At 40.1% G+C, this 72089-nt stretch overlaps 1 protein-coding gene across 1 annotated transcript; it reads right to left on the minus strand.

Moving 5' to 3' along the window:
* Nucleotides 1-35487: 35487 nt before the first annotated feature.
* LOC148038165 (rubisco accumulation factor 1.1, chloroplastic-like) lies at nucleotides 35488-37634 on the minus strand. Its single transcript, XM_087669690.1, has one exon. It carries the CDS (start codon nucleotides 37573-37575, stop codon nucleotides 36127-36129), a length of 1449 nt encoding a protein of 482 aa, XP_087525816.1. The 5' UTR covers nucleotides 37576-37634; the 3' UTR covers nucleotides 35488-36126.
* Between the last annotated feature and the right edge of the window lie 34455 nt (nucleotides 37635-72089).

Raw genomic sequence — 72089 nt, forward strand, 5'->3', positions numbered from 1 at the left:
TTACTGTTATAGAATCCGAGATACACGCTCAACTTTCTTATATACTTAAAATATATATGGCGAATATTATGTTGGCACAGAGGGAGAATAGATGAGAGAAAAGAAAGATGTAGAGAGAGAGGTAGAGAAATTAGCAACACACTAGGGACTGGAAGATGGGCCAGTCCCCCCCCCCTTGTGGAGTCATATTATTGACAAGGAGCAAGTCCTCCATTACACATAAGAAAGCCAGTTCTTACTTGTAGATCTTGGAAACAAGATCACGGTTCCTTGCACGGTATACAACCGGCCAACACTTGCACAACTTGAAAGTTGCCACCTTGTGATCCTTTTTTAGTCTCCTTATCTCCCACACAATATGTGTAGGGCTCTCCTCTTGGTGCTTGATTTCAGTAGAGCTTCCACAGCATTTGCACCTTCTCTTCTCCTCTTGGAACTTTATCTCGACAAAGCTTCCGCAATACTTGCACCTTCTCCTCCTCTTGGAACTTGATTTTAGCAAAGCTTCCGTAGCACTTGATTTTAGCAGGGCTTCCGCAGCACTTGCACCTTCTCTTCTCCTCTTGGATATATGCAAAGTGATGCTTTTTTCACCTCTCCCTTACACCCAAGGAGAGCCTCCTCTTTTATAGGCTTTCAAGAGTTTCACTTCTTGGAGAGAGAGTTGAGTTGATCTTCATGCAAGATGTGGTTGTTCCACTCTACAGCACTAATTTCGAGATATCTCTTTGTGTGTTGTTTGGATGAAAAAACGTCCAACATGAAAGTTGTAGATCTGCTTTACTCTAAGAAAAGCAAAGAGACTTGCTCTGATACCACTGTTATAAGATCCAAGATACACGCTCGACTTTCTTATATACTTAAAATATATATGGCAAATATTATGCTGGCACAGAGGGAGAATAGATGAGAGAAAAGAAAGATGTAGAGAGAGAGAGAGGTAGAGAAATTGGCAACACACTCGTGACGGGAAGATGGGTCAATCCCCCCCCCTTGTGGAGCTATATTATTGACAAGGAGCAAGCTCCTCCGTTACACATAAGCCAGTTCTTACTTGTAGATCTTGGAAACAAGATCACGGTTTCTTGCACGGTATACAATCGAGTAACACTTGCACAACTTGGAAGTTGGTACCTTTTGATCCTTCTTGAGTCTCCTTCTCTCCTACATAATATGTGTAGGGCTCTTCTCCTGGTGCTTGATTTCAGTAGAGCTTCCACATTACTTGCACCTTCTCTTCTCCTCTTGGAACTTGATTTTTCAACAGGGCTTCCGCAACACTTGCACCTTCTCTTCTCCTCTTGGATGCATGCAAAGTGATGCTTCCTTTACCTCTCTCACACCCAAGAAGAGCTTCCTCTTTTTTAGGCTTTCAAGAGCTTCGCTTCTTGGAGAGAGACTTGAGTTGATCTTCATGCAAGATGTGGTTGTTCCAGGACCTACTCTAGAGCACAAAATTCAAGATATCTCTCTATGCGTTGTTTGGATGAAAAAATATCCAACACAAAAGTTGTAGATCTCGTTGTTTTTTATAACCCACTCAGCCCGTTTTTAGAGATCATCTTTCTATCGCAAGATATTTTAAAAATGGATTCACTATGTCTTTTTTAAAAAGAATAACTTCTCAAACTGTACTCTTAACTTGTGGTCCATGCCACCACCTTAAGGAGAGTTCATTAAATTGCCTTGGGTCTCAATCTTAAGATTGACTTTCACACAAAAGATTGTGTCTTTTTAGACCTTAGAAATAGAAAATCACTTCTCTCCTCACTTAAAGAGGATCACGTCTATTGTCTTTCTTAGTCAGAGAATTACCTCTCTTGTCTTTCTTAATGAAAGAAAAGACCTTAAACCTTGACTTGTGAGGGAGAGAATAACCCCAAATGAATGCAATGCTCATTACACACAAGTAAATGTTCCTAAATATTTATAATTGCCTCCACAAAGGTTAGAACCACAATGTCAATGAGAAGTTGAGGAGCGGTGAGATGCTGAGTGTGTTGACTATATAGAGTGCTATGAGTTGGCTACTTTAACTCCACATATGAAGTAGATCATAACAACAATTCTTGTGCCATCACGAGTGATCTCTACATGGAGTGAGGATTCACACTAGTTGTAAAGTATTGCATCTCTTTGGTTGTGTAGTGTCATGGTATGCTAGTAAGTGTAGTAGCTACATGTAGGGTGCATGGCTGAGTTGCAAAACATGGGCCAGTTATGGTACACATTGTTATAAGACCCGAGATACACGCTCGACTTTCTTATATACTTAAAATATATATGGTGAATACTATGCTGGCACACAGGGAGAATAGATGAGAGAAAAGAAAGATGTAAAGAGAGAGAGAGAGAGAGAGAGAGAGAGAGAGGTAGAGAAATTGGCAACACACTTGGGACTGGAAGATGGGTCAATCCCCCCCCTTGTGGAGCTATATTATTGACAAGGAGCAAGCTCCTCCGTTACACATAAGCCAGTTCTTACTTGTAGATCTTGGAAACAAGATCATGGTTCCTTGCATGGTATACAACTGGCTAACACTTGCACAACTTGGAAGTTGGCACCTTTTGATCCTTCTTGAGTCTCCTTCTCTCCTACACAATATGTGTAGGGCTCTCCTCTTGGCGCTTGATTTCAACAGAGCTTCCATAGCACTTGCACCTTCTCTTCTCCTCTTGGAACTTGATTTCAGCAAAAAAATATGGAGGATTATATCTTGAGTCCTAAATCCTTTTACATGATAGAATTCCAAGAAAATTATGTACTTAAGATATCTACATATCAATATAATGAGGCAAACTATGTGAGACAACTCTACAAACCTCAAATTGTTGTAATAGTATGTCTTAATAGATGAACAATGAGAAGAGAGTGGATTACAACTGCAAAAAAGGGGGGGAGAGAGGAAGACAGGGAGAGATGAAGAGGGAGAGGGAGGAAACAAGGAATAATCCTAGGGTAGAGGTGCCAATGGTGGGATAGGTAACTTGATGCACAATGCTCTCATCAAGCAATGAAAAATTTGTTGCCCTTTTGCTTCAAACATTCTTGCATCATGAAAGGAAAGTAACAAAAAATATATTTACTAATGTGATAAATAATGATGTTGCACTATAGAGGAAACACAAAATCACATTGTAAAAAAATGAGCCCTCTAATTGTCAACATGCAACAACCATATATATTAGAAGGTGGGACCAATATATTTTGACACACAAAAACCATCTATATCATAGGTTGGGACCAATGGAAAAACAAGGATTTGAATCCTCATCCTAGCACTTTGGAATTATATATTAACATAAGCCACTCTCCCCTCACATGCTTTTGTGTTGAGCATGAGTGCAAAATGTTTTATCACTAGGCATTGTTAGCACCTAGAACGTATGTCACTAAATTGATTGCATATTACACATTCTCTATTTAATAAATTCATGTCAATAAATTAATGACTCACTTTTCTTTAAAGTGTTGATGACAATCTAGCATGGCCATCAGACCATTTAGAGACCAATATTCCTAGTGCATCACTTAATGGGGTGATCAAAGCACTATGATGGGGATATCTGGTACATGCATTACAAGTTATGGAGGGGGAAAAGAAGTGTCTACCAAGTGTAAGAGTCTACACAAGAACCAAGTAGTTACACATAAATGAAGATGGATTAAGTTCTAAGAAGAGGAAGTGCATTAGCATTGTGTATATGTATTTATGTGTGTATCCAGGGACACCTGGGAACGTTTACTTGTGTGTAATGAGCATTGCATTCATTTGGGGTCATCCTCTCCCTTACAAGTCAAGGTTTAAGATCTTTTCTTTCATTAAGAAAGACAAGAGAGGTAATTCTCTCACTAAGAAAGACAAGAGACATGATCCTCTTGAAGAAAGGAGAGAAGTGATTTTCCCTTTCTAAGGTCTAAAAAGACACAAGATTTTGTGTGAAAGTCAATCTTAAGGTTGAGGCCCAAGGCAATTTAATGAACTCTCCTTAAGGTGGCGGCATGGACCACAAGTTAAGAGTACAATTTGAGAAGCTGTTCTTTTTAAAAAAGACATAGTGCACCCATTTTTAAAATATATCGCGATAGAAAGATGATCTCTAAAAATGGGCTGTGTGGGTTATCAAAAACAGAGAGATCTACAACTTTTGTGTTGGACGTTTTTTCATCCGAACAACGCACAGAGAGATATCTCGAATTTAGTGCTCTAGAGTAGGCTCTGGAACAACCACATCTTGCATGAAGATCAACTCAAGTCTCTCTCCAAGAAGAGAAGCTCTTGAAAGCCTACAAAAGAGCAGGCTCTCCTTGGGTGTGAGAGAGGTAAAGGAAGCATTACTTTGCATGCATCCAAGAGGAGAAGAGAAGGTGCAAGTATTGCAGAAGCTCTGCTGAAATCAAGTTCCAAGAGGAGAAGAGAAGGTGCAAGTGCTGCGGAAGCTCTGTTGAAATCAAGCGCCAAGAAGAGAGCCCTACACATATTGTGTAGGAGAGAAGGAGACTCAAGAAGGATCAAAAGGTGCCAACTTCCAAGTTGTGAAAGTGTTAGCTGGTTGTATACTATGCAAGGAACCGTGATCTTGTTTCCAAGATTTACAACTAAGAACTGGCTTATGTGTAACGGAGGAGCTTGCTCCTTGTCATTAATATAACTCCACAAGGGGGGGGACTGGCCCATCTTCCAGTCCCTAGTGTGTTGACAATTTCTCTACCTCTCTCTCTCTCTCTCTCTCTCTCTCTACATCTTTCTTTTCTCTCATCTATTCTCCCTGTGTGATAGCATAATATTCACCATATATATTTTAAGTATATAAAAAGTCGAGCGTGTATCTCGGATCTTATAACAGTGGTATCAGAGCAGGTCTCTTTGCCTTTCTCAAAGTAAAGGCGATCCTTGCAAGAAGGTGTGTACTCCCCTTTTTCAGGCTTTTCTTTTATTTTCATTTCTTTTTTTCTTAAAACATAAACAGAAAAAAAAAACAATTTCCCCACCCCCGCCCACCAATCCTCAGCACACACAAAACAACATTCCACACAAAAAACATAATAAAAAACCAAAAAAAAGCACAAAACACAAAACAAAAATAAAACCAAACCACAATAATCAAACAATTTAAAAAAAACAATAACAATAACAACTATAAAACAACTATAAAAAAATAAACCAATTTTTTTAAAACAACACAAAAAATACAAAAAAACACAAACAAAAACAATGAATAAACAAAAAACAAAAACTTTACACAACTATTTTAAAAAACAATAATAATACAACAAGTTTATAAAAACACAAAAACAAAAAAAAAAAAGCCAACACACACCACACCACCACCCCACCTTTACAACATTAACACTAATATTTACACACAAAAAAAAACAGACAGTTGGCCTTCTTCTTCTTCTTCTTTCCCTGCGCCCGCCTCCCTCCTCATTGCCCCTTCCTTCTCCCTCCTCACCTGCAGCCTCCTTCCCTTCCTTCCTCCTCGTCTCCACCCCACCTTCACAACATTAACACTAATATTTACACCCAAAAAAACAGACAGTTGGCCTTCTTCTTCTTCTTCTTTCCCTGCGCCCGCCTCCCTCCTCATTGCCCCTTCCTTCTCCCTCCTCACCTGCAGCCTCCTTCCCTTCCTTTCTCCTCGTCTCCACCTCCTCCACCCTGTCTCCCCCACCCTCTTCACCACCCTCAGCTTCCTCCTCCCCCACCCACCAACTACCCCCTCCCCCCGCCCACGACCGTTCTTCCTACCCCCCCCCCACGGCTCCTCTCTGCCCCCCCCCTCGTGGGGCCGCCCGCACTACCCCCTCGCCTGCAAACTTGACCCCCCCCCCCTCGGCTGATGTTTCATCACCCCCCGCCTCCTTTTCCCCCTCACGAGCTTCAATTGCCCCCTGTCGCCTGCCTTTGTTGCGGCCGCCTGTTTCCCACCTCCACGTGCCCTCCATTTCGCCGCCTGCCCACCATTTTGACCCCCCCTCCCCCATTTTGACCTCAGCCCCCCTAAATTTGGCACCACCCACCATTTTGGCCCCCACCCCCCCAAATTTGGCACCACCTGTAACAAGCCCGCCCCTCAAATTGTGGGACACGTCTTAGCAGTCCATCGAGAGATAAATCTAGAAGACGCCGTCCGGCACTCCCAAGGAATGACATGGGGTTTTCCAACTAGGGTCTCTCGAGTCTGCCTCGCAATGGAACTTATCCAGCCGTTCCCACTAGGATCAACCTGAAGTCTGGGTTCCTAGTAGTCGAGTCTTTCTAACAGCCTTCTAGCATTGGTCTACAACTACTCCACTTTACGTAGATACAACTGGACCAAAGCAGACTCATACCGCAATTGGCTCAAAGAGAATGGGAAATGAGAGGATGCATCGCTCAACCTCTCTGCCCGTAGGGCATAGTCCCATTCCGGTCCCCTAAAACGGCATGAATCAGGGTTCTAACCAACATTGTCTAAGGTCATCATTCGACTTTTCCTGACATTTCTTGTTAACGTTTCCTTTGAGGAAAGCTCTCGGCTAACTAAGACTACCCTTCCGTAGGATAGACCCATCGGGGTCACATCCACCATGCTTTCCTCGGGGATTGTTTTAGTTATCTAATTACCTACACCACATTATGTTTGACATATGAAAGTAGCTTCATTAATTAACCTGTTAATCACAAGTTCCTTTACGTAATTTAGGGCATGGACACAAAGACAAGATAAAACAAGATCAAACAGTTCCTTAACTTATCTTCATGTTAATGTTTGTCTCCCACCCATACAGGAGAATTAAGTGTCCCTTTCTGCCTCCATAGAAATAATCCTTCCATATCCCGAAGATAAAAACCCGAAGGTTTATCCTACCAAGATTCTGCCTTGTAACTAGTATCAAAGCCTCGAGATCCCATCTCAAGTCACGTAGAACACTTGTGTAGGGTCCTGAGGCATTGGGATTCACGGCCAGAGTCCCCCCCTGGCACCCAAGCGTCCTCCTACGCCAAGTAATTTCCACGGAGAGACCTCTTGTGGCAGGTTCGGTCCACATTCCCGGTGCGGATTCATAACCCCCATGGTCAGGGTTTAGCAGCTTGCGGGGGTCGCTAGCACCATAAAAAACAAAAAATAGTTGAAAAACCATTTACCGAATTGGAAATTTTTTTGGTTTATTTTTCTGGTTGAAATGCAAAAAATCAATTGTAGACAAATTACAAATATTAAAGATTCTTCAAAATCCATTGAAAATTAAACAAAATTTATTTAAAAATTAATTAAAAATATAAATAATTTTTTAAAAAATTTAAAAATATCCACCATCTCATCTGAATATTTCTAGAATATTCCATACGTTGGAAATGCTTTGCCAAATGGTCCACATATTATTTTTAAGGTAAAAAATGCTAAATTCAATACCTAAATTCATGAAAAAATCATTTTTAATTCTGAAAATAAGCTGAAAAATATTGGATAAATCCAAAAACATTGTTGAAACTTGATGGTCTAGTTTTCACTCATGGTGGACTCCTGAAACCTCACCATAAAAATTTACAACATATTCATGTGTCTCATTTATCCCATTTTAATCATTTTTTATTTAAAAAAACAAACAAACAAACATCGAATATCACCTTTAAAATAGCTTTTTTTGAAACAACCTAACAACACAATCAACAAAAACAAAAACGAAACAAATCACGCACATCAGACAAATATACCTCCACTAACCTTGCCTTGACGTGTCGCATCATTTTCAATTCGTGGTTTTTTTCATTTTTGGACTGCTAACTTGCATCTTGGGATTGAGACGTGTGCATTCCATTTCATTGTATACACACATCCACTTCCAAGTACTTTTCTTTTTCCCTTCCTATTTTTTATTTTCCACTATCCCAAAATTCACGATTAATTCTTAAAATGAATCCTAAACACCCCCATGGCACGATGCTCGTGCCCAACACACTTTTTTCTAATAAATTAAAATAAATCGACCATTCACTTTGCAGGCGCTATATACGCTTCAGAGGCACCTTAATTTTAAATAAAAATGAACCAGTCGTCCCAAAAATGCACGTGCTGAAAAAGAAGAGCGCTTCAAATACATCAAATTCTTAATCAATGAATATACATTTAGAGACCTGAGTGTGGGTATCAAAGTTCGGGATTTGTTAAAAGTACCGTTTCACATTAATAAATTGTAACTAACAATTTAAAAATGAACCGTCGTTTTTTCATTAAGGTTTACAACCTAATAAAATTTCAACCATTTTTAATAATTTATTTAAAAAACCCTTCACTAAAATCATTTCCCTCACTGCACTTTTTCCCCTTTTTAATAAATATGTTTCGTGGGATGGGCATATGCAGTCCTTTAAGTTGTCATTGCTTATAGAAGTTTTGGTTATGTCCTAAGACGGTTATTGAGGTATTATGGTTTGATTGTATGATATGATTACACGTGCAGTCTGTAGTTTTCTTTTCTACTACCTGATACGAGGTCTCGGGTGCATATTTGTTGCATAGCATGAAGCTTTCGGTCGCATATGTGTAGGGGTCATGCCGAATTTTTTCTAGGATATGGATTGTTTGGGGTGGTCAGTCGGTCAGTCACACTTGTGTGTGCTTATTCTGGTCGATTTCTTTTTTATAGATATTCTATTGTTTTACAGGTATTCATTGTGATTGTCTGTGTGTGTGGTGTGTGCGTATATTCCATCTGAATGGCACCTCAAGCTCCTCCACCTATTCAATATGTCCCATTAATCAGTAGGGATTATTTTTTCCTACTAACTTTTGAGCCTATTGCGAAAGTTAGCCTTGCATCTTTTGTGGCAGCTTCACTTCCTCTGATTCCAGACGATCCAGCTCTTTGTGATGAGTTTCTCACATCATACATTAAGAAATCGGGCTTGGTTCGTGGTACTTCCATGGTCCTGACACCTAGAGGGTTAGGAAAGGCTTTGTCTCTTCCTTACAAAGAAGAACCCTTTGTCATAGCTAGACAGTTATTCTCAAATGAAGAGATCCTCAAGCTATTACAAAAGCAGACTAAAGAGGTCCTTGATGTCAAGAAGGTGATTAATACTTTAGGAGTGTCTTTCTCAATGATCAATGATCCCCTCTAGAAGCTAGTCTGCCAATTTCTCTAGGACAGGTTCATGCCTGCCAAGACACCATCTCACTATTTGTCCAAGGAGCTCTTCATAGCCTCCAGGATGGTTTTAAAGGGGTTGCCATTGATTGGAGTACTTACCTTCTTATGAAGATGAACCAGCAATTTGTCAAGGTGACTAGAGGGAATGTTACTAATGTAACCTATGGTTCATATTTATATGCTTTCCTGACATATGCAGGCCTTAAGAAGGGTGTTTTACCTCCTCCTCTATCTGATCCATTCCCTCCCCCTCCACTTTTAGAAGATTCAAAACCCATTGGCATAGAGGATACTGACTCCCCTCCTCTGTTGGTCATTCACAACGGAAGCGCTTGAAGCGTGCAGCAGAGACAATTCCACCAGTCATTCCTTCAATGTCAATTCCTACTACCTCTAGAAGTGACCTCCCTGCCTACCTCACATGCAACAACTTATTCAGGGCACATCAAGAGGGTTCTTTGGATATATCAGTTCCTTCGTTGAACAGCTTAGTGACAAGGGATGCCATTCCTTTCCTTTGTAATGACATCCAGAGTTCTATTGAACTCTCAGTGATAGCTTGTGTTCAACAGTTATATGCTTCTTTCTATGAAGAATTGATGCAATCCAAAGACCATATGCATAAGGAAACCACAGAGTTAGCCTTTGCTAAAGACACTCTTTCCAATCTGTTTAAGCAGATGGAGCAGCAGACACAAATGATTGAGACCCAGAGAGAAGAAATATATTCTTTGAAAACTCGGTTTAGTAGAAGCTAATTTAGATGTCACAAGTTTCGAAAGAGAAAGAGAAAATGTCCAAAGAAGCTCAAGAGTTTAAGACTCTTCTGGATAGCTCACAATACAGTGGAATCCCAAGCTTCCCAGATTAAACAGTTGAAGGACCAACTGGTGCAGTCACGGTCCATCCCTCCAAGTCCTAGTGTCCCCATGATTCCTTCTATATCTCAGCAGGACTTGGCAGGTCTCCAGAGATAGGCCACATTATGTCCGTTGTTTCAAGCTAAAGTGAAAATGTTCCTCTCGACCATTTGAGTAATTTCAGGAGTATGTTTCTCTCGACCATTCTTTTTTTGTCCACTATCAGCTGTAAAAGTTTGCCTTCTATATTAAGCTCTCAACAATGGATCTCCCTCTTCCAGAGGATGGTTGGAGTAGAGCCTGGTCTTCTGATTTGCTGACAGAATTTTTCTATATGGTCTTTGAAGATTCTGTGACGATGCATACCATGTTGTTGTCTTATATGTATCTATGAGGTGATCTGTTAATTCCAGATGATGTAGATCTGGCTTGGTATGTAGGGGATGTGGTCTTACAAGCTGCCTTATATGTCAACCATTTGGAGTTGAGGATAGATGAAATGTTCCAGTGTTATTCTTTTGAAGTGGCTACTTGCCCTAACACTTTATGGCATTGAATGATTGATTCTATAGTCCTGAACCAACGACAGAATACAGCCTCTAGTCATGTGTAGAACACTAACCAACTGAGGGTGGATCTTTTAGCTTACCTTTCCAAGAACCATCCATTTGATTCATCCTTCTTTGAAGCCTACCATCGAAGATCTGTTTTAGGTCCCTCTATTCCTAGCTTATTGTATTATCAACAAATGGCATATCACTATGATGCTTATTTTTCTCTTTATCAATCCAACTCATCAGCCATCTTACCTCTCCTTTTCCAACCTCAGGGTTTTCCTCAAATTCTAATCTTTACCTATTGTTCTTTCATTGAAGATCGAGTCTTTTCCCCTTCTCTGTCTTGTCCTTCCCCATCTATCCATATACCTTCTACTTTTCCTGCTTATCAATTAACACATTTCCTAATCGATTCGCCTAAATTTTTAGCTACCTTCTTTAGCTTATTCCTCATTTTATGATTTTTCCTATCCATCTCTTCATCCTCTTTTACTCATTTCTCTTTCATCTCCTACCACTTATATTTCTCAACCCCCTCAGTTGGTTAGTGGGTATGAAGGATTTGAACAGCAGATTCCAAGAAGAAGAGGATGGAGCTCAACTAATTCTCTCACAGGACCACATATTAATTGGCCATTAATTCCAAGGGACTGGACAACTGCTAGGCAAGTGTAGCAAAATTATCTCCATTTTTCCTAACAATATTCACAATCTCTCAATCCTTCATTGAGATTGATAGCCCATTTTGCTTAGTACCTAGCATATATGCATAGGCATTCCCATAACGATCAAAAGGCCATTCCAAAGCTTTGTATGAATATCAATGTGAACATTGATTCTCAACAATTAGATGTCCTATATTTTCATGCCCTTTGTTTACCTAGTAGATCCCTTGTTTTGCTAGAACGAATGTGCTGTTTTCAATTCTTTTAGAATCCTCCAAAATCTTTTGTAGATGAGTCTTTATCCATGGATCGCTTTCATAATCATCAAGCTTTCAAGAGGGATCATCTTCACTGATACCCCTGAATGTATCTTCTATGCTTCTTAATGATATATATATATATATATATATATATATATATATATATATATATATATATATATATATATATATATATATATATATATGGAGGTGCCCTTAAGATGGTTGTTTTATCTTTGTGATGTATTAATTTTTATGTGATGAGTTCGTGTTGGTTGAATAATTTGTTCGAGAACTCTCTTTTCGACTATTGTCACTAATGGTGATGGTGAATAACAAGCCTACGATGTAAAGTTGAGGAACCTCTTATATCCTTTACGAATTTTTCATGACTTTCTATTGTTTATAAGATGTGTTAATGCATAACAATCTTTTCCCTTAGTAGTATTCTTTCTTAGATATAGGTGATAAGTTGGGGTCATGCTTGGGTGATTATTGAAGATACTAAAGAAGATCGAATTGAGCTCTTTACTGAACTTACATTATTATTTTCCTTAGATCGCGAGGACGCTTCCTTTCTAAGTGTGGGGATATGTTAAGAGTGGAAAAAGACTGAATTTTTTACTGATTTTTGTTTTTTTTTAGGCCTAAATGGTTGATTTTGATGGATTTTGAGTGATGATTGGTTGTTTTTGAAAGTTTCTGAGAGTTTTTTGGATGATATTGATTATGTTTTGGAAGCTCATGATGATTCTTAGTAGAAATATGAGGCTCTGTGATGTTCTGATAGGTTTTGATTGGTTCTGATACCTTCTGTTTAGCTTCTGTTTTGTTTTGATTTTCTTCTGTATGAAGCATGGATTAATGATTGATGAAGGTTGAGGTCTTTTGAAAGCTTATTGAATAGTTTTTTATAGTTTGGAATGGCTTTAGTATGATTGATGAGGATGTATTGTTCTCTGCTGACCTTCTATAACCCTTTGTAGACCTTCTGTAGAGCCTTTATCTCTGCTCTATTCGTGTTCTGTTCTGTTCTATTCTGTAGATCTTCTGTAAGTGTTGTGTAGAATGTATGTGTGACTTTGGGAAAGTTTTATAACTTTTGGAAAGGATGAATCTAAGTTCAAAATAGCTAAAACAAATGGAAGAAGCAGCTACTGAAGACTAAAGAGAAGATTAAAGTGACAATGATAGTAGTGAGCTATGAAGAGACATTGTAGTGGCTCTGGTGCCCTTTCATACCTCCCATACCTCTTAGGAGGTGCATCCACGACCTAAGAAGGATTATTAAGTGTCACTCTTGAGTATTGTAGTGAGGCTATGATGTATTATTGAGAGAGCAAGAGTATGTAAGAGAGAGAAGTGAGAGAAACTCAGTTCTATGTCTAAAAAAACAATGTATCTACTATGAGAGATAGAGAAAGAACTATGAAGACAATGAAGATGATATGTGATTATTTCCATTCAAAAGTAGTGTATTATTTTGTGTTTCTTATTCTATTGATAGATTCTATGAAGATGTTGAAGATTACGGTTGATTCTATCAAATCCGTGCAAGAAATCTACTATGATGCTGCGTGAAGATTTGTTATTTTCCTTGTTTTGGTTCTCTAAAGGATGAAATAAAAGCTTGTTGATGTTACAAGATAGATTTTCTTGCAGTAGAATCCCCTTTTCCTTGGTGTCTCTCCTGGGGCTCCAACCACATGTATTTTATTCTGTTTCTTTTGGGTTTTTTTAGCTTTTTTAAATTTTATTTAGATGTGTTGGATTTTGGTTTTTTTTCAAAATATATTTCTCAATCAATAAGACAAAGGTTGAAAATTGGTTGTGGAAATTTGTTGGATTTTTTCACATTTTTAGGTAAATTTTTTACTATTTCTTTGAATTTTTATAAATTTTTAAGGGAATTTTTTGGTTTTAGTGAGATTTTCATTTTTTTCCTCTATTTTTTATTTGTATTTTTTAGGTAATATAGATGATCAAACTTTTTAGAGAGTTTTTAGATTTTGTCTGCTATTTTTTGTACTTTTTCTCATTGAATTTGAATTTTTATTATTTTTTCAAAATTTTAATATTTTTAGTGTTTTTCACAATTTAAAATTACGAGAATGCATGTACCGAGGTTGGACTACGTGTTGACACAATTCCACGGCATGGACAAGATCATGCGTATCCTCTCACGTGAATGACCACATAGATGGCATGCACGCATACCAAAAAGATCCGCACGCGAACAACCACTTAATGAGAAACACACATGAAATTCTCTATAGGCCCGCACAAGATCACCAGCGAGGGAGTGGGGGTGGACAAGCGTATGCTGTGTAGGACCACATCGCGATGCGTGATGGAGTTCGCCAGGGTAAGTGGGTGGGGGGTGGATATAGTTTGGGGGTGGAAAGGGTTTTTTTTTGGGGGGGGGGAGGGGGGGGGTAAAGGGTTTTGGGGAGGGGGGATGGGACAATAAAGGGGGTAGGACAAGGGGATTTGGGAGGGGACAAAGGGATGGTGGGGGGACAAGGGTATGGGGAGGGTAGGGTGGAAATGTGTTGGGGAGGCCAAGGGGGTGGGCGGGGAAGGGGGGAAAGGTGGGTTAGGCACAGTAGTTAGGTGAGGGGAAGGAGGGATAGGATAAGGCAAGCGGAAGAACAAGGTAGGGGTTAGGGAGGTAGGGTAGGCAGGTGAAGGGCAAGGTGGGGGGTAGGGAGGTAGGATAGGTGATGGGGAGGGCTAGGCGAGGGCTAATGTTGTGCAAGGACTAAGCTGTGTGTTGGACAGCAAAAACACGAAAGCAAGATTAGCTGGGTGGGTGGCCAAACCAAATGTGTAAGGTATGGCATTGGCTGTGTGATGGTACACTAGATTTTGGATGTAAGAGATTGCTATGACAACCTGATCCCAAAAAGAAGGTGGAAGTCATGACATACATGCACAGCATTGAGTGAGCACCATCCATAAGTGTCCAATTCTTATGCTCAATAAGCCCACTCTATTGCAAGTTATGTGGAACAATAAACATATGATGTATCCCATGAGTTTGGTAGTAGGCTTGAGATTGTTTGTTTTGGTACTCACTGCCATTATCCATTTGAATGGATTGCATGTGAAGAGTGAGTTGATTTTTAGTAAGATGATGAAAATGTTTGAAGGCTTGAAAGACGTAGGAGGAGTCTTTGGACTTCAAGAGCATAACAAAGGTAAAGCAAGTGTACTCATCAATGAAGATAAGAAAGTAATTGTTGCATGAGATGGATGTAATGGGCACTAGGCCACATAGGTCTAAGTGATTTAATTGCACGGCATGGTGAGATATGGAGGTACTATTGCCATATGGGTGATTGGCCAATTTTCCAAACATACAAGCTTCACATAATGAAATTTTTCCATTGTGTGGTAGAGTATACAATGAATAGCCAAGTTATGTTTGAGAATATGGTGCACAGTGGCAATATTTGAATGGCCAAGGTGGTAATGCCACAATATAGAGGAGTGGTCCTCTGTCGAAGATACAAAACTACTATATCCTTCATGAGCAAGGATTGTGTACGTCCAAGGAGGTAAAGTCACCCAATTTTTAGGGCATATAGGAATGTGTAACTTTCCAAATGGTAATAATATATATTTAATTTTGCAACAGTAGTGGACATGAAATTCTATGTTTTCTTGTGGAGAATTTAATGTGCTAATTAAAATTAAGTTGTTTGCTAGATTGGGGACATGATACACATTATCAATTTTGATGATGTGGCCATTCGATAGAGTTGAATGATTGCCTTTCTACGTTCAAGACCAGATTTGGTCATGAAGCATACTTCAAATGGAGTATGAAAAGGGGTATAATCTTGTAACCAAGCAAAGTTATGGGTAAGGTGGCATTTAGCACCAATGTCAAGGATCCACATGTAAGGAGGAGGTTGGTTATGTGGATCGAAAGCCATCCAAGAAAGGAGAACCTCCTCATCATCCAAAGGTATCTAGGACAAAGAGGGACTATCGTTGTCTCTCTCTTCATAAAAAGTCTTCTCCTCCTTCATACTCATCTACACAATAAGTTCACCCTTGTTTATAATGGCTTTTGCCTTTATTCGAATGCTTTAACCAAAAATCCTGAGAATAATATCCAAGTTTGTTACAAACTTTGCATAAGGGTTTAAGAATTGTATATTTGCTAGATGAAGCAAATTTGGAGGTGGGGTGATGAGAAAAATTGTTCGTAGGTCTACATGTAAATTTTCCACACTTATTATTAACACTAACCACGGAAAGATTCATGGGTGGATCTTTTGAGGTAGATGCATGATTGTTGTTTGAAATAGTGGCATGCAGTGTACCCTCTTAGAGGATACTTGGAATGAGGGTCGGAATGGTAAGGTTTGTGTTAATAATGGTAGTGAGAAAAGGTTGCCAAAATGGCAGTAGTGAAGCTAACAATAGCATGGCTTAGATATTATCAAGAAGCACAAAACCTGATTAGGTAGCTTCATCCTTTGCCAATTGCCAAGTGTTAATGAAAATTGGGGCACAACTATCTTCAGGAAGGGTCTATTACATAAGATTTATGAGGCTAGAAACTTGAGTTGATATATTGGTGAATTTGTAGATCGATTTTAATTGATCCCAATCCCACGTCTTTTGCAAAAATGAGTGATTTGATATGTTGTGGCTGCTTATCCCACAAATCTAGTAGGATTTCCAAGTGGACATATAGGTGTTTTGGCCAATCATTTAATGTCGCATCATTCGGTCTAGGCTTGGGCATGAAACCATCAACCATGCCGAGTAATTCAAGCTTATATAAAACAATTGTGATTTTTAACTTCCAAAATTAGAAATTAGTTTCATTAAACTTATCTATTTTGTATGTTCGTATTGATTGTTGTTGCCATCTGGACTAGCACCAAAAAGGGCACCTTTGACAATGAGTCAAGAAGATGGCTTCACCACAACACTCAGCGTGATACCATGTAGAAAACTTGAAGAGAAACATTTTGAACTAGCACTACAAGATACATGCCTCATATCGATGTTCAAAGCGATGCAAATGTTCATTAAAAAAATCACCTCCGTCGTCTCGCTAAAGGTTCAGTATGAGCGTCTCTACAAAATTGTCGCAGAGAGGGCATCGTATTAGTATCACAATTAGCATTGCAAATGCAATGCTAATAGCAATGCAAATAGCAACACTTTGTGATGCTTATTGCAATGTTAATAGCGATGCATGCAATAAATTTGCGACGCAAATAGTGATGGTTAGAGAGGTAAAAAAATTTTGTGGCCACCCATAGCACCATATGCTATGTAACATTATGCAAAGCAAATACATGTTGGATATGCAACCATCGTCAAGACGAACACAAAAACTACTTAAAACCATGAGTAATAACTCATAAAATTTGTACAAGTCTAGTGATAACTGATGAAATTACATGGAACCATGGAGATGAGAGCCAAAACAAACATGAAAATATATATGTAAATATTGCAAAGTATGATTTTATACAAAGGATGATAAGTACATTAAAGGAATGCTACATGGGAGATGGGAGAGGGATGCATAGATTGCAGGACCAAAAAAGAAGATGGTATGTGCTCCATGAATCCAAGTGCATGCTACAGATCCTCGCCATCGTCCCAACACAAAGGAGTGTCAAACAGACTCTACAAAATGAACAACCAAACAATTAGTCCCCTATACATAATGCATCATAGAAAAAACTACTGACTACCAACAAGAAAGAAGATTGACTTATTGGGCCGCCACGTGTGTATAATTTAACGATAAGTGTAGTGAGATCGTGTCTCTCTACATGTTGAGTCTCCAAACCTATGGGATCACAATTTGTGATGGAGTGCTGCAAAAAAAATAGAATAGCATTATTAGAAACTAGATTGTTAGTACAAGTGACATCCCAAATAAGAAAGTGAGAAGAACCAAAAGAAAACTTACAAAGTCCTCCAGATAAGTCCTGTGGCCACCACTCCACTTTAGATGATGCGTGACCCTTGCCTCCAATCATGCCCTCGTTGCCTCCTGTGATGTGCTGCTCTATTACTATCATCCTAGAGAATCTATGGCCTCCTCCTCAAGTCTCTGCCAATTCTCTGCATCTAGCCACTCAGGATTTAAGACACCACTCTTAATTGCCTTGTGTGTGTCCGATCATCTGTGTGACATGTATGCATGCATACACTCGATCATCCACCCAGTGAAGAACCTCTCTGCTGCTCCTCATGCAAGGATGCCACTATATAGTTCTTTCTTCCCTTCTCGGGTATATTCTTCCCCAATGGTCCAGAACGTTGTGCCCAAATACTTATTGGCGCAACTCTCTCATGCGAGACATCACCCTTCTCCCCTCATTATTCATGATTACATCACATGTCCTATCATCTACAAGGTAGCCATACCCTATTGGGATATGTCTAAGTTGTGGCCTCTCCCACTTGTGACCACCCTCCTAGGAAAAACCAGGAGACCCTTATATGTCGAGCATGCCTACAGGGGTAGTATCTCTCAGAGTAGCACCCATAGGAATGCCACATACTATGGACTATTAAGCAAAACTTGAAGTCATGGGAGTAAATGTCCCTACAGGTGTGACAAATCCTAGAGGCAACAAGTACCCACCAAATCAACGAGATGGAGACACTGCATTGATACCTCCACAATACCCACCTGAGTCACTCTCTTTCGAACCGGTATGAGAGCGAGAAGTAGCGACCCTCTCTAAAACCAATCGCATACTCTTAGCATCCACATCCCCACAGTAGTGCCCCAGAAACTACCCAAGAACCTCTCCCTCCATCCGAGGCCAGTCTGGAGCATCAACCTCATCTACTAGAAATCAAACCACTCCCTCCATCTGAGGCCAGTCTGGAGCATCAACCTCATCTAGTAGAAATCGAAGCATTAGAGCATGCCGAAGTAGACCTCACAGAACGGACTGATGATGTCCATGATAACTCCTGGTCTTCCATATCTCTAAATCAGACCATTTGATCTAGAGACATATGTCTAAATATCTCCTACAACTCCTCATCGGTCATCTCTCGACTCATCCTGCTCTCTGGGTATTGTTAGAGGTAACCTGCACGTGTTGAGATGGCAAGCTCAACATGTGCGGACATTGATGATGGACCGCCTGGCTAGATGGGTCCGCACATCTACACTTAGTACGTTGGTGGTCATTATGATACTCACATGGCCACTGACTTATCACTTATTATATTTATTTTGTTACACCTACCTACAATTGGCAAAGACATAGCGCTAGTCGATTAGTGTAGTCGGTTATACACTGTTTGACTTAGTAGGCCACTTTCCATTATGTTGTATCTTATCTATACTTTGTGTACATTGTATAATGTGTGGAAGAAGAAGAAGAAACTAGCAAGAAAATGTTCTAGCCTCCATCTCTCTTCTTGTGTTCTTGAGTGAGCTTCCTCTTGTGTATACAGTGTGTGTTTGGCACACAACTCAAGCTCACCTTCCCATCACGCGATTTTTGACATGGTATCAGAGCTGCGCCACTAAGAAAGGCTGATTTCGAAGGCTGAAGTGAAGGAGAAGAAGCAAGGTTTGAGCAAGCAAGCAACAGGTAAGAAGCTCTCCCATTCTTCCACTCTCTCTCTTGGATAATGCCAGTGGAGGCACCGGAAGCAGGGTCCAGCAAAAATCTCAGATTAATGTGAGATTTGGTGTGCAAGCAGATCACTGTATATTCTGCAGATGAACCCTTCAGGGCTTTTCCACAATTATTTTGGGCATCTGAGGCTATTTCAGACTCCATTTTAAAGCCGCAAGGTTGCGGACACTAGTTTCAGGATACACTGTGATTTCGTCCGTATTGACCGAAAGTGGGTGCACAGGTTATAGATTGCGAATATGTAGTTTTTGAGGTGTTTGCAAGAAGGAAACATAAGGTTTATCTGCAAACATGTTGCAGATTACATATACTATTGAGCAATCAGTGAAAAAGGTTGCTTGGTGTATTGTTGTGCACGTGTTGTGAAAGATTGTAGAAGACTAGCTTGTTTTGTTGTATCCTTGTTTGTGATAATGGCAGAGAACAGTGAAAATCTCATTATTGAGAAGCTCAACAAGAACAACTACCCTTCATGGACGTTACGTGTGACGAACTTCCTCATTGGAAAGGGCCTTTATGAGTTTGTCTCAGGTGGTGAAGAAAAGGAGCTAGAGCTAGGTATCCCTTGACTGCAGATGAGTTAAAAGCATGGAAAGATAAAAATGTGATATATTGGCTATCTGAGTCATTGATAATACTATGCCGGGACATATCAGGAATGCAGAAACTTCACGTGCAGCTTGGACAATTTTTGAGAGCATGTTTTCAGTAAATACAAAGGCACGAAAGATTCAACTCAAGCAAGAGTTGAATGCCTTGAAGAAAGGAAAAATATCTATCAATGAGTATGTATTGAAGGTGAGGAGCATTACACATGTTTTAGCAGCGATTGATGCAATGCCGGATGATGATGATTTGGTTTCATCCACTCTGAGTGGCCTTAACAATGAGAAGGCATGGAAATCATTTGTTACTTCAGTATATGTACGAAAGCCATTTCTAGATTTTGATGAGCTGATCTCTCTCATGATTACTGAAGAGGTCAATATGCAGGGTGATTCGTCTGAAAGAAATGGTGAACAGGTCCAAGCATTTTACTTGAGTTCAGAAAGGGGATGTGGTAGATCCTCTTCGAGAGGCCGTGGTATGGGACATGCTGGCGATAACCAGTCAAACAGGTTCAATCAACAGTTTGGTGAAATGCAGATTTCTAAAGGCAGAGGAAACTTTAGAGGTAGGGGGAGCTCTAGAGGAAGAGGTGGATGGCAAAATAGAGGTTCTGGAAATTCTACTATTGTTTGCCATTATTGTGGCAAAACAGGCCATATTGCAGCCCATTGCTATGCAAAGAAGGATGATATTCGCAGTGATAAATTGCAACAAGAAAACTATGCATCGTCTTCACGATAGAATGAAGACAAAAATGAGTGTCTATTTGTTATGCAGCATATGATGAATGCAGTTACAGGAAAGGGGACACATGATGATGTATGGTATGTCGATTCAGGTGCATCTAATCATATGACCAGTCATGTTGAATGGCTTGGAGAGATGTAGGACTTACAAAACCCAGGTTATGTGCAGGCGGGTGATGATTCATGCCACCCAATTTCACACATTGGAAAGGTTCCCTTGTCCTTGTATGATGGCCAGACAAAGAGTTTGACATATGTATTACATGTGCCATCAATTACAAAGAGTCTAGTGTCTGTTGGCCAAATGGTAGAGTAGGGATTGCAGGTCCAATTCAATGTAAAAGGTTGTTTTGTAGAAGACTTTAATGATAAGTGCAAGTTAGTCGCAAAAGGAAGTAGAGTCGGCCGAATGTTCACTTTAGATGCTGGAATTCCTGCAATGGATGCTACTATGTATGCTAAAGGAAAAGGAGTAGTTGCAAATATTGAAATATAGCATAAACGTATTGGACATGCAAATGTGCAAAGACTGAAATTAATGCAGTCCAGAGGATTGGTTACAGGGTTGCCTTCTTTTAGAGTTGCAAAATTGCATAAAGTCTGTGAAGCATGCCAATTTGGTAAGCAGGCAAGACAACCCTTCTCGCATGATAGAGAAGTGAGTAGAAAAATACTTGATGTAGTGCATACAGATGTTTGGGGGCCTACACAGAAAGTATCTCTTGGTGGCAACAAATACTTCGTCACATTTATTGATGACTGTTCAAGGAAGTTATGGGTATACTTCATGAAGAAAAAAAGTGATGTGTTTGAGCACTTCAAATCTTTTAAGGCAGCTATTGAAACAGAAACAAGGTTAAAAGTAAAGTGCTTGAGATCACATGGAGGGGGAGAGTACCTCTCTAATGAGTTCAGTGGCTTCTTGAGGACTCATAGGATAAAGAGGCAATTTAGTTGCAGATATATCCCACAACAAAATGGTGTTGCAGAAAGAAAAAACAAGCATATTGTAGAAGTTTCACGAGCATTAATGGTGGCTGAAAAGAATATGCCCAAACATTTTTGGTCTGAGGCTATCCATACTATTGTCTACATTATGAACAGAACTCCCACAACTGCAGTTCATGGAATGACTCCTGAAGAGTGCTTTACTGGCAAGAAGCCTGATGTATCGCACTTGAAGGTTTTTGGCTGTGTTGCATATGTTCATGTGCCAAATGAGCTACGGAAGAAGCTTGATTCCAAGGCAAAAAAGTGTGTTTTTATTGGGTACTCTTTAGATCAGAAAGGGTATCGCTGTTATAACCCTGTCACAAGTGAGTTCAGAGTGAGCAGGGATGTTATCTTTGATGAGATGGGAAGTTGGTATACACCTATTGGTGATGTTTTGGATGATGATAATGATCAGGATAGCTATGTGCAGAAAGATAAACAAGAATCACAGAGTCTTAGTGGACCAAAAACATCATCTGGTACTACACCAACAGTGAGCCCTTGGTCTAGGAGACTAAGAAGTAGCCCCACATCTTCAGGTGAATCTATAAGTGTTGCAGGGAAGGACAAAGGAAAGAAGAAAGTGTTGGATGGTAATGATGCATCTACCAGTCATTTGGGATTGGATGGAGATTCTAGTGGTTCGGAGAGCTTGGATGATGAGATTAGTATTCCTTCTATCAGGACACCAGGTGTAAAGTGAGCTCATAGCAATGTAAAGGCTCCATTGAGTGATCCGGTGGTACGCATATCTAGCAAGGTCAGATACCCTGTTAAAAGATTTGGTTTTGAAGGTTATGCAGCTCACCATTATGCTTATATGGTGAAACTAGTTGCGGATGTTGAGCCCACTTGTTTTGAGGATACTATTGGTCATGCTCATTGGGATGCAGCAATGGATGAGGAGATGGCTGCATTAGAAGCCAATAAGACTTGGGATTTGGTACCCTTACCTAAGGGTAAGAAAGCTATTAGCTGTAAGTGGGTTTACAAAGTCAAGCATAATGCAGATGGTTCAGTTAGTAGGTATAAAGCTAGGATGGTTGCAAAAGGCTATGCTCAAACATATGGCATAGATTATGAAGAGACATTCAGTCCAGTTGCTAGGATGGCAACTATTAGATGTGTGATTGCCTTGGCACCAGCCAAAGGTTGGAGTTTGCAGCAAATGGATGTTAAGAATGCCTTCTTGCATGCTGAATGGCAAGAAGAAGTGTATATGGAGCAGGCATTAGGTTATGAGGATTTAGAGCATCCCACATATGTATGCAGGTTAAAGAAGGAGCTCTATGGACTGAAGCAAGCACCTAGAGCATGGTTTGACAAGATTGGAGAGTATCTTGTCAATATTGGATTTTGTATTTCTGATACTGATCACTCACTTTATGTGAGAAAGGGAGATGCAGGTTTGGTCATCATAGTCATCTATGTGGATGACTTGATTATTACAGGTGACAATGAAAATGGGATTGCTAAAGTTAAGGAATTCATGAAGAAGAAGTTTGAGATCAAGGATTTGGGTGAGTTGAGATACTTTCTTGGTATTGAGTTGATCAGATGTGATGAGGGTATATGGCTATCCCAAAGGCAGTATGGCTTGGATATGTTATCCAAGTATGGTATGGCAGCATGTAAGCCTCTTTCAGTACCATTGGAGCAAAATGTGAAGTTGAGTGCTGATGTTGGGGATGCAATAGAAGACCCTACTATGTTCAGGAGGATAGTAGGGAATTTGATTTACGTGACTATCACAAGACCAGACTTGAGCTATGTTGTTGGCCTTGCCAGTCAGTTTATACAGATGCCTAGAAAGCCTCATTTGGATGCAGTTAGACGTATATTGAGGTATGTGAAGTCCACTTTACATTATGGACTTTTTTATGAGGCAAGTAAGGATGTACAGGTCTTTGGATACACAGATGCAAATTGGGCTAGTAGCATGTCAGACAGAAGATCTACAAGTGGATTCATGTTTTCCCTTGGTAGTGCAGCAGTTACATGGAGTAGCAAAAAGTGACTTACAATTGCTTTATTAAGTACAGAGGTTGAGTATAAAGGTGTTGCTATGGCAGCATGTGATGTGGTATGGCTGCAAAAGTTATTACATGATTTGGATGTGCAAGGAGATGGTCCAGTTGTCATTCATTGTGACAACATGAGCAGCATACAGCTAGCTAGGAATCCAGTGTTCCATACTAGGACTAAACACATTGAGGTGCACTACCACTTTGTGAGAGAGAAGATACTTGCAGGAGAGATTGACTTGGTATATGTTAGCACACAGGATCAGATAGCTAACATTTACATAAAGGCATTGGGTGCAGAGAAGCTTCGAAAGTTTCGAAGCTTACTTGGAGTTGCAGAGATAGAGTTGAGCTTGAGGGGGAGTGTTGAGATGGCAAGCTCAACACGTGCGGACATTGATGATGGACCGCCTGGCTAGATGGGTCCGCACGTCTACACTTAGCACGTTGGTGGTCATTATGACACTCACATGGCCACTGACTTATCACTTATTATTTTTAGTTTGTTACACCTACCTACAACTGCTGGCAAAGACATAGCACCAGTCGATTAGTGTAGTCGGTTATGCACTGTTTGACTTAGTAGGCCATTTTCCTTTATGTTGTATCTTATCTATACTTTGTGTACATTGTATAGTGTGTGGAAGAAGAATAAGAAACCATCAAGAAAATGTTTTGGCCTCCATCTCTCTTCTTGTGTTCTTGAGTGAGCTTCCTCTTGTGTATACAGTGTGTGTTTGGCACAACAGCTCAAGCACACCCCCCCATCACGCGATTTTTGACAGCACGTACAAAAAATGATGTTAGCATAATCAATATAAAGATTTAGGTAAAATACGATAATAACTCTAAAAAAATGCTACTAATTAAAATACATATACTAAAGTATCCTTAAAAGCAAATCATCAATGAATTGAGTAAGCGGATGCAAATATGACTCAGTCTATGGTCCCATGTCAATCTCTTGGAATAGCTTGGCATACACTAGAAGGTCTATAGATAGGTCACCATAGAAAGAGGAGTCCACTTCATTCTCAAAAAAATCTTGGCCTCTTATCTCTTCGTCTATGTTACCCGTGTGTGCCCCTCCCTACACACTCCAAGTCCCCCTCTTCACCCTCCACCCTCGCAATATCGACCACTCCACCTGTGTACTCTCCTCATCTCTAGGCTGGGAACGTTGCTTCCATTATACACTTGCACACTCCGAGGAGTTTATTGCACAACATACTACCATCGAGGTTGTCGAGGATTTAGATAGAAGATTACCTATTCATTATGAGATATAAGAGTGAATCAATATTTGTGATTGTTTCGTGTTATGGAAAAGTTAAAAAAATAAGACATGCACCTATTCACAATGACCTGACAAGACAAATGTATCGCGCAGATCCATACATCTTTTCTTGGAATCTATTTTGAGAAATCTAGATGGACCTCGTCGAATGGTTACCCGAGCTCCTTCCAACACCACTTTAAACCATTGTACGTCAAATATGATTATGTAGAAGCTATGGTAATCTACTAAGATAACACTTTGCAAGTTTCCAAAATACTCCATCTCATCTACCATGGTATTCGGATCCATGGTCCGTCGTTGTATTTCTTGCTTGAACTTTGCCATGACACCACAATCCGTTCTAGAGCGCATTTTGTCAATGCGCTCAACACGAAAATGTCACCCGCATGACCATCTCGTAATGTAGATTTTGTATTGTACACCGAAATGGTTAGATTAGTTATTGCACATGAAATATAGATACAATAGTAAATAAAGCATGCAGTCACCTTTGGACTACATCCCCTCGAGATTTCCCACTCCTCGGTAGAGACCTCTACCCCTTCATGAGAAATTGCGATCAAAGCTCCATGTAACCACTGCATAGACATAAACTGCGGCATCTCCTCCATGCCCTCAAGATATCAAATCGGTCAATAGCATGTAATGCGTCGAAATTTTAATTCGTGCTTCTTCTCAGTCTATCATCATCCTTCAACAACCATAGCATACTATTTTCTGAATCCATCGTCGATAGCCACTCTGAAATATGCACTAATGCCTCCAACACTAGCCAACCTTTAGCCATGCTACCTTCTGGCTGAGCTCATTGTCGCACAAAGCCCTTCAAAGTTTTCATGAAGCTCTTCAAGAAGGACATCCATTGTGTATGGATAGGTCCCGCAATCTCCACTTCATCTACAAGATGCACTAGGATGTGAGTTTTTATCGTGAGTATGCTTGTGGTGGGTACTTCTTAAAGAGTAGACCGTCTCCACCGCTCCGTGCCTTGCAAATTCAATAGAGGATGTCTTGATCTCGTTTTGTGAGATCCATTGCACTAAATTTGACAACCTATAAATTACATTGCATATTTTTGGAGTGAGATACCCTGCAATCACGATCGACATTACAAACTGTCACAAATAAAAAAGCATTACGAACATTTGCCATTCCCAACATAGGAAACATGTGATGTATATGCGGTATAAGTGGAAAGTATTTTAGAACCTTCTGAGGGATGGTTTGCCCTTATAAGTCCTGTCGATACCTATGAGTACCACACTTCGGACATGTCTCCATAGTCTCATAGTCTCCTCGAAACAGCACACAATCATTGACACATGCATGAATGCTATTGTAGTCCATGCCAAGCTTTCGTAATACCAATCGTGCATCACCACAGGACTCAAGCATCGTGTTTCCAGGTGGTAATATATGATGCTTTAGCAACTTGAAAAAAAATCAGAAGACACCTTGAAGAGCACAAGAAGTGTTTTTTATTTTATAATAGAATCAAAAAAATCAATTTATAGTAGAATGTACCTACACAACTCGATCACAGTCGCATCACTACACCTATACTTTGCCTACACACTTAAGAGCACAAGTAATGTCTTCATGCGAGATACTCGATACCCATCATGTAATGGTATAGACACTTTTTCTCTCAGTAGATCAGATGACTCGGCATCCATGGGCATTAATGCATTGATTATTGCCTCCATCTCAGGTTCCAAGATTGGAGGAAGGTCCGAAAGGCCCATTGTCTCCTCTGGTATCGAGGGTATTGTCTGTGGTGTGCCCTCCAATTGGTATATCAGCTCAGGAAATCCATCCATCACACACCCATAAAATTTTCTAATGGGCCGCAATAGGTGCATTCCTGATTGATACACACTTTTCTTACTATTCGCTCAAAGTTTAAGATCACTTGGTTAATGATCTCTAATTGAAACTCATTGAAGCATCATACATGTTCGATGGACAAGCGACGTCACTTTCATCTTATTACCAACTTGCATTAAGTGCAAGGACACATGACACATTGATTAAGATACGCCTCGTGATCTTGGACATCACGACCATTACTGTTTTCCATTTGGTCTATGTTACGTCAAACAATAGGTTTTTGTTTCCCGCATTGGTGATCTTCCTCCATTTTAATCTCTGCTCCTCTTTCTCTCCCTTTTCCTTTATTTGTTTCCCTCCCTCCATCTCTCTTTGTCCATTTGGCTCCCTTCATCCTTCTTTGTTTCTCTCCCTACCCCTCTTTCCCTCTCTCTTTTTCTTTTTTTATTTGCCTCCATTCATCATTTTTTGTTTCTCTCTCCCCCCTCTCTCTCTCTCTCAATGTTTCTTTGTCTCCCCCACTCTCCCTCCCACTCTCACTTCTTCTCTCTTTTTCTTTCCCTCCCTTCTTTTCTTCTCTCTTTTCCTCTCCACTCTCACTCAACGCATCTAATAACTATTTTAAAGATAGAAAATAAAGAACTTATAAATCAAGGACATTGAAAGACCCTCTCTCCCCATCTCTCTTTGTTCTCCCTTTATTTTACTATCATTACATTCTCTCTAATTCTCTCAGTGTTTCCATTTTTCTCTCTCGCTTTCTATTTATTGTTCTCTCTCTCTCTCTTTTTCTCCCTAGCTCTATCCCCCTTTTTCTCTCCCTCCCTCTCTCTCTTTTCTTTTCACTCTCCTTCCTCTCCTTGACCCACCCTTTTCTTCCACCTCTTCCTTCACTCTCTATTTCTCTTTCTCTCCCTCCTCTCTTTCTTTTTCTTTCTCTTTCTTTGTTGCCTCTCTCTTTGTTTCTCTCCCCCCTTATTGTTTCTCTCACTCATTCTCCTCTCTCCCTCCCTTCATATCTCATTTTTCTCTTCCTCTCTCTCTTTGTTACCCTTTCTCCCTCTCTTTCTCTCTTCCTCTCCCTTTCTTCACATCTCATTTCTCTCGTTCTCTCTCTCTCTCTCTCTCTCTCTCTTTGTTACCTTTCCTCTCTCTCTCCGTCATTCCATCTTCCTCTTCCTTCCTTCTTCTCCCTCCCTCCTTTCCTCTCTTCCTCTCTCTCTTTCAATACATCCCATTACAAAGAAAAACAAAAAAAAGGAAGAAAACACAAAAACAAAGGAAGAAAACACAAAAACAAAGCAAGAAGAGGCAATGTACCTACCACAAAGGCTCGAGGATGAATTCTTTTCTACCTCCTCTTCACGACGTCCCTTCTTCTCTCTCTTCTTTGCGTACGACGGTAGCAACGAGACGACAGTGAGGAGCTCTCCTTCTCTCTCTTTCCCTCTTCCTCTCCCTCTCCCTCTCAAGGCAGTGAACTCTCTTGCTCTCTCTTTCGCTCTCTCTCGAAAATGTTTGCGCAAATGCCATGCTTGAGTTTTTGCCCCTTTTTTTCTCAAACTGGTGTCGTTGTTTGTGTCGCAATTAGCATCACTAACTAATTTAGCGACGTTATTTGTGATGCAAATAGTGATGCTGCTATTTTGCATCGCAAATCGATGTCGCTATGTCCCCATTCCCTTGTAGTGTAGATTGCATTGAACATAGAAAACTCAATTGATAATTTGCAAGCGTGAATGGCTATGTACAAAGAGTTTGAAATTGTGTCCCTTCAATGTATCTTTTTGGATGTAAATATAAAATACAATGTTTTATTGCCATGTCACTTTTGATTAGCATGACTTGTTTATTTATTATTTCCACAAAGAAGAAGAGACAAAGTGGAGATGGCTTACTTCTATCTTGGCCTGTGGAGGCTGTCAAAACTCGTGTGATGGAGTAGGTGGTGCTTCCTTATGTGAGCTACATGACTAAGAGAGGATGAGGTCATGAAAAAATGCTATGGAGCCTAGGAAAATAAAGTGCAAGTTGTTTCAAGGCTTGAACAAATGCTATCAGAGATGAAGATAAGGTGGTGGATAACTAGAAGTAAAAGCACCTAAGAAACTAATAATTTCTGCATGAGGACGATGAGACCATCGTAATTACAAGCACATGCCAATATGGTAGCCAACAAAGGAATGTTTATAAGGAAAAAATCTTGCTATGGGTAGCAACAATGGAGCACTACGTATTCATATGAGGCAACAGCTAGAGAGGACGAGAGTTGATGGATAGTGAGGCAAAATGGGTAGGATGACTAGTGCGTGGGTGTTTGCATCAATGAAAAGAAGGTGGCCATCCAAAATCTCCAAGAGAAAAGGACCATATGGGTTTGATGTCTCAGCCTTTGTGGGAGTTTGGACTCATTAATTGCAAAAGCTTTTACCTTTGTACTTCGGAGTATAGTGCTTTGAATGCCTCAAGTTGGATGAAACGTAGGTAGTTTAAATGTGTTTTCTTCTTACACAAGATTAAGTGGTTATGCTCTATATAAAGTGAGATCCTAGGAGGAAAGTATCGAGACCTTTTATTCAAGGATGAAAAACATTATTCAAACACTTTGAACAACTCCTCTGAAGAGAAAAGGCACAAGATGCCATTTAAGATCATCGATTTGAGCGTTTAAAGGCCATCGAATAGAGAATAGAGAAGTGTAATCAAATAAGGAGAATTTTGTTCGCTTGAGCCTTCAATTTTAGTTATAGGTCTTGTATGGTTAGTGCTCAACTCAATCTACAAATAGAGAGTGTGATAGGTCACTTGTATTCCTTGTCATCCTAGGCTACTCCAATTTACTATCATCATCAGTATACCTTATCCACCCTATTGCCGTGGCGGATCCTTAGTTAGCACTCTCCATCCATCAAGTCTCTAGTTTGCATTTCACTCCATCTTGTTGTCATCATCAACTCCAGCTCCTAGAGTGGCAATCTAGAGTTTATCATGGTGTGGCAATCTAGAGTTTATCATGGTGACTTCTACAAGTTTTGTTTTACTCTTGTTGATGTCCTCTCTATTTAGTCTAGTACTGTGGTCATCTATAGTTGTTTCCCTTCGACCTCATAACTCCTATAGGTTTTGCTACAAGTGGTGGTTGCTACACTTAAGGTCCATCTTCAATAGATGGTACACATTGCTCTCTCCCTCAACCCACTCCCATGAGAGTCATTGGTTGTTGGTGGATAGATTTATCCTTGAGCACACATCCATTCATTATTCGGTACTTTATATTCACTTATTCATTAGTTATTTACTTATCTTAATTTTTGTTCTTTTGTTTTTTTATATTAATGTTTGAGTTGTGTTTCAGTCATGGTTGTGGTTGTACACTTTGTGTTTTCTTTTGTAAAACCTAGCATATCTGCAGAGTATTCACACACATCGCTATTAAAATATGGTAATACAACAGATATCCTTCACCAATACATCGCAAAAACCTCAAAAAAGATCTATTATCATTCCATCCAAGCCCAGCAACTTCTTTTACTACATCTTCTTCACCACAAACTCTAGCTTCTCTCTAGCAAAAGGCCTTTCAATCAATCGTCGTTTTACACATGGTACCCTAAACTAGACATAGCTTAGGAGATCCTTAGTTTTAGCATGGACCCCTCTCATTATATTTAGCACCACTTTGACATGCCTAACAAGTATTTCTTGAATATTGGAGTAATTTTAGCATTGTCTATGCATCTTTTCCCTCTTTCATCTTCTATACAAGCAAAACTTTTCTTGTTCTACTTACCTGTAAATGCTCCAAAGTAAAACTAGTTAGGCATTTTGCCATGCACCTCCACTTAAGCCTAACTGCACCCTCTCCATGAAGGAGCCCAACTAAATTCAAATTACTAATACAATCAAACAAGAGCAAACAAAATATCACCTCTAATCCTTGTAGTTTTATCAAAAGCCAATCACATCCAAATGACTTTATTTCTCTCATACCCCTTGGAAAATGCTATCACTTGTTTAATGTATCTTTGCTAGTTGAGTTTTGGGACTTAAGGTTAGAAGAATTTTGCAACCAAATTCTTCTTGAAGCTCCACAATAGGCTTTTCCTACATAAAGATTCATTAAGATCAAAGGGAGCGGGAACCCATCCCAATTAGTGGTTTTTCATTATATTAAGATTTGAATAGATAGGGTATCTATGAGAGAATGGAACTTCAGCTAGAGCTTTATAGCTTATCCTTGGGCCAAGCACACCTTCTATTCTCTTAATTCTATATTTCATATAGAGGACAGTGCCTCCTCTTCCCCTTACTCTTACTTCCACAAAGGGCGTGCATCCATTGACCAATAATCTCTCCAAGGAATCTTTCCCAGTCTTCACCTTTTGCAAAGCTTACAAATTGGGTCTAATATTTCTTAATAGAGCAGTGCATGGATTCTTTCTTTTATCATTTTAAAACCCTATCACATTCCATGAAACGATGTTTATCTTCCTAGTCAGTCTACTCCCCATATCAAATTAAAAAATCATCATATGTGTCACCCAAGTTTGCATGTATATTGCGGTCCACTAGAGATAACTGAGGGTTTGGATTTACTTGTCATGTGTTATTGACCATCATTCTTGGTTTGTAGAATATTCTCATTTCCTCTATGTCTTTCTCCTTTGCTATTTGCAGCTTGTTTGAAACTTTAAGGGCTTGCATGCATGAGGTGGCCTATATTGGGTCTATCACAACCATAGGCATGTTTTCACCATCACCTTTCCACTCCCCCGAATGGCATGCAAGCCTTGGAGTCTCCTTGATTGGGTTTTTTTGGTGCCTATCTTGTGCCCTACATGTGTATGTACCACCTCGGTGCTTTTCTTTGCTTCCTTGTTCTCCACATTACTCTTATGTGGACATGCCCTTGCAAAATGCCTTGAAGCTTTGCAAGTGTTGGATCTAGTGTTACAAGAGTGCAAATATACAACTTGGAGAAGAAGCAGCTTCAAAGAGCATAACTCAAAAGTGTATTGAGAGGTATCAATTGAGAAGATTTACAAGACTAAGGATGCTTTAAAAGTGAATAGGCATATATACAAGGCTATGGGAAAAAAACCTCCTAAAGAGGGAAAATTTTGACCTTGCAGTCTTAACTGTGTTCACACACATCACTACCAAAATATATTGACAAATCCCCCCAAAAGTGACGTGGTGAATAAGAGCTAGCACTCATGTATAGGGAAGTATCATGACTAGTGGGCTAGATCAATCTACAAAGGAGAGCAAGCCCAAAGCTTTGCGGAAAGCTTCGAATGTCTCACAAGACAAAGCCTTTGTGAAAAGAATTGCAAGGCTATCCTATTTTGGTAGATAGGTCAAGGTGATCTCTTTTGTTTAGAGTCTCTCTCTAAAATAATGATAGCGCATCTCAATATGCTTTAGTATATGCATGGAACACTAGACTCCATGCAACTGCTAATGCATTCTAACTATAAGTGAAGATGGTGGTGGCAAATGACTATCCAACACCCAAATCATCTAAGAGGCATCTAAGTGAAATACACTCAGTCGTAGTTGGAAAAGCTACCATGTGCTCAACTTCACAACTAGAAGTGGCCACAATGCGCTACTTCTTGCTCAACCATGATATGCATGAGCTGCCAAGCATGAATCAAAAACCACTTGTGGATACACCAAGTATCCTAACAATGAGCCCAGTTAGAATTTGAAAAAGTGTGTAAATCTAGTGGTAATGATTTCCCTTGGAATAAAATAGCCCAAGGTGCTAAGTATTGCTCAAGTTGCGAAAGATCCGCTTCATTGCCTACCAACGCTTAATGCCCACACTATGCATAAACTTGCTTATCTCTAAGACTGCAAACTAAATGTCGTACCTCATAATACATACATAAATCAAGTGTCGAATAGCTTATTGATAAAGGAAGACATTACAACTATCGTTGGTATTATGGGAACTTAACTTCAAACCTATCTCCATAGGAGCAGCAATAGACTTGCAATCTTCAAGACCAAATCTTTACAATAATGTCTCAATATACTTTGTTATACACATTGAGGTGTAATAATGATAGTGCATCTCAATGTGCTTAGTACATGTATGAAACACTAGATTCCGTACAACCACTGATACACTATTGTCAATGAAAATGGTGGTGGTAGATGTCTATCCAACACCCAAATCAACCAAGAGGCATCTAAGCCAAATACACTCACCCACACTTACTAGCAAAAAAACAAAGCTTTTACTTTTTATCTTTTTGACTAGCCACAAAAGCTGACTTCAACATGCAAAATGGACCTATTTTATCTACATTGTTCTTATTACAATGAAACAAAAACCAACTCATCAAATGACAAAGCATTTGGATTGCCTTTTATCATCAAATAATAGAAGCAAAACTCTATTTAGAATCAAGAAGACCATAGAGAACAACCTACATAAGTGAATTCTCTAGCAAAATCTCACCTGCAACAATCTGCTGCTTCTTAAGATCTTTGATCTTTGATAAAAAATTGTCCATGGACTCAAATACATCTATATAAGTTGTCTTATATGATCGAATATGTGGTATCATGGTACATTTTAAAAACAATACAATAAATACATTAGCCTTTGCATCTCTACCATCCCCAATGAATCTACTCAAGAGATAATGGCGATGGCGCTCTAGCATCAGTTGGAGCAAAAACTAAACCTACAGCATTCTCAACATCACATGTTTCTATTACTTCTATAATTACGCTTGGAGCTTCTAAAACACCACCATGACGTCTTTCAATTCCATATACAATGTTTCAAAGCCCCTCTACAACCAATACATGCCACATTACATAAGCCCACAGCAAATAGTTGGTTTCATTCAACTTGTCCTCAATAGCCAACATACAAAATATATCATTATTTTCAATCATGGCCATTGATCATACTTGATGCAAAAGTTACATGTATAGAGGAAAATATGCACAAAACCAACATGTGATATGTAGCACAATATAAAGGAGACTCGAAGGGCTCTTAATTGTAGAAATGATTGATGTCAAAAATTGTACACAAAAGAACAAAATAGCTTATGTAATATTAGCAATAGTACAAATGGGAGGCAAAATGAACTTGAATCGAAAATCTGATTACATCATATCTGCAATATTTGTACCTATGAACGCTTATCAAATCTAATCCCAATCTGAGGAAATTAAGCAAAGGGTATTGATGACTCTATGCAAGAGGTCGAATATCAATTATTGAATTTAGAATTGTGAGAATGCCCGTATGCAACTTTGAAAAGAAGAAGCTTGAGATAACACAACTCAAAATATATTGAGAGGTCAATCAAGAGATTTACAAGACTAAGCATGCCCTAAAAGTGGGTAAGCATATATACAAGGTCGAGAATGAATTAGCGTATTTATCATGCCTAGGGGAAAAAACCTCGTGAAGGGGAAGAAAGTACATCGAACAGTCTCAAGTGTATTCACACACATCACCAAAATATAATAACAACAAGCATAGCAAGCCTATTCTTAAGAAATGAGAACCACCTCCTACCCATTTGCGTCATAAATTTCGAAAACATCTGAAACTTCTTTTCTCCTATTCCATACTATGCAAGCTCATTTCTCACCTCACATGGGGCCATAACCAATTATCAGGTCATATAAGACCTTCCCAAGCACCTCTGTCAACAAACTAATCTCCCCTTCCAACCAATTTGATAGGGCTAGATAATGAATCCAAACGGGGCATTTGTGAAGTAACATGTATTCCAGGAAAAGGTTCACAATCAGTGGCACCATGTGAAGAAGGTTCACAACTTTTTCCCAACCCATGGCACCACATGAAGAAGATTCACAGTAAATCTCAAAGTGCTGCCCAACATATCTTTACGTTCCACACTATAGGAGCCAAGCAAGACAAAGAAAAACCCTATCCCCACAAAATGCTATTGATAGAAAGAAGCCATGGCCTGGTATGTTGAGGAGAGTCAACCTTGCACATCATTTATCCTCCAGAAGGAACATTGGATCTACTTGAAGGCTCAGAATCAAAGAATAGAGCAATTTGGATAGGTCTACATGCAACGAGACACTTTCATTTGCATTTTGCAAAGGTTCAAGATGTAACCCTTAAGTTGGGGATTTCAGCCAATTGGGAGATATGGATGGTTTTGCATGCAAGTATTTCAGCACAATCCTGTGTTCCCATTCTAGAGTGAGAAGTCAGTGTCGCTAAATAATGGAAGCAGATGTGAGTTCCTTATTCCAGAATAGGTTGTCCATTAATACAGAAGGGGGTAATGATGCCTCAAAGAGGCGTCCTTACATTTCAAGTTCCACACAGTTGGTAGAGCATACTACTTTTGAGGTTAGTAAGAGGCTACACATTCACAGAGCTAAGGAGTGGAAATAGGGCAGGCCAAGGTATGGCCATTTGAATAATTGAACTAAATTCACTAATGTTTCACTGCTCCAGATTCCACTCGCTATACATCAGGAAGCATACTCTACTACCAGCATACTCTGCTATCAGGAAGCTAAGGATTGCTGGGCTGCAACTAGCACCTTCTTTTACAATAGCTAATACAGAAAAGCTCTAGAGAGAGGTTCATGCTAGGCAATAGATGGTCTATTAGGTTCATCCAAGTATACCACATTATAGAACTCTTTCAGATGGTGTAATGGACTGGTCAAAACCTCAGGGTCTAGCAAAAGCTTACAACCACTGGTTACACTTTGAATCAGATGTCACAAGCTAACCATGGTCATACCCACTAAACGATGAGTACTTACAAAACTTTCAATAAAATGTATCCATAGCCATAATTTTGATAATTATCGGCAAAAGCTCTGAGCTCCACCATGAGTGCCAGCAAAGGTCTTGGGACAACTTTAGATGTCAGAATGGACTTGCAGAATCCTGCAGAATCAATTAATTCCTTGCTGGCATACATATGCACGGAAGGGTTCCAAGATGTGCTTTAGTGTGTAGTGTATTATGAAGCATACATAGTAATCCCAAGAACTCATGGTGTCATGCCTCATCTGCAAGTATATATTTCAAAGAACATCCTGATACACACGGATGATTTTCTAAAAGTGCTACAACTTACAGAAAGGTCTTGTACACCATTCTTCAACAACCGGCCAGACCACCATTTTACTTTCAGGGAATAAATTGTCATTACCCTTAGCATCAGCATAGTCCCAGACAAAACCAGCCACGGAGTGCATTATCAGGAATGCACATTAAAATTCAAGCTAGTGCAGGTCAGTCTGATGACCTTGAAGTTGTCCCTAAGACCCGAGAACTTGTTAATACTCGGTCAAGTTGCTTGGCTGTAAACTGCAAGGATCAGAAAATATATTTGTGTCTGATGCTGAATAAACAGAGGATGCATGGAGTGAGCCCAACATGCAAATGCTCAAAATTGCTTTTTCTATTAATTTGGACATGGTAAATAAATTTCCTGCCTCACAATAATATTAACAGCTTAGTCCCACTCAATATCAAGTTCATCGATCTCAGGGAGTGGTGGGCGAAGCAGCAACACAACCCTTCCAAGTATTTTGCTACCTTTTTCAGCAGCAACAGTCCCAAGCTGCAAGGCAAGAATGCCATTAGCATCAACCATGAAGTAAGAGTCATCAGAAGACTCTTTGTTTTGTTTATCCACAATCACCAGAATTGGTTCTTCCAGATCCCTTTTAGTCTTTGGTTTCCAAGGAAGAATGCTGGCATTTGGATAAGAAACTGCAACTGGAGCTCCTGATTTCTTTACAGGATCCCATGCTGGTATTGCAACCCAAGATTTCCATGCAGTCTCAGAATGCTGTATGGTGAAGGGCCCCTTGAGAGTCACAACAGGTGCAGCCTCAACATCTTCAGCAGATGGTTCTGCTACAGGTAAAACATGAGGTATGGAAGGACTGCCAGCCTCAACCGGAGATAGTCGTATGACCTCCAGTCTTGCTTGCTGTTGCTGATCAGCTATATCCCCCTCACCTCTTTCAAGTATTCCCATTAACTTGTCACGTGCCTTATCTGAAACTGCATACTCTAATCCTTTCTTCAGAACATTCTCTCTTTCGGTGTCACTCTTAACCTCCTTGCTCAACCTGTAGCAAGCATATGCCAGGCAATCACCTGGAGTGAATGAGAATGAGCTCCAGCCTTCTTCCCTCTTGCGCCGCTCATAATCCTTCATTGCTCGTGCCATGTCTCTGCAATCCTTGGGATCCATTTTCTTCTCCAGAGCAAACTCTGCAGCCGACTTTCTCTGGTCTGAAGAGAGGATCCGCAATTCATACAGAAGGTTGGCACCACCGACATCGAACTGTGAAAGTAGCATCTCATCCATGCCGGAGCTCTGCAGGGACGAGCGCACCTGCGAGCCGACCACAATCTTATTCTGCTCAACACCAGTCATACCTGTGGCCTCGTCGATCATGGAGGGCGTATACCCAGCACGGATCAGGGAGGGCACATGAATGGCATATTCAAACCAGAGACCCCGGCGCTCGCGAAGGATTTGCAGCTGCTCCTCAAGGGAGACGCTCTCCAGGGCAGGAATGGAGGGAGGGGGAGGCCGGAATGGCTGGTAAACCTCGCGGCCGCCTGAGGGGACGGGCTCACGGTTCGCCAGGACATCGCGGACACTGCTTCCCGATGGCAGGATGATCTTGGGGGCGGAGCCGCGCTCACGGCCAATTGGCGCAGGGTCACGGCCACCGCCCGATGGCAGGATGATCGTGGCGCGAGGGGTGAGCCGGGACTGGGGCTGCTGATGAGGATAGTGGAGGCAGGCCTTCTTGAAAAAATGCATTTGCGAGTGGAAATCAGACCGCGGCAGGCAAGGGCCCTGGCCATGGCTGTCGTCGACTGTGGAGAGGGATACGCAGTTGAAAGGGGCCGATGACACAGAAGAGGAGAGAATCGCCATACCCAAAACTTTGGTGCTCGAGTTCTGGATGAAGTGAGCGATGATAATAATACCATAGATATTCTCCTCAAACAAATATCTTCTATGGTATTTAATATTTGGTAGCATTGCCCGTTGCGCCATCACAATGGTTAAATGATGAGGTGTTTTGCCGTTCAAATTTTATTCCTAACTAGCTTGAGTTAAGTCACTTTTTGTAATGTGTGTTTTCATCTAATGGCTATATATTTTAACAAGATTCCGCCCAAACACAATTTCAAAGGATGGTAGGTGCTTCTATGTGCACAGTATTAATAACAAAATGGTAGCCTTAACATGATTTTTCTTTGAAAAATCACCTCAAAGTTAACTTAAGTGAGCTACTTTTAAGAAAGAATGGTAAAGTCTTATTCGATATAGTTAAATTGTTGATTATTAATGTACCCTCTAGCATGTGCATCAAGTAGCCAAAAGGAATTAAGGGGTTGCCACTTCCTAATGGGACCCTTTTTGCATGTCTAATGTTTGTTGTCAACAATGCCAATGTGATTGAAGAAGATGGTGACAATAGTCAAAATATATTTGAAGTGTATAATCAATTCGTGAAAGTATCTTGTTATAAAGTCAACAAATAAAAAATTGAAGTGCTGAGGTTACCCAGTTGGGACAATCCTAGTGCACTTCAAAGTTTGGATTTGAAGGACATATGCTCGCCAAAGTTGTCCAATGTTTGGGTTGCCCTATTGGGTTACGACTCTCTCAAAAGCAAAGGTTCCAATGGATGAAACAAAAAGTCCTACAAAAGATGGATTACTAGTCCAAAGGCCCACTCACCTTTTGTTAGTAAGTTGGTAGTACTTAAGCAAATCCTCCAATCTTACATGATCTTTAACCCTATGGTGTCTCCATTTCCAAAATCTACTTGGGAGCGTAGCTTCCATGGAACCCACATTTGGATACAATGTGACACACATTGTGCTATGTCAAGTCCATGTTGGATTATACCTTATTCTATGATGCTGGTGTACCATTGGACTTAGATGGTTACACAAATGTAGATTGGGTTGGTAGTATTTCAGACAAGAGGTCTACATTTGGTTTTATATTTTTCTTAACAATGTTGTTGTTACTTGAACCCAAATGCAAGTCACTAATGAAGCCCAATGTCCATCAAGCATAACCAAGACATGTAGGATCCATAGCAAATATAAAATATCCAAGAGGATTGTCCAAGTATCATCCAATGATAATAGGCATAAACTATCTCAAAGAATGCTTGTTGTAGGCAAATAATAGACAATGTCAATCAAAATGAGCTTCAATCACTCCTCAAAGGCATTTCGGAACCATGACATAGCATGTAACATCAAGCATAATCATTGGTATATCACCCCGAATAGTTCATAAGCACTCGAGAAGCAAGAGGCATATATTCCACTGACCAAATGAGCTTTATTCCTTCTTATTATAGCAACCAAATCACTATCAAACTGAGTAAGAACACTACTCAAATCAGCTCCAAAATGATCTCAAAGCATAGGCATATCATCCTCGAACATGGTAGCATCATACATAGCCATTCGGCCATCAAACAAGCATGCCAATGATCGTGAGGTATCAAAGACAGGGAGCTACCCTATTATTATAGATTGTATGTTGAATATAAAATCAATGAGCTAAATATAGGAGTCTGCCCAATCTCAATGCCAAGGGCTATAGCCAATGCCAAGGCCAATGTTAATGTCAAAGAGTGTTACTCAAGTTGAGTATGAGATGCAAATGGCTATGGGTTGTTGTGTAAGTGGGGCCCGTAGGCAGGTGCAAAATAGTGTGACCTGTTATTGAAGCTCCATGACTGTTGATGGGCTTGGGAGGGTGGGGTGCATAAGAAAATGCCAATGAAGCCCTTAGATAAGGTAAATCACTGGTTAGAATGGGTTGAGCTTCAATGAGAAGCTAAGTTATGGCTACCCTGTGAAAAATGAGCTATTGACTTGAGAATGAGCTCTGAGATGAGCTCAATGGTAGCTCAAGAGTGCCTTGGCCAAGGTCCAATACACCCTAAAGAGTGCTCGAGCAAGAGACAATTGATATGAACCTTGAATGGTAAAGCAATGACGGCCAAGAATGAAACCTTGCTATACGTAGCTCGAATGGAAGTTGAAGCAATGACTAAGCTCGAGCTTACGGAGAAGAAGGCTCTAATACCAATTGAAGATGAGGTGAGCCCTGAAGTGGAAGCATGCGAGTGGAAGCAAGAGCTATGGTGGAAGAAGCAAGAGCAAGAGAAGAGACACACACAATGTGAAAACTCCAAGAGTCACAATGTGTGGCTGGCCTTCCCTTTATTCAAATGTCACTGAAAGAAGAAATAGTGATGGGCGCTTGCCACCTGTAGTGTACAGGTGTGCAGGCAAGTAATACACAGTGTAAGTACTGTCAACATAAATAATACACGGGCGGCTAGGAACATGCGCATTTACCCCCAACAACATTCTCCCATTTTGTCCCAGCAAAGTAACCTTCCAAGTAATTACATCATGCAATTGGGCCCTAACTAGCCATTCTCCTATTTTTGCTATAGCTAACACAATGCTTGACATGACCATGATAAGGGAAAGACCTTGTCTTCAAATCTCTTATAGAGTGGACAATGAGTGTCAAGTTGCTTTCACTTTCCAATCATGTCACAAGGAGGGAGTTTAACCATGAGAACTCTCCATAGCATTAGATTATATCTCCCAAAGGAATCTTTCCAAGTCACCATAACAAGACTACATAGCATTAGAGTTATAGCTCCCAAAGAGTGTAGCTTTCCAAGTGAACACAACAAGACTACATAACATCTTGACTAAAAGACTGATGGAATTTAACCCAAAAATAATGAGCCTTGACCACTAGTCATAGTAGTCTCTAGAATCAACCTTATTTCAAAGACATGGATCTCATGGATACTAAAGTGACTTGCTAATTCTTGGTGAGGAAGGCTACTCTTCTTTGGTCCTGGAAAAGATCTAAATAATCCAAGTTTTCTCCTTATTTACAAGTGACAACTTTTGTTGTAGATCCTTGATTGGTAGCCAATTCAAACTCCTTGAGTTCCACATGTCTTTCAACGCCATTTATCCTTTATGATGGAGATTTGATGATTTTCTAGGGCTAAGGCAATATAGTTTTTTATTATCAAGTGTAGTTATGGAGAAGAGCCAAATTGACATATTAAGTGCAAGGAGCCCACCCTCTTCTAGGGATGCCACTTGGCTTGCTACAACACCTTTTTCCGTGCATCCACCATGAGTTGGGTTGAATCATAGTTCTTGATTTTAACCTTATCATCACTAAAGAGTAGCCTCTAAAACCTTTCCAATGAAAGCCATAGTTTACTTTGTATTGGGGCTGAAGCACTCCAGAACTTTGTATGGGGCTGAATCACTAAAGAGTAGCCTTTGGAACCATTCCAATCAAGGCCATAGTTTACTTTATATTAGGGCTAAAGCACTTGAGAACCTCATTGGGGTAGCCCACAGTGTCAGTTGGAAAATTGAAGCTTCTGGTGGAGCCATTTCGAGCTTAACTAAGTCGTTGGATCATACAAGGATCTTACTCCAAGGCCATTAGCTTCCTTCCTAGGTGTGTCTTGAGGCCAAGAAACAAATGCCAATTGTGAATTGAATCAGGTTGCTAAAGAAAATCCTTAAAACCTTCTCAATTTGCTACTCTTGAGCTTGGGACACTTGACCTTGGTTCTTAGTCACGTACTTGGATGCTACAATGGATGCTTTGCCAACTACTTTGACTTGGATGCTCCGGATGTATGCCCTTGGATCTTGGATCTTGGATGCTATGTAGTTGATGTATCTAAGCTTTGCTTACGCATTCTACATTTGACCTTTCTTCACATGGGAGCAGCTTCATTAACACTTGATGTTATATAGAGCTTTTGGTTATGCAGTTGAGCTTGAATTTTGACATAGTGGGATATACATATGTAGATGCTCTCTTTACATGTTATATGTCTGTAGTTTATGCCTCGAGGGCTGACCTAATTTAATATTGTATTGGGCTCACACCAACATCTGATAGGTCATTATCAAATAGTGGGATATTCACATGTAGATGCTCTCTTTACACACTATATGTCTATAGTTTATGCCTCGAGGGTTGATCTAATTTGATCTTGTGTTGGGCTCACACCAATATCTGATAGGTCATCTAATCTTGTATATGCTCTAGGGGTCTGGTCAAGCCTCCTATACTCACCCAAATAACCCCACAACCTCATAGGCCAAGAGCGTATAGACACTATGAGCTGATTTATCGAAAGAATGCGTTTGTAGATACCATCTCTAAATTGTAGTCCAACATGATGCCCTTGTCGACTCCAAGCAGAGGGAGTACCCAAACATATAGGTGGCTAGCATCTCATAACATAAACAAAGGGAGCACTCCCTAGCTTATCACTGTGGCCCCATTATGGCTCTCCTATACCCCAGGGATTGGCCCCAGGATGCGCCATCGTCTCAACATATAACACATACTCACAAAGCCCACTCTTCTTAACCTTGAGACTTTATGCCTTGACTTGCTGGTCCTCCATAAAAGGAAAATTCCCCACAAACATATATGCATTCAGATTAAGGGGTAAAAATCTCAGAAAGGAAGAATAACACTTGGATTGGCCACATGAAGATTTTGCATAGCAAGAGGCTCTTTTCAGGTACTCCATCGGATATGTTTAGTACAACACTAAGATAAGAGACCATTAGCTTCACCTACATTAAACAAAAAAATGGCCCTCTTGGCCTAATGAGGTAACCCGATTCACTGCAAACCACAGTTGAGAAATACATCCTCAACAAAGGCATAATTTGTTGACGAATCTACAAAGAAATTCTACTGATGAGGAACTCGTTGACAAGCCATTGTCTCAAAAATCTCAAGTATATCCAAGGCTGCATGATGATACATTCGCAGAATGGGATCCCTTACACTATAGGTCCCATTCAATTAGCTAATTACTATTTATGAGTCACCTTTCACTAATCGATGGTGGATATCACCACGTCAACCCCATGATTAAGGCCTTGTATTCTATCATGGTATTAGTAAAAGCGGTGCCTAAATAAATTTCTATTTTCATAATGACTCTATGTCAGGGGTCTTTAATAACCATACCAACACGCATGCTTAGCGGGCCATCGTGAAGCTCTATCAAAATACAAAGTATGGACCCATTATTCATTGACCTGTCACGCTATACCGATTAGCCTACTCGTACTAATGGTTATCCAAGTCAAACCAAGAGAGAGAATGTATGACAGGTATAATCCCTCCTTCCTCATTAAACTCAATAGGAACGCTAATAAGAACCCTATGGCAATGACACAATAGATCTTAATATCCCACATGAAAGATCCATCTTACCACTCAGTTATATGATAACCCTTACTCCACTAGATCACTTGACCTTGGTGGTAACATTGCTCTAAATACAGATATTCAAGATAAGGAATGATTCTTTCCATCCGATTACCTTGGTACCTACTACAAGTTTAAGATGGATCTTGGAAGACTTACAAAGGTACTAAGTCCGACGTCAGTCCCTACACATAATAGGACTTCAACTTATTAAAGTTTACTTTATTTTTAAACTCTACACCCTACAAATCTGCTAAAAGGATTGTAGAACCATTCCATTTGGGTTCCAACTTGGCAAGAAATAACTCGTGATGTGCATCATAATATAGGATCAACTGACCCTTGAAAAATTTATATCTTTTAGCATGAAGGTCAAGAAGTACTTTCATCCTCTTCTTCCCTACCTCTTGATGTAACAAAGCCTACAATTGAATCTCATCAAGATGTGATAGGGAGGTCAACCTTTCTTGCACAATGCTTCCTCTTCACCTAAAGAATGGTTCAATGCAAACCTCACAGTGGGTAACTTAATTTCCAAGGGCAAGACACACTTTTCCCCATATACCAACTTAAATGGGATGTGGCATGTTGCTCTCTTGAATGTAGTATTATAAGCCTAGATAGCCACATGAAGTTTCTTGTCCCGATTGCGCTTACCCTAAGATATAGTCGTGGATAAATTCCCAATAAGCTACTTATTGGTACTCTCTACTTGTTCATTCGCTTGGGGATTATATGTGGTACATTTATTATGTTTAATTTTTAGAGCTTCAGTCAAATCTTCTATGAACTTATTCAGAAAGTGTGTCCCATGATTGGACACTAGTTCTTTAGGTGGACCAAAACGACGGACAATTTGCTCCATAATAAAACTACTTGTTTCTTTGACATTGCCTTTCATCGTAGCTTGAGCTTCAAACCCTTTTGTAAAGTAGTCCATTGCCACAATGATAGAATACTTCCGTGTGTAGTAGACGAAGGATGCACGGGTCTAACAAAATCAATGCCCCACTTCTCAAAGGAAAAAGTCACAAGAATAGGATTAAGCTGCTAGACGATCAGGGGGTTGAAGCTTGTTCAATAATAATAAGTGCAATCCCTTTGCCTTGGTGAAGAACACTACCTTCTCATAAAGAATATAATGTTTAAACTTATTGGTGGCGAACACCATAGCAAAGCAAACCTTCTCCAAAGACCTATAATGAAGCTCTAAAATTTCCAACTTTTGGCTTGTGAATTCAATAGGATGATAAATGTGTGCCTCCCAAATTTGGGGTAGGCAACAACTTATATTACGCCTTGTCACAATTGTGAATATGTAGAAAACCTCACCCCTTTTTGGAGATTTTAAAATTGATGCTTTGGGTAGTTTCATTTTAACATTTTCAAATGTCATTTTGCATGCTTTTGTCCATTCAAAAACATGGATGTGAGATAAAAGATTTGTCAAGGGTAACGAATGTTCGGACAATGCATTAATGAATCGACAATAGTACCCTACGAATGAAACAAAACTGTGAATTTCCCTAGGACAAGTGGGTGGGCTTAGGGCCACAATAATAACTACCTTTTTAGGGTCCGTTGTCGTGATGCTGCGCGTCCACCACTACAAATCTGAGGGCAGACTTTTTTGCCAAGAATTTTATCACATTAGTCAGCGTCATTAGGGATTTATTTTCTATTGTGTGTGTGTGTTTTTTTTGTTTGCATGACACACGAACACAAGTAGTTAGACAAGGCACATTCTTTCAGTACATTCATAATTTTTGTGTAGAGTATTGTTTGATTGGTTGTACAATAGTAAAATATGTATGTTTTAGTTCAATGCCTTGTGAACAGAACATGCTTGCGGTTATGTCATTGTCTGTAAATATGCAATTGTAATAGTGATCTTGAGGAGGTTGCAAAGTAGTTTGCTTCACAAGTTGAGAGTTCGATCTTCTGATCTTGTGCAAAGGGCACATTAACCATATTGAGTGTATATGGTGCTATTGGGTCTCTACAACATTCTTCTTGAATATGTATACCCTCAAAATTTGATGACTTGAATCAGACTGATTTGAGAAGCATTAAGATCAGATATAAAAGCTTTCAAGGAAAGGGATCCTGCTTGCATAAGCTAGGTGCATGGGATGCTAAACTTCAAAGGTTTTCTTGCCTATGAGACACATCGGATTGCTCAACATACACCCAGGGCTCAGGTTGGCAAGGCAGTGCTTTTTGATTATGCAACTAGTGTGGATATCGATGTAGCTGTAGTAATTGGGGATAATGTTTCAATCTTGCATCATATGACTCTTGGGAGGGGGCATAGGGGCACAGGAAACTATTGTGGGATTCATCATCCAAGGATAGAAAATGGGGTGCTGTTTGGCTCTTGATCATGGTTAAACATGGGCAATGATCGCAAGCAAATAGGACAGTGTTTAATAATCTATATGCATCAGCCAAGAAGGAGAATAGGTGATACGGCGCGAATTTGTTGAGTGATGAAAATGGCTATTACAAGCCAAATTGACGATGTGTAGTTCACACAGCACAAATTGCGATGCCATGACAGTGGCCTGGAAACGCAGGTTGACAGGAAAAGTGGCTGAAATATAAGCTTTTCTATGGATAAAGCTAGCTTTTGTATGGATCACGAGCTTTATCGCGAGAAAGAAAGCGCCATTAATGAATGTTTTTTTAGCTTAAAAAGGTCGTTGGAGGAGGCCGATGAGGATCATCATGCGAAGTGAGGACGTGAAGGAGGGAGTCGATAGCATTGGCGAATTCAAAGTGGCACACAGAAGGTGACCTGCAGACGAAGACAAAGAGGAACAACGCAGAATAAGTTACAGTGCGACAATGCTGGAAAGTGGCGATGGAGTGTAGCAAACCTGAAGACTTCTCCGACCTCACGTACTCTTGCATTCGTCTTCTTCAACGACTATAACAACTCATTCTTGATTCAACCGCCTACTCCTCTTTGACAATAAGAAGATACATATGTGCTGGAGAATAAACACGTCAGTCAAGCCGTGTCGACTCTCGACTCTCGATTCTGCCATGTTTTCTAGAATTATTTAGAATTATCAAATGTCCAAATAAGTGACTATCGGTGTTGGAAGGATTAATTCCACCTTTCAAAGTGGATTAACGGCCTGCCATAGCTCGGAGTGAAGGAAGTGGTCCTGGAACGAGTTTGTCTATAACTCACATTCTTGCAGTTCTATGATTCTAAAGGGATTTATTGGAGTTATAAATATCTCTGCAGGTGACACGTCATATTGAAGCTGAATTGTCCAAATCAAACCAAACCAGAAACCTGAGATAAATGTTGTTGATGCTGTTATAATCAAATCTTTAAATGGTTTCGGAGAATATGATTATTTGGATGAGACCTTCTCACCCTTTGGAACCTTAATATTTGGAAGTTCTATATCTACATTATCAAAACACTTTCAAATCACTCTCTTATGACCATACTTTGAAGAACTCTTGTGACTAGATTCGTGGAACTTCTTCTAATCCATCCTTTGTGTGCATCAATCAAGAAATCTATCTATGAGAACATGTGAATTGTGAAGAATGTATTACTTGTTTTTCCACTTCTCTTTTAATGCCAATACATGTAAAAGATCACATATGAAACCCAAGCATTCATTTGCTCCATGTATTAATATGGAGAAGAGTACTTAGAACTTCTTACTTCCATCTCGAAAAGCGTCCCTACGATGAGCGACTTTTCACAAACCCCCCAAGCGAATCCCGTGCGACACCGTGTGGTGGCAATACTATCCGCACTCATAACGTGACCCAATAGCACCCCAAATACACACTTCTGAGGATTCAACGCTATGCGATACTCACGACATCATTCAAAGCATGCACATAGAACAATCAATTATCTATGATGGGTCATGGTAGCTAAACCCAAATCATCTATGAAAACCTTTAGCTCTTTAGAAGATATCTCGATAAATGTCTTGTCAGCCATTCTTTGCCAAGATTTAGGAGCATTACATAGGCCAAAAGCCATCACATGGTATGCAAAAGTACCAAAAACTGTAATGAACATCGTCTTTAACTTATTCTCTTCAACTATGGCCATTTTATTATAAACTGGCAAAACAATCCATGAAAGAGTATATCTCTCTCCTTGTCAGCAGAGGATAATAGTCCTTTGCCGTTTGGTTGTTCAATTCCTTAAAATCGATGCACAAGCGGATTTGATTGTTTTTTTCTTTCTTATTACCACAAGTGAGCACCATTCTGTACATTTAATGGGAAAGACTAGACTAGCCTTTCTTAAATGCATCAATTCCTCAAAAAGAGGCTCTCACATATCAAAAGACATACGCCTAACCTTCTGCCTCATTGGCTTACTATCCTCTTTCAATGGGATCGAATGCACATCAACAGAGGGGGGAATCTCCTTCAATCCATCTTAACTCCATGCAAATACATCCCTAAACTCCTGGAGGAGTGCCACATAATCTGCACACTCATGAGTAGATAACATAGTGTCGAGTTTAATGGGATGGGGATCATTAGGAGTTCCAAGATCGAGCCCTATCACATCAACATCAAGAATCCTATCCTTTGCCTCTATTGGCTCATTTAAACATACTTGGAAACCTCCTCAATATTAGAACCCTATTCAAAATCACTTGAACTTGAGGTTGGAACAGCTAAAGTTCCCTCAAGTACCTCCCATTCTATAAGGGGAGGTAATGCCCTTTTATCCAATGGGCGCTTACGGTATCATCTAGAATTATTCTCTTTAACCCATGCCTAAAAATTAATTGATCAATTAAGATATCCCCAAACAATTAGAATGTAATATCCACAGACATCCAGAAAACAATTGATAGCTTGGCCTCCCAGCAAATTTGATAACATGGAAGTCGAGGACACACTCAATATTAGCAACCGTCACATGTACTTGTGCTACTACTCCTTCTGGTTTCCTTAGGCTATCATCAATCATTTCTGAAACCGTTGTGACAGCCTTTGGGATTGGTAGACCTAGTGTCTCCAATAAATCCATACTCATAATGTTTATAGATGGCTGGGGTCCCACCATTGAATTTTCTATCAGGATTCCATCGACATATGCTTGCACCCTAGGGCAATGCTTCTCTACATGATCCCACCATTTACTACCCACTCGATGGGGACACCAAAAGATTCCATGACATAACCTATTCATAGGATTTTCTTGAACTCCTTACAAACATTCGGTGACAGTTGGATTAGTTGTAGCAGATTCACATTCGGTTTGACTTCACATAGTGTGTTTGCTAGGTCAAGTTTATTACTACTCTCTTTCTCTTTCCACACCAGCCACTCTATTGGGTTCTTGATAATCTTAGTACCCTCTTTTTCTTTCAATTTTCATTTTCTTTTTATCACAGGCTCCTCTAAAACATCATCGTTTTTAAGAGGACCTTCTTGGGCATCCAACACCTTCTTATCACCCCTGCTAGATTTAGGGTTAACTTTTCTTGTACTAGGGTCATCTTTCTAATCATCTTTAAATTTTTGACCCCTAGTTATTACCCTAACATTGTTAGGAGATAAAATCTCATTGATTAGCAAAGTTTCAACTAGACTTACCCCACTAGGCATTTCCTTGAGTGTGGCTTTACCCCTTTGTAAAATTTTCTTAAGACCCTCTCCTTTAATATTCTCCTTATTTGCATGATGATTCACAGGCCCAGGTTGCTGACTACCTTGCTGAAGAGAACTAATCCTAGTTCAAGTAGTGGCTAAGTGATTTGACTTACCACATATATTGCATTTGACATTATGACAATTACAACGGAAATGCTGCCTACCACACCACTTATAGTTGAATCGTGATGGGCCCACATCATCGGGCTTTCTAGTATGCATCAAATTTTGCTGGTGCTTTCAAAAATTAACATCTATGGTGATTTGGTAGTATTGCTTAGTGATCATATTCGTATAATGTTTCATCATATCGTTTACTTCCTTATAATGTTTGATGCAAAGGACTCATAACCAATGCCTTTAAGAGCTACCCCCTAGGTCGCACAACTTGCAAGGGGGTACTACCTGTACTGACCCTTGGTTTACAAAAGGAGCTCTTTGACTAGCTATTGGCTTAACAACATTTGGAGGAGCTAGCAACAAAAGGCACATTCTACAACATGCTTCCTCTACCATTCAGGTTGATCATAGGTGTATTGATTGCACATTGATCTCCACCAACCAATCCCAAATTTTTTCCAGGACTAAGGCTCAAATTTAGATTTTCCCTTGATGTGTAGGGCGCTTGTAAGTGGGACTCTACTTCCTCTGCTTAGGCTATAGCAATATCTATATCTGCTAAAGGGACACTACTCAAATGTACTTGGATATTGAAGTCCAATCCATGCAAGAAATATTGTAGTTGGGCAATAGGTGGGACATGGATAGAGGCTTGCAATTTGTAAAAGACCTCTTTCATCTTCTTGGCATATGATCAAGCATTTTCTTGGGGCTCTTGACATATCACATTTATCACACATAGCCAATATTGTCCACCTCTCTTAGGGGCAAAATTCCCTTCGAAGGCTACAAAGAATAAATCAATTGTGGTTATGGTATTGGCTTCTAAGCTGTGATGCCACATTGTAGGCCTACCTTTTAGGGACATGTTAAAGAACATCATTAGATGTCCCTCGTCTTGAATTTGGCAATTTTTGGAACTCATTGATATGAAGCTCCACATCCTCCTTCATTAATCCATTAAAGATGGGTAGATAGAATCTTAAAGTTGACAAATTTTGGCATTCTTGCAAGAATTGCCATAGGTGTGCCATAATGACAATTGAATTTGCTGTAGGAGTTTGTAACAATGTGACTCCACCCCCACTTGAAGTGGGTTGACTTACTGGGAGAAGGGGAGCACTAGAGCTTCCTCCTCCTCCTAGTGTACTATTTGTGGCACTAGGGTCACTAAGGCCTCTCCGTCATAGGGTTATCATACTACATTGAGGGGAATACTCCAAAGGATTTCAGCCCACCATCTAGCCCTTTTAGTTCTTTCTTGTTTTTGGATCTCGACTTAACAGTGCTTATCAAGAAATAATGGGTCTATCTCGATTCTCTTTGGCATAAACTGACCGACTAGTCCCTAATTAACCAAGGTTTAGGAACAACCACTTATTAGAGCGACTCCTGGCAAATACACTACCTATCGGGACTAAAAATGGGCCCAACACTAGCCCTAAGGCTCTAGCCGAGCCTCCTATACTCACCCAAACAACCCCATAGCCTTGCAGGCCAGGAACGCATAGACACTATGAACTGATTTATTGCAAAAATGCATTTGTAGATACCATCTCTAAATTGTAGTCCAACATGATGCCCTTCCCAACTCCAAGTAGAGGGAGTACCCAAACATATAGGTGGCTAGCACCTTGTAACATAAACAAAGGGAGAACCTCCTAGCTTATCATTGTGGCCACATTATGGCCCTCCTACACCCCAGGGATTGGCCTCGGGATGAGCCGTTGTCTCAACATATAACACATACACACAAAGTCCATTCTTCACAATATTCGTTCCAAGAGATAGTATATTTCTCACCCAATTAGTCCCCAAGGAAATGATTATACTAAACATATAGCATATGGAGTCTCACAATCATTGTGGGTTAATAGTTTGAAGCCAAATGCTATGTATCCACGAGATATTTACCTTTATACCATGTCAATGAAATGCAATGCAAAGTGGATGACTTTGAGTGTACAAACATTTTACTTAAACAAAATCAATGTTGTGAATGTGCTCAAACATTCTTTTCATGATTTTCTTTTACTAATGACTTTGCTGCGATGATAAGGTAGCGCTAGACTACTCTATATCACTATATCTCTTAGTATTTAAAATAAGATTGAGACCTATATGAAACATGTAGCAAATAAATCAAATTTTGAACCATATTCAGCACATAAAACCCCCCCCCCTCTCCTTGTCGTTTAGGGTTTTACTTGTGATGGGTATGTTAAGAGGTGTTTCCATATGTTTATTTATATTGAAAGTAATAAATACGCACTAAAACATACAAATGGGGGTAAACTGAGGCAAGTCCTCATGCTTTATCTCCATTATACTCACACAAACATAGCTCTAATTTTTCATAAATTTTCACACATAAAAACTATTTTTTTCTCAATTAAAACTCATTAAAAATTTCCCAATTATTTGTAAATAAAGGTCTAGTTTTTTTGTATTTTTTGATGTGAAACACTTAAGAGTACTGAGATTCATTACTACTTTCCATTTTCCTCCATGGGAACATAATTTGCCATGATGAAACTCATAAAGTTTACGATTTTCCATATAAAGTGCACCTTTGCGTGTTTTGAATAAAATGTATAAATGATTAAGACTTGTTGTTCATGTTGATATTTTTGATGGAATGAACCATTTTCAAATACTAGAAATCACTTTTAACCATAGGAAACCAATATGCACCATAAAACTGAGAGGAAGCCCACTTACTCATAAAACCGCATATGTATGCTTTGTAATTCAAAAATGAGAAGCCATCAATGCTCGTTTATAGCCGTTAAAGCCTCCACATCCTTTGATATACGTCCTCTATGCATTAGATCTATCATATGTCCATGCATCCATTGTCTCAACCCTCATTCTCTCTCTCACATGCAGCCATGTGAACAAGAACAAAGAGGAGAGACAGAGAGGAGAGAGAAATACTGGAATCAGATATTTTCATTCATGCATCATATTCCTTGCTATTCGTGGTGATAAAGAGCGAAGATTTGAGGGAACTCAGGCCTAAGAGGAGGAGGTCTGATGCAAAAGGGCACAATATTTTATTTTTTAATAAAAAATGGGCATCGAAAGAAAAAGGCACCCCTCCCCCCATCACGTAAAATTTTGAGGCTTTTTTAAGTCTTAAGCTAGCTTAGCCCTCTTAACAATCAAGAAAACCAATTCCAAACTTTATGTTCACACTTCGGACAAGTGGTTTCTGTCCGGTTGAGGGGGCAAACGATCTTGGAATTGCAATCCGACTGGATGGGTGGCTTTTGGGCATCAAGATCCATCACATTAGCCTTCGTCACATGCTTTCTGACTTGTAGATCTGGTAGTTGCTTCATAATGCCAAACCTTGTGGCCATTAAATGGGAGGTCAAATGGACTCCAACTGATGAACGGGCTGTTGCGTTGGATTCGTGGTGCATCAAAATGCATCTAGGAAAACTCCAGCTCATCAATTTGCAACAGTTTTATTTTTCATGAAATTTTGCTCTTTTATGCCTCTCGGGCCACTTTCGTGCTTTAAAAGCAGCTTCAAAAAATCCGCTCTCACTTAGTTTTGGCTTGGTTTTCTTACTGCTCTACTTTATTTACATCAAACTATAATTGCAAGTTTTGGCAGTTTTCATGAGGGTAGTCACTTCCGTTTGACAATCATTTGTTCATACTTTGTGGATAGCTTCTTGATTCAATAGTTCCTCTTGTTTTTAGCTTGATCTGGCAGTGGTTTTGGGGTTGATTTGCAGGTTATTACAACAATCTATTTTTCTCTTCTATGCCTTTACTTGGTCTCAATAGTATGGATGGTGGTTCCAATGATAGTGCTATCTTTAATATTGACAAGTTGGATGGTACCAACTACAGTTATTAGAAGGCCCAAAGCTGGCAAGTTTTAGAGCTAAAAATGCAAGTCAAACCTTTGAAACATGAGGGCTTCAAGCTCGAATGTATTGATTAAAATGACATTTCTTTACTACCTAAGTGTGCAAAGTATCCACAAATGCTCGTAACTCATTCTTGCAACCTTGTGTATCAATCACATGTCCCCTACTTAATGTCACAACTTGGATTGAGCAAATGGAGAATTAATTTTCTATATGGACTATTGCAGCTAATCAGGCAATGATTGCATGCCTTAGATGAACAAGGGAAGCATGCCTATGGTGAAAATCGTGGCACTCTAATGAGGTAGTTTTTGAGTCTGCCTTAACTTAAGAACAAATCAAGGCCATAGTCCAAGGTTGGTATTTATCATTGAAATGTAGACCTTGAGTGAAAGTACACAAGTGGAAGTAAGAGCAAACTAAGAGCTATGGTAGATGGAGCAAGAGATAGAGATACAGTATATGGAAAATCACAATGTATGACCGGCCTTCCCTTATTCAAATGTTACTAAAAGAATAAAGAATGAAGTCACAATGATGGGTGCCTGCCACCTGCAATGCATAGGTGTGTGGGTATTGTCAATGTAATAAATACATGGGTGGTTAGACATAGGCGTCTTTACCCCCAACAACCTCCCACTTAAAGGAAAATGTGCACCTAGTGAGGAGAGAACAAGAAAAAAGTAACAAAGTACAAATGTACATAAAGTGCAATAGGATGATGAATAGATGTCATCTCATCCTATGCCCATCATCTTCCTAAGAAAGGCAAAACATTCCACAAAGAGACTTTTAGTGAGTAGATATGCAAGATTATCATCAGTCAAGATCTTGATAAGCTCAACAAACTTCTTCTCTACCACCTCTCTGATGAAGTGATAGCACACCTCAATGTGCTTTGTCTTCGCATGGAAGACCGAATTCTTTGCCAATTGAATGGTACTTATAGAATATGAATGCAATATAGGGACCACATCAGTAATGCCAATGTTTGTTGAATAGACGGCCTAACTAGAGAGCCTCCTTGCACGCCACCTCAATGGCTGCAACATACTCTTGGGGAGTTCACCTATAAGAAATTGTCTATATAATATGTGTTCAAAGGATATTAAGAAATACCATTTTAAATGCTATAAGGCTTTAAAAGGACCCCTTTTACTTAATTAAACTTACAATTTTTTTTCAAATTGTAATTAAAACTTTCCTTTTGTAGATATAATCTTGTAAATTTTACTAAATATAATACCCTTTCTTTTCAACTCATGTGGTATCTTACATGTTTTATAAGGTAGACCCCCCAAAAATATACTTTGTCTTTGTAACAGATAGGGATGTGTATTTTTGCATTGTAGATATCCAAGAAATAGTGCCTCTAACAAAGGTGAAGATATAGCCAAAGGTGAACTTTCTACTATCTACATGTCCTGCATAATCAGTTAGTGTATCCCACCCATGCTCGGAGAGGTCCCTCATGAATGTGTGTGTGAATCATGTGGGTTAAAAATAATATATTTTTAAAATATTAATTTAATACATTTTTTACATATAGAAGGGTGTAATATAAATGAGTTATTTATAGATTGAATAAAAAAGGATTATGTTTTATTCATGGAAAATTCATAGATAAGGATATTTATAAATAGGCCTTGAATACATGTGATGTAGAGAATATACATATAGTGATATCCCCAAGACCCCAGGACTCCTGTATCTTAGCTACTATAACATATGCATATATCTATAATGCCCTTAACCCTCATGATACCCTTCACGATATCCCAATGCTGCCTGCTAGGTGTAGCCATATAGCGTGGCATAATTCCCACTATAAATGCTATTTTAGGACGAGTGGCCATCATGACATACGTCAAATTGCCCACTGCAGATGCATAAGGATCTTGGCTATATCAGCCTTCTACTCATTAGACTATGGATAATTGGCATGGCTAACCTTCACATGAGAAGGTAAAGGACAACCAACAGGCTTAACATCCTGCATATAAAACTACTCAAGAATCTTCTAAATATACTTCATCTGCAACAAGTAAAGGAGACCCTTAGAGCGATTGTGCATAATGTGCATCCCAAGAATATGTGAGGCATGTCCCATATCCATCATCTCAAAGCTATTCTTGATTTGATTTTTCAAGGCATCCAGCTCATCGTAAGTGCTCCCAACAATCAACGTATCATCAACATAGAGTACCAAAATTATAAGGCTACCATTATGAGCCTTCTTTAGTAAATAAGATCCATATCACTACGAGTATATCCTTGGGAATGCATGAAAGCATCAAACTTGTGCATAGCCTTCTTTAGTAAATAAGATCCATATCACTACGAGTATATCCCTAGGTGCTATTGCATATAAATCTCATCAGGCAAGCCCCCATATAAGAAAGCCATCTTGACATCCATTTGATAGAGGTCCACATTGAGTTGCGCAAATAATGCCAAAACCAAGCGTAGGGTAGTCATCTTGACAAAGGAGAGAAGACTTCATCGAAGTCAACACCATGCTCTCTTAGCAACCAATCTAGCCTTATAAGCTTGGCTTGGGGCATCTAGGGGTACTCTTTAACTTGGACACCTACTTGCATGGTAAAGCACATTTTTCACTAGGCAAAGGAATCAAATCTCACATATGATTTTTTAGCAATGAGTCATACTCTAATTGCATGGCTCTCTCCCATGAGTGACTATCACCTCTGCGCATGGCCTCATCATAGATAAGAGGCTCACCAGCATTCTGTTACCATAAAATAATCCATGGAGGACGCAAATCGATTTTACTAATGTGTATCTCTAGTAGACCGCTACAAAATAGGATGTGGGGCATGTACCTCCTACCTAACATCATGGTCCTAGGCCATTGTAGTATTAGCCCATACCCCTAATGTAGGCTATCTAGCTAGCTATACAGTAATAGAAGTCTCCTTTTGAAATATCACTCTGCATACCTCAACTACATGCTCAAGTTGCTTATGTATTTTCTCCTCATGAAAAACAATACCATAGCTATGGATGACCTTTTGAGCCTCTAGATCCCATAGGCAATAGCCCATCTCACTTGCATCCCCATAACCAGGAAAGATGCATTTCATAGACTTAAGATCCAGCTTATTACACTTGTTCTTGAAAAAATGGTAAAAAGCATCACAACCAAAGATACACAAATGAGCATATGATGGAGGTTTTCTAAATCATACCCTCTCTGCAACTTGATTAGTCAAGAGCAATATATGGAGATCTATTAATCAAATGTATGGCAATAGTAAGTTTCTTAGTCCAAAAGCATTATGATAAGCTTGTCTAGCTAAGCATACTACAAACTTGCTCCTAAATTATCCTATTCATGTACTGAGTCATACCATTCTAGGGTGGGATTTACAGGTGTCAAGAATCGTGTATAGTGGGGGGACTTACTTGAGCTATCGCACCAAACACACACCATACACCTAAGAGGAAGCTCATTCAAGAATAGAAGAAGAGAGATGGAGGCCAAAACATTTTCTTGATGGTTTCTTTTTCTTCTTCCATACACAATACAATGTACACAAAGTATAGATAAGATACAACAGAAAGGAAAGTAGTCTATAAAGTCAAACAATGCATAACTGGCTATACTAATTGATTGGTGCTATAACTATGAAAGCTATAGGTAGGTGTAACAGGCTAAATATAATTAGTGATGAGTTACTAGCCATGTGAGGATCATAATGATCACAAATGTACTAAGTGTAGATGTGTGGATCCATCTAGCCAGGTGGTCCATTATCAATGTCCACATGTATTGAGCTTGCCATCTCAATACTTCCCCTCAAGCTCAACTAAATCTTTGCAACTCCAAAAAATTTTGAAGCTTCTCTGTATACCCAATGCCTTTGGAAAAATGTATTCATCTGATCCTGTGTGTTGATATATACCAAGTCAATCCTTCTTGTAAGTATCTTCTATCTCACAAAGTGGTAGAGCATCTCAATGTGTTTTATACTAGCATGGAACATGGGTTCCTAGCTAGCTATATGTTGCTCATGTTGTCATAGTGAATGAAAATTTGATCATCTCCATGCACATCCCAATAACCGAATAAATTTCAACCATATAACCTCACATGGTTCCATAGCAGCACCTCTGTATTGAGCCTCTGTACTTGACAAAACAACTATAGATTGCTTTTTCCTATTCCATATAACTGCTGTGCTACCAAGGGAAAATATGAATCCACTAGTAGATCTTCTATGTGAGATGCTACGAGCCCAATCTACATCTCTGCATCCAAACACATGTACATCCTTACTTGCCTCATAAAAAAAGTCTATAATGTAAATTGGACTTCACATACATCAATATGCACCTAACTACATTTGAATGAGACTTTCTAGGCATCTGCATAAAGTAACTGACTTGTGGTAGTCATGTAAATTAGACTCCCTACTATCCTTCTAAACATAGTAGGGTCTTCTATCTCATCCCAAACATTGGCACTCAACTTCACATTTTGCTCCAATGGTATTAAAAGAGGCTTACATGCTATCATACCATACTTGCATAATATATCCAAGCCGTACTGCCTTTGGGATAGCCATATGCCATCATCACATATGATCAATTCAATACCAAGAAAGTGCCTTAGCTCACCCAAATCCTTCATCTCAAACTGCTTCTTAAAAAAATCCTTAACTTTGACAATCCCATTATCACTGTTACCTATAATAATCAAGTCATCCACATAAATGACTATGACAACCAAGTCTACATCTCTCCATCATAAAGTGAGTGGTCAACATTAGAAACATAAAATCCAATGTTGACAAGATATTCTCTGATCTTGTTAGACCATGCTCTAGGTGCTTGCTTCAGCCCATAGAGTGCTTTCTTTAACTTGCACACATATGTGGCATGCTCTAAATCCTCATAACCTGATGGTTGCTCCCTATATACCTCTTCTTACAATTCACTATGCAAGAAGGCCTTCTTGACATCCATTTGCCATAAATTCCAACCTTTGGCTACTGTTGCCAAAGCAATCATACATCTAATAGTTGCTATCCTAGCAACTAGATTGAATGTCTCTTCATAATCTATGCCATATGTTTGAGCATAGCCTTTTGCAAGCAGCCTAGCCTTATACTTGCTAACCAAACCATCTACATTATGCTTGATTTTGTAAACCCACTTATAGCCAATAGCTTTCTTTCCCTTAGGCAAGGGTACCAAATTCCAAGTCTTATTGGCTTCTAATGCAATCATCTCCTCATCCATTGTTGCATCCCAATGAGCATGACCAACATCATCCTCAAAATAAGTGGGATCAATATCCTCAACCACCTTTATCATATAAGCATAATGGCGGACTGCATAGCCTTCAAAACCAAATCTTAAATATGGTATTTGCCCCTGCTAGACCTGCACACCACTGGATTGCTCAATGGAGCCTTTATATTACCATATGCTCTCTATACACCTGGTGTCTTGATTAAAGGAATACCAAGCTCATCATCTAGACTCTCTGAACCACTAGAATCTCCATCAAATCCCAAATGACTAATAGATACATCATTACCATCTAACACTTTCTTCTTTCCTTTGTCTCTACCTGTAATGCTTGTAGATCCACCTGAAGATGTGGGGCTACTCCTTAGTCTCCCAGACCAAGCACAAATTGTAGATGTAGTACCAGATGATGTTTTTGGTCCACTAAGGCTCTTTGATTGTTGCTTTTCTTTCTGTATACATGACTAACATGATCATTATCATCATCCAATACATCTCCACTAGATGCATATCAACTGTTCATCTCATAAAAAATAACATCCCCGCTCACTCTAAACTCACACGTGATAGGGTTATAACAACGATGCCCTTTCTTCTCTAAAGAGTATCCAATAAAAATACATTTGTCATCCTTTGGATCAAGCTTCTCTTGTAGCTCATTTGGCACATGAATATATGCGATATATCCAAACACTTTCAAGTATAACACATCGGGCTTCTTGCCTATAAAGCATTCTTTGGAGGTTATCTCATGAATTGCAGCTGTGGGAGTTCTTCTCATAATATAGATAACAACATGAACAGATTCAAACCAAAAATCAATTATATTTTTACTTACATCTCCATCATGCAAAAAAGGTTGTCTTGCTTACTTACCAAACTGACATGCTTCACACATTGTATGAAATTCTGTAACTCTAAAAGCAGGCAATCTTGGTCCTTTGGACTGCATTAATTTCTACATTTGCACATTTGCATGTCCAATATATTTATGCCATATTTCAATGTCTACAACAACCACTCCTTTTCCTTTAGCATACATAACAATATTCATTGTAGGAATTCTAGTATCTAGAGTGAACATGTGGCCAACTCTACTTCCTTTTGCAACCAACCTACACTTATCTCATTAAAGTCTCCTATAAAACAATTTGTAGTGGGAGCTCATGCTCAACTGCCAAGACCCACGGACCGCTTATTGCTTCAACTTGTAATAAAGCATAAGTCACCTTAGTCTAGAGTAGGCTAGGGTTAAGTATAAAAGGTGGAGATGTAACTTGTGGGGGATCTTTTTGCCATTTCAAGCAATACATGCTTTGAGGTTCCTTCCTCCCACCAACTATGAGGGTGCATACTCTTAGCCACCAAGATATGGGGTGCATAGCATGTCCCACCTTGACATGAGGTGAGCATTCATGTTGCAGCTTACATCTATGATTCTTAGCCTTCCATGGTAATACTATTTTATGCCTAGCTACCTTGGCTATGGCTTCCTTGCAAAATGGTGTTTTTCTTGTATTTCTTTGCAAGTATGGTGTAATTCATAAATTTCCAATTATTTGACTTGTTGTGAGAACTAATATATTACATTGGTATCAGAGCATGGACTTTGATCCATGGGAAGAGTCATTTTCTTGGAGAATTTAGTCACAGGGATAGGAACCAGTTAACTGGAGTACCAAGATTTGGTCATAGGGTTTGGTACAGTTCAAACCGTGACTAGTTAGAGTTCTTTGCAACAAGTCAGGACTAATTTTGGAGGTTTCTTGAAGAAGATCTTGAGGAAAATGGAGATTCTTGGCTGAAATAGCAGATCGTGGTCAAATGGAGGTCCATTTTGAAGGTTCTTATGTTAGATATGATCAATGCCCCACCCTCATTAGGTACTACCAATGATCCATGGTGCTCAAAGTTGTAAGGCCCCCATTATGAGGAGAAGCCAAATGTGAGCCCGGACATTGGTTGAGTCCTGACTTGTATATCAGATGAGGTCTATGTGACCGGATGGCAAAAAGGTGACTGTTGTGGGTCTAATCTTTGGGTTAGACGGAGTGGTTAAGCTGGTAGCAACTCGAGGCACATTGCATTGAGTTGCGTGGTAAGGGAGTTAAAAGGGGCCCCTATTGTGGGGTCCGGGGGCCGCGGAAGCGGCCCCTGGCTGGGGGGTCCCAGGGGGGCCAGCGGCCCCCCTGGCGGGGGTCCGGGGGCAGCGCCCCCGGCCCGATGGTAAAGGGAATATTCCCTGGAATATTCCCTGGCCGACTAGTGGAGGCTCATATGGTAGGTCGGTCAGCAGGCCGACCTAACGACCTTCGCGGGCTATAAAAGCTAAACCCCTTCGCAGCCATCTCACACTTATCTTTCACCCAGTCAGAGTTGTTGTTCCAACTAGCCTTAAGCTCTTCACCTATCTTCTGTCTAGATCGCCATCTAAGCTTCACACAGTGGAAGCGCACGGGTGGACAGAGCCATCTTTGTATCAGTTGTTTGGAGTTAAAGAATTTTACTGATTCTCCTCTTATCTGTTGTGTACTCTCTATCTCTTTCTCAGATTCTGTTCGCTGCGCCGTGTAATATTTTACATGGTATCAGAGCCCAGGGGGCTCTAGAGATCGGAGAGAGTGCAAGAGGCAAAGGCTTCAACAGCAAAGAGAAACGATGTCGACTCCGGGAAGCAGTTCTGGCGCATCAGGAAGCGGTGCAGGAGGTGGTGCTGCTGTACCGGCTATTCAAACACTGAGGATTCGTCCACCAACCTTCAGCGAAGGCAAGTTAGATGGTACAAACTACACCTTGTGGAAGTTCAAAATTACTACTATCCTTGATTCTTATGAGCTTCTGGAGACTGTGCTGGGGACTGACGCAGAACCACAGCCTACCCCCGACCCATCAAATCCTAGTGTGATGATTCCTCCGAATGCAGATCTTCTACGAGCTTGGAAACGAAAGAATGCAGATGCATTGTGTGCCTTAGTTACAAGCTGTTCTGACAGTGTTTTGACTCTGATTCAGCATACAACCAAAGCGTCAGAGGCTTGGAATGTACTAAGGAGTCAGTATGAAACACGAAACCAAACAAGGATTCAAAACTTGGAGAATCAACTAGCAGCGGAGAAGTTTGCTGAAGGAGAGACGGTTGAAGCATTCATCACTCGGATTAAGAATCTGCGCGACCAGATGGCTGGCGCTGGGATACAAAAGACTAGCGAAGAGCTAGCTCGGAGGTGTCTTCGGATTTGTCCACAAAAGTTTGATGGACTAGTAACTGCCCTTAATACTCAGGTGAGACCTCAAGCTTTGACTTTTGAGGAGTTTTGTGCATTATTAATGGAGGAGGAGTTGAGGCTGAAAGCCCGAGAAGGAAGCAACAATGGAGATGCTGCATTCTCTGCCAATGCAAAAGGCAAAGGTGTTTCCTCCACCAAAAATGATGGTGACAAAAAGAAGAAGGGCGGCAAGAAGAAGTTTCAAGGAGAGTGCTTCTACTGTAAGAAGAAAGGACATGCAATTGCAGATTGTCGTGTCAAGAAGGCAGATGAAAAGAATGGTACCCTTAAAAGTAAAGGGAAAGAGACAGCCAATACGGCTGAAGCAGAGTTGGAATTATTCATGGCGACCATTGAGGAAGTGTGCTCCTCGGCGCAAGAAGAATCTACCACTGACTCTTGGGTGTTGGATAGTGGGGCCTCCCGTCACATGACCAACAAGAAAGGTCTATACAGTTCTATGCAGCCTCTACAAGAATCCATCACTGTGACGGTTGGAAATGATGCTAAATGCCCTGCTGCGGGCACAGGTACTATTTCTTTTGTTGCTGCAAATGGTGAAGTCAAAAAGCTTTCAAATGTGTTGTATGTTCCCGAAATCAGGAGAAATCTCTTATCAGTTGCTGCCATAACTGATCTTGGTCATGAAGTAAGGTTCAAGAAGACAGGTGCAGAAATTATTGATAGTGCTGGCACAATTGTTGGCAAAGGAGAAAGGAGGAACAACCTGTATGAGCTAAGTGCTCTTACAGCCACCGCTGGAGTGGGCACAAGTAAGCTTTGGCATGAAAGGTTTGGACACATCGGATTTGCAGTATTGAAGGAGATGCAAAAGCAAGGTATGGTTGCTCACCTACCTACAATAACTGAATTGAAGGAACCATGTGAAGCTTGTATGATGGGCAAGCAACAGAGAAAGGCATTTCCACAAGAAAGCAAGAATAGAGCACATGCTCCTCTAGAGTTGGTGCATGCTGACTTGTGTGGTAAGATGCCTACACAGGCCTTGGGGGGATCTTCTTATTTTATGTTGATTGTCGACGACTACAGTAGGAAGATGTGGGTGTACTTCCTTCGTGATAAGGCTCAAGCTTTTGGTAAGTTTAAAGAATGGCTAATACTTGTTGAGAATGAAACAGGGAAAAGTGTGAAGAAATTTAGAACAGATGGTGGTGGTGAGTTCAACTCAAAGGAGTTTGAAGGCTTTTGCAAGAGCAAAGGGATCAAGCGTCAATTGACGACGCCTCACACACCTCAGCAGAATGGTGTTGTGGAACGCAGGAATCGTACCATTGTGGAGATGGCAAGATGCATGCTAAAGGGCAAGGGATTGCCTAACCATTTTTGGGCTGAAGCTGTTAATACTGCAGTCTACATTCTAAATCGGAGCTACACAAAGGCTCTCAAGGGAAAAACACCTCATGAGGCTTACACTGGTAAGAAACCATCTGTTTCACATTTCAGAATTTTTGGATGTGAATGTTATGCACATGTTCCAGATGAGAAGAGAAACAAGTTACAACCAAAAAGCAGAAAATGTATCTTCTTGGGTTATAGTGATGAGCAGAAGGCTTACAAGTTATATGACCAAGAGGCAAAGAAGATCATCGCGAGCCGTGATGTGGTGTTCAAGGAGGAGCCGCATACAGTGGAGGAGGAGAAGGCAAGGTCTTCCACTTTATCATCAAGCGAAGAAGTAGTCCACTATGAACCTGTCCCGAGAGCTATCCCTATCCTTAAGGAGGAGGAAGCATCATCTTCAGATGATGAGGAAAAAGTTCACCAACCTGACATCACCCCACCGGAAAAGCCATTGCCGCGCTGGGTGAAGCAGCTCTATGACCACAATAATCCTATGCCTGCATCTGTTGAGGAGAAGGCAGACGGACCAAGGAGGTCTCAGAGAATAGAGGAGCAAAGGAGGGCTTCTGCTCACATAGTCAACATGGCCTTGATGGTTGAGATTATGAGAGAAGTAAAGGAGCCAACTGACTTAGAAGAAGCACTTGCAGATCCATCATGGAAGGCTGCTATGCAGGCGGAGTATGACAGCATAATGAAGAATGACACTTGGGAGCTAGTGGATCGACCAGCAAAGCGGAAGATTATTGGCACCAAGTGGATCTGGAAGGTAAAGTACAAGGCTGATGGTACCTTAGAAAAGTACAAAGCTAGACTGGTTGCCCAAGGATTTTCACAAGTTGAAGGGTTTGATTTTCAAGAGTCATTTGCCCCAACTGCCAGAATGACCACTATTCGCACGGTACTTGCAGTGGCTGCCCACAAGAAGTGGCCAGTGTACCAAATGGATGTTAAGTCAGCGTTCTTAAATGGTGACCTCAAGGAGGAGGTGTACGTGGCTCAGCCACCAGGGTTTGAGGCCCCCCATTCTGAGAACAAAGTGTGTAAACTGAAGAAGGCATTGTATGGGCTGAAACAAGCCCCCAGAGCATGGTACCAGCGGATAGATAGGTTCTTTTTAAACCTAAACTTCAAAAGATGTGCCTCAGATGCTAACTTGTATGTTTACAGGGATGGTAAAAAGTCTGTAGTGATTGTCCTATATGTGGACGACCTTCTTATTACAGGTGACTATGAAGATATGATCAACCAAACTCGAAAGGCTTTGAGTTTTGAGTTTGAAATGACAGACTTGGGCTTGCTGCACTATTGTTTGGGGATTGAAGTCTGGCAAGAGCCAGGAAAGATCTTCATCTCTCAGAAGAAGTATGCATGGGAGATCTTGAAGGCATTTGGCATGACCGAGTGCAAGGAGATAGCTACACCTATGGAGGTGAATGTAAAGTTATCCGTTGAGGATACATCAGCACTAGCAGACATTGGGAGGTATAGGAGGTTGGTCGGCAGTCTAATCTACTTGTGTAACACCAGACCAGATATCAGTTTTGCTGTTGGTGTTTTGAGCAGGTTCTCAAACAAACCTCATGAGAGTCATTGGAAGGCTGGGATGCGGGTGCTCAGATACTTGAAGAAAACTCTTGACTATGGTATCACATACAGTTTCGGAACTTCTCTTGTGGGGAACTGTGACTCAGATTGGGCAGGAGACATTGATTCCAGGAAGTCAGTTTCTGGTTATTGTTTCTCTTTGGGTTCAGGAATTTTCTCTTGGATTAGTAAGAAGCAACCAACAGTGGCATTGTCTTCTACCGAAGCAGAGTACAAGGCAGCTTGTTTTGCTGCATGTGAGGCCGTATGGTTGAGAAGGATTCTATGGCATATGGGAGTGCAGGATGAAGAACCAACTGTGCTGAGATGTGACAATCAGAGTTGCATCGCCATTGCCAAAAATCCAGTGTTTCATGCACGCACCAAACATATAGAGATCCAGTATCACTATGTGCGTGATTTGATGGAGGATGGGATAGTGGAATTGGTCTACTGTCCAACAGAGGAGAATGGAGCAGATATCTTCACCAAAGCACTTACGAAGGATCTGCTTCAAGTTCATCTTCAGAGACTCGGCATTGGGCCGAGGAGATAGTTCACCTATGGGTGGACATTGAGGGGGGGTGTTAGATATGATCAATGCCCCACCCTCATTAGGTACTACCAATGATCCATGGTGCTCAAAGTTGTAAGGCCCCCATTATGAGGAGAAGCCAAATGTGAGCCCGGACATTGGTTGAGTCCTGACTTGTATATCAGATGAGGTCTATGTGACCGGATGGCAAAAAGGTGACTGTTGTGGGTCTAATCTTTGGGTTAGACGGAGTGGTTAAGCTGGTAGCAACTCGAGGCACATTGCATTGAGTTGCGTGGTAAGGGAGTTAAAAGGGGCCCCTATTGTGGGGTCCGGGGGCCGCGGAAGCGGCCCCTGGCTGGGGGGTCCCAGGGGGGCCAGCGGCCCCCCTGGCGGGGGTCCGGGGGCAGCGCCCCCGGCCCGATGGTAAAGGGAATATTCCCTGGAATATTCCCTGGCCGACTAGTGGAGGCTCATATGGTAGGTCGGTCAGCAGGCCGACCTAACGACCTTCGCGGGCTATAAAAGCTAAACCCCTTCGCAGCCATCTCACACTTATCTTTCACCCAGTCAGAGTTGTTGTTCCAACTAGCCTTAAGCTCTTCACCTATCTTCTGTCTAGATCGCCATCTAAGCTTCACACAGTGGAAGCGCACGGGTGGACAGAGCCATCTTTGTATCAGTTGTTTGGAGTTAAAGAATTTTACTGATTCTCCTCTTATCTGTTGTGTACTCTCTATCTCTTTCTCAGATTCTGTTCGCTGCGCCGTGTAATATTTTACATCTTAACCCTAACTGGAGACTAAACTGGGATTACAGGAGTTAAACCTTGATTACTTTTTGGGACCATTTTCTGTCTCTTCTTTCTCTCAAGCTTTTCCCAAGCTTTCTTCCAAGGTCCATGGCTTCTACTGATTCTATCTTCTTTGAATATCTCTAATTCTTAATGAGATATCAAAGCTTGATTCTCCATGTTTTAAGCTTCCTAAAGAGTAGGCAAATGACTTGGTAAAGACAACTTTCAGCTCGTGGTATATGAGGACCTATTTGTGCAATTTGCCCTAATCAGATCCTCCCCTCCTACATGAAAAAAATTCAGCCATTAAAGCTTGGCTATGGCTATTACAAGCTTCAACATGGATCAATCAAGCATTCCAACAAGTATTGAGTTCCATTTCCACTCTCTTTATCATTCTTGACCTCCCAAAACTTGGCTATGACATATTTATGATAGTAGTGAGTATTCTTTGAAACTCCTTCAACATATCTGAGGGCTTTTAGACTATCAAGCTTCATGGAGCTTCCGCAACACTCAAGGGACCAACATTGATGCATTCTTGAACTTGAAAATACTTTAGCCCCACCCTCCAATATGAAAGGAAAGGGGATTGATCAGCCTATTATGTCGACCTTTGAGAAAGGAGAGCCATCCACATTGACGAGTACACCCACCAATATCATCAAAGCACCATACCTGTCCTCAATTCAATCCAAGATGACGTGAGGCTACTTATGAAGAAGAGGAGGACATAAGAGAAGAAGAGAATGAAGAGTTTCATGGATGTAGCCTCTTCTACAAATATTTTCCCTCTCAATCTACCATCAAGCAAAAAGAATCAGACTTTCATGATAAGAGTGGAAGATTTGATGAAAGGTCATTTCATGATATCACCAACAAAGATAAGTCATTTTATGCTCAGCCCACTAATGGACAGCATCATTCTTTTGGATCTGGACAACCGAATCATGGTGGCAATAATCCTAGACCAAACTCTTTTGGAAGACATTCAATGAATAGAGATTTTTTGAGACAATCATCTTTTGGGTAGCACTCCAACAATTTCCAGCCAACTTATAATGAAAGGGAGTACAAAGAAAAGATTACCATTTCTAACTTCAAGGGGGATAATGCATCTCCAACGGATTGGGAAGAATGGCTAAACAAATTAGAGATGTACTTCACACTTTTTCCTCGCCATGATGAAGCGAATATCTATTTTGCAGCACTCCATCTTGAAGGCTACGCGCATACACGGTGGAGATATATGCAAAGAGTTGGTCACAATTTTGCTTCTTGGGAGGATTTTAAGAAGGCAATGTTGCTCTATAAGCCTTGTACACCCGACTTTGAGCTACGCTCATCCCGCTAATTGGATTTTGAGAGTGTGAGGTCTTTTGAATTTTTACAGGATGACGGAACAAAATATGGATGATTTAATGGTTGAAGGCGATTTTCCTAAACCTACCATGGAACAAAAGTTGGATTTAATTATGATGCAGTTGGATGAAGAACGAAGAGGAAGGCAAGTTTTGCAAGTTCAATCGGCCAATTTACAAAGATCGACTATCGAGAAAGATGGACCACAATCCGAAGATCTTATCCGACGAACCATTGATGCGACTCTCGAAGCTCAATCCATCCGCAAAGAAACAAAGATAAGTAAAAGAAATTTCAAGTTCATACGGTCTTCAACAAAGAGGCATGCCCATTCGTGATTACTCTAACATGTTTCTTAATCTTTCTATGTACATTGAAGGGATTGATGATTTGGTCAAGTTAAACAAATATATCTTTGGTCTAAATGCAGCCCTCTCTTCGGAAGTAGGTGCAATGCAGCCCAAGACAATTCATGAAGCCATTTTATATGCTAAAAGATATGGGCAGAAATATAGAAGAGAATCAATGGGGGTTCAGCCAAAAAGTGCAGGGTATTCATTACCTAATCAGCCTTCAAGGGTTGGAGCACGTTTCAGCCTAGCAAAGGGATGTTTATATGCAAGAAGGCAAGGGAACTAGTACCTACAATAGTAATTACAGCAAGTTACCTACATATCCAACAGTCTATGGATCAAAACCAAGTAGAGGAAATGGTTATAGACCAATGGCTAGAGCAAAACAAAGCTTTGCAAGGGCTGAATATACACAAAAGGGATCTCATAATAGCACTTATAGCAAAATTCTTTCAAATGAACAAATTAGAGACATGAGGGCCAAAGGGTTATGTTTCAAGTGTGGAGAAAAGTGGACACAAGATCAAACCATAGGTTGAAACGCAAATCCAAAAATAGCAAGCTTAACTTTGTCATCATTGATGAGCCGGATGAGGATGAAAGTGAAAAGGGAAATGTATTTCTCATGTGGAAGTAAACACTATGGTTGAAGAAATATATGACGAGGATGAAGGAAATAATGATGAATTTTATGATATTGTGAATAATTTTCCTTTTGATCCGGGTGGTTCTTTATGTGCAATTTCTCATGATGCATGGACCAGTTGTAAAGAAGAAAACACCCTTAGACTTGAGGGGCTGATAATGGTAGAATAGTTCACCTTTTGATTGATACAAGCAACACCCATAGCTTCATAAATAATCAATCTTTGCATGGGTTGAGATTGCTTCCTCAACAAATGCAAGTGCCGTTGAAGATTCAAGTTGCTAATGGAGCTTATGAATCAAGTAATGAAGTATGCCTACACACTCCTATTACTCTATCTCCTTCATGTGTTATGGAAGTGGACTTGATCACTTTGGAAATGGGTCCCATAGATATTGTCATTGTCTGCGATTGATAAAAAACCATTGAAAATTTTACTTTGGACTTGCAAAATATGATGATGGAATTTAAATGGAATGGACAGCCTATAATATTGAAGGGCATTGGTCAAAAGCAAACAGAACTCATCTCTATAAGAAGATGAGTAAAGAAATCAATGCATGGTCATGCATATTCACTTTTTTACTTGCGAAAGTGGATGAAGAGAAGTTACCAAATAAGCTATCATCTTCTTAAAAGAAAAAGGATCCAAGAATGGAAGAGCTATTGGAGGAATACAACACAAAACCCATCAATAAACCTCCCTATCGCTTGTCAAAGTTTGAAAGGGAAGAGGTGGAAAGACAAGTTAAATATTTGCTACAAATGGGGTTAATTCAACCAAGTCAATCTCTGTTTGCCTCTCTTGTGCTCTTGATTAAGAAGAAAGATGGATCTTTTCGCATGTGCATTGATTATAGGGAGCTGGACAAGTCCACGGTGAAGAATAGATACCCGATTCCTCGCATCGATGACCTCTTGGATGAGCTCAAAGATGGAAAGGTCTTCACCAAGATTGATCTTTGTTTAGGCTATCATCAAATTCAAATGAAGGAAGGGGATGAGTATAAAATAGCCTTTAGGATTGAAAGAGGGTTATACCACTTCTTGGTCATGCCATTCACCCCCTACTTTTCAAGCACTCATGAATAAGATAATGCAGCCTTTCTTGTTCAAAACAGTCCTTGTATTCTTTGACGATATCCTCATTTATAGCAAATCCAAGGATGAATATTTAATGCATGTGTGAGAGGTCTTTGACACATTACAAAGACACACACTCTTTGCCAAAATGTCAAAGTGTTCTTTCATGGAAGATGAAGTGAAATACTTGGGTCACATTGTGGGAGAGCAAGGCATTTGTGTGGATCCCAACAAGGTGAAATGTGTCAAAGAGTGGCCTACTCCTACAAATTCTACTTCCTTGAGAGGTTTCCTTGGATTATCTTCATTCTATAGGAGGTTTATCAAAAATTATGCTCATGTGGCACCTTCTTTGACTGATAGATTGAAGAAAGAGGCTTTCTTTTAGGACTCCATAGCCAACAAGAGCTTCAATGAGCTGAAATCTCTATTAGTTTTAGCACCTATTCTTGTATGCCCGAAATTCTCTAAGGAATTCATTATATGTGCGGATGCTAGTAGAAGAGGAGTTGGGGTTGTTTTGTATCAAGACCATGGAGTTATAGCCTATGAAAGTCGCAAGCTTGATGATAAGGAATGTCAACTACATGTCTATGAACAAGAGATGTTGGCAATTTTGCATGCTATAAAAAGGGGGCATCACTATATATATGGTAGCCATTTCAAGGTGAAGAGCAATCATCGTGTGCTAATATATTTCCTTTCCCAACCAAATTTGTCCCCTAAACAAAGGAGGTGGCTAGCTACTCTTCAAAGCTATGATTTTGAAATATCCTACATGACTAGAAAAGATAATGTTGTGGTGGATGCTTTATCACGTATGTGGGCATGTTCTATATCTTCAATCTCAATTATACATAAGGACTGGATTCATGACATCCAAGAAGAATATTTTCTTGATGAGCAAGCATCAAAGATGATGAAGGAATTTCAACAAGGAAAAGGAGAAGAGTATCCCGATTTCAATTGGCACAATGGTCTTTTATGGTATCATGGTAGAGTCTGCTTGACACCACAATCCTCTTTCAAAGACCATATTTTGCATGAGATGCATTCTTCACCTTTAGCGGGCCATCATGGGCTGTTCAAAACATTTGGTAATATCCATAAGAGCTTCTATTGGAATGGCATTTGGCAGAATGTCAACGATTATGTGATGCAATGTCTTCCATGTCAACAAAATAAAGACTCATCTCTTCTACTCGGTGGATTACTTCAAGCACTTCCTATTCCTCAAGGCAAGTGGATTGATATCTCTATGGATTTTATTGTGGGATTTCCTACAACTAAGCATGGGTGGAATAGCATTTATGTGGTAGTTGATTGGTTTACTAAATCAGCCCATTTCATCCCTACTAAGGTCCAATTTATAGCAAAGCAAGTGGCTCAACAATTCATGGAATGTATTTTCAAGCTTCATGGTTTGCCAATGAAGATTGTGTTCAATCGCGACACTAAGTTTATGGGTAGCTTTTTGAGGAGTTTGTTCTCTTCAATCGGGACTCTTTTGACTCTTAATACCACATATCACCCACAAATGGATGGGCAAACTGAAAGAGTTAACAAATGGCTAGAAGTTTATTTGAGGCACTTTTTCCATGAGACACAAAAGACATGGGACCAATGGCTCCATCTTGCGGAGTTTTGTTAGAACAATACTTACCATATGAGCATTGGAATATCTCCTTTTAAAGCTTTATATGGCTACAAAGTACAAGTACCCTCCGCATTGTTTCATGAAGATGTAAATCCTTGTTTCATGAAGATGTAAATCCACAAGCATATGAGGATTTGGAAAAGATGGAGGCCCTTGTGAAGCAATGCAAGGACATCATTCATAAAGCCCAAGAGACAATGAAGGTCTATGTGGATGAGAAAAGAATACATGTGGAGTTTGAGGAAGATGAATGGGTATTTTTGAAGGCTCCCAAGTCACATTATGCTTCTCTTAAAGGAGGACACAACAAACTTGCTCATAGGTTTTATGGTTCTTATCATATTGTCAAGCGAGTTGGGGATCTTGTTTATCAACTAGACTTACCTTCAAACACAAGAATCCATAATTTCTTTCATGTGTCTCAGCTTAAAAAGTATATGGGACCTCAAATTCAAGTTCTTGAAGAACTACCTTCCTTGGATGATGATGATTTGATCATCTATAAGCTCGAGAAAATTATTGGCAAGTGAGAGAAGGTTCTAAGGAACTGTATTCTTGTGGAATACCTTATCAAATGGAAGGGTTTGCCTATTGAAGATTCTTCATGGCAACAAGCATCATATTTGGAACAATTTCCATGGCTTAAGCAAGAGGACATCTCATAAATAGGGTAGTAAATTTACAGCTTGATGTATTGAGAGAAGGTTCTAAGGAACCGTATTCTTGTGGAATACCTTATCAAATGGAAGGGTTTGCCTATTGAAGATTCTTTATGGCAACAAGCATCATATTTGGAACAATTTCCATGGCTTAAGCAAGAGGACATCTCATAAACAGGGTAGTAAATTTACAGCTTGATGTATTAAATTTCTATGAGAAAGTAAATTGTCTTAGCAGCATCAAAATTCAATTTTGAAGGCATGCTGGATACTACATGTTGTCCTCTACATTTCTATATCTTGCATATGGAAATCGGCTTCTTCTAGCTCAAGATATGGCCAATTTTGTACTACAACCTATTTTGGATAGTTTACAGTAGTCAGTTCCATTTATGCAGTCCATCTTCATCAACTTCTTTGATCTTCATCAACATGGAGCTTTATTTCAACATGATTCCAAATGCTTCAAGCTATCTTTGTAATCATCCCTGTAATTTGTTCCCAATTTAGCTTTGAGGACAAAGCTCTTTTAGGCCGGGATGGCTTGTAATAAAGCATAAGTCACCTTAGTCTAGAGTAGGCTAGGGTTAAGTATAAAAGGTGGAGATGTAACTTGTGGGGGATCTTTTTGCCATTTCAAGCAATACATGCTTTGAGGTTTCTTCCTCCCACCAACTAAGAGGGTGCATGCTCTTAGCCACCAAGATATGGGGTGCATACCATGTCCCACCTTGACATGAGGTGAGAATTCATGTTGCAACTTACATCTATGATTCTCAACCTTCCATGGCAATAATATTTCATGCCTAGCTACCTTGGCTATGGCTTCCTTTCAAACATGGTTTATTTCTTGTATTTCTTTGTAAGTA

Source organism: Lygodium microphyllum, chromosome 3 (assembly GCF_053477565.2).
Source record: "Lygodium microphyllum isolate KBCC chromosome 3, Lygodium_microphyllum_v1.1.10, whole genome shotgun sequence".
In the NCBI taxonomy this organism is placed as follows: Eukaryota; Viridiplantae; Streptophyta; class Polypodiopsida; order Schizaeales; family Lygodiaceae; genus Lygodium; species Lygodium microphyllum.

Excerpts from the sequence above, each read along its gene's own strand:
- LOC148038165 (XM_087669690.1), bottom strand. The coding sequence starts at position 37,575 with ATGGCGATTCTCTCCTCTTCTGTGTCATCGGCCCCTTTCAACTGCGTA.